At 47.0% G+C, this 71,082-nt stretch overlaps 3 protein-coding genes across 7 annotated transcripts in view; 2 read left to right on the forward strand and 1 right to left on the reverse strand.

Moving 5' to 3' along the window:
• The window catches only part of Stat92e (Signal transducer and transcription activator Stat92E), a 158,529-nt gene extending 147,793 nt beyond the window's left edge, over positions 1-10,736 (forward strand). For all 5 annotated transcript variants that reach the window (XM_077707421.1, XM_077707416.1, XM_077707419.1 and 2 more), the window contains one exon: positions 2,026-10,736. Coding sequence is in view for 1 of the 5 variants with exons in the window: in XM_077707419.1 (XP_077563545.1) it covers positions 2,026-2,089 (64 nt within the window). In the remaining 4 variants the exon portion in view is untranslated. The remainder of the gene's footprint in view (positions 1-2,025) is intronic.
• Positions 10,737-14,607: 3,871 nt separating this feature from the next.
• Positions 14,608-29,394, reverse strand: Mrpl45 (mitochondrial ribosomal protein L45). The gene is made up of 6 exons (XM_077707423.1): positions 29,250-29,394; positions 28,151-28,391; positions 25,563-25,779; positions 21,035-21,083; positions 18,429-18,578; positions 14,608-15,006 (listed from the first exon to the last, which is right to left on the reverse strand). The coding sequence occupies exons 1-6, from the start codon at positions 29,307-29,309 to the stop codon at positions 14,704-14,706; spliced, it is 1,020 nt and encodes a 339-aa protein (XP_077563549.1). The 5' UTR covers positions 29,310-29,394; the 3' UTR covers positions 14,608-14,703.
• A 60-nt stretch (positions 29,395-29,454) lies between these two features.
• Kra (basic leucine zipper and W2 domain-containing protein kra) lies at positions 29,455-52,755 on the forward strand. The gene is made up of 8 exons (XM_077707422.1): positions 29,455-29,578; positions 34,434-34,504; positions 35,547-35,723; positions 39,955-40,376; positions 41,211-41,297; positions 49,671-49,820; positions 50,483-50,825; positions 51,977-52,755. The coding sequence occupies exons 2-8, from the start codon at positions 34,444-34,446 to the stop codon at positions 51,994-51,996; spliced, it is 1,260 nt and encodes a 419-aa protein (XP_077563548.1). The 5' UTR covers positions 29,455-29,578; positions 34,434-34,443; the 3' UTR covers positions 51,997-52,755.
• The last annotated feature ends 18,327 nt before the right edge of the window (positions 52,756-71,082 follow it).

Below are 71,082 nucleotides of genomic sequence, written 5' to 3' on the forward strand. Positions count from 1 at the left end.
GGAGCTTCTGCTCTCGAGAACGAACGACCCGATCGTTGGCGGCGGAGGCGCCGTGATTTCGTCAGCTAATCGGGCAGCTGGCCGCGACCAAAGTTCTACAGCGATTCCAGGCACTCTGTTTCTATTACTGTTTATTACCATTGGATGCGAAAACGCGCCGGAGGCACGAAAAGCCCACTGAGCTAGCCGCACGGTCGCTGTGCAGGCGGCGGCCACGGCCGCGAAGTGGCCCAGGCCGGCGCAGGTAGCTCGAGTGATAGCTTGTTACCGCTGCACGAAATTGTCCCCAAGTCACGATAGTGGCTTAAATGAGAAAGGAGTTAATGATGCGATGGCGGGTTGCATTAAAAATTGTCATCTGCACCGCTTACGAGAGCGGCACTCGAATATCCGCCGCAGTGCTTAGCCGAACACATCTGTAGGCGGACCTGTAGGCAGACCGGCCGGCTGCTCCCAGCGCGCGTCTTGCCACCCACCGCCTCGAGCGTCGCGCGTCGTTCTTTAGCCGCGGTAGCATTTGCACTCGCAGCGCCTGCGCCACATCCACGGTCGCTTTTTAATCAAGCGCCTCACGAGATCAGTACGTGGGGGCATTCGCAGAAACTGCCGTCGATGCGGATTCGACAGTGCTACGGCGGCTCTGCTCTGTGATATCCCTCCGACGATCACGTGGTCAGCTTTGTTCACACAAAATCCACAAAATCCATCGTTTCGCGGCACTCGCTGAAACCGAAACTGCGTCTGGCCGCATTTAAAATCCCTCTAATTTAACAACCGTCGCACGCTGAAGCAAATGAGGTTTCTACAGGTTATAAGTAGGTCACTAGCTACTTATCGCAACGAAAAAAACAAGATGCTAAATTTTTGTGTCAGTGCCCCTTTAAGGGTAACAGAGTGGATCCCTAGAGAAGGCAAGCGTTGCAGGGGGCGGCAGAAAGTTAGATGGGCAGATGAGATCAAGAAGTTTGCGGGGATAAATTGGTCACAGTTGGCACAGGACCGAGGTAATTGGAGAATAATGGGAGAGGCCTTTGCCCTGCAGTGGGCGTAGATAGGCTGGTGATGATGGTGATGATGATGGTGATGATGATGATGCAGAGCTCGACAAAATTCAAGATGGCATGGCTTTTGTAAAGCTCCCTCAGTATTACTGTGGGTGGGGGTAAAATTGTCCACTTCCAAGGGGCAGAGATGTTCCAAAGATTTTTCTTTGGGTCCTTTTTTTTTTTGTAAAGAAGCGTGTGAGAACTAGTGTTCAGCGTGTGAAAACTAGTGAAACGTTAGTACTCGTGCTCCTCTGCGCCCTTGAAAATGCCTTCGGAGGGCCTTGAAAGTCCTTGAATATCCTTGAATTCTTGTCCATGAATCCTGTACGAACCCGTCCTATGTGCACCTTTGCTGCTCTAATTCATCACTGTTTACTCTTGTGAGATCCCAGGACTGTCATGTGCAAGGGATCTGTTGTACTATGCAGGAAAGTGAGAGTTTCATGGCAGTGTCGCACCAAAATACACTAGCCTCGTACGGTCTGATTTCACAATATAGCCAGCATTATTGGGTGTGGCTTAGAGTGCTCCGATTTTGGCAGCCTTCATCTGACCGAAAAGCAGGCAATGACAGCCATTGATGCTGTGCGGGAATCATATTAAGACTTTCTATAAGGCTGTTAAGCGCGTTCATCAAAGGTTTTTCAGTTAACGTAAGCAAAACCAGCACTGCTGTTGTTTGCAGGGGCGATTTCTCTCTCTCTCTCTCTCTCTCTCTCTCTCTCTCTCTCTCTCTCTCTCTCTCTCTCTCTCTCTCTCTCTCTCTCTCTCTCTCTCTCTCTCTCTCTCTCTCAGCTGATTTTGCACCGGATGTAACTGCGTTTAATTTTTTTTTTTTTTTGTGTAGGAGCACCTCATTGTACTTTAGGGTTTGCAGCAGTGATTCTGTAGCATTGTAGCAGTGTTGTTGTGAGCATTACCTCTCCAAGTGCACGTAATAGAGCTAATGGATTTTTTTTTATTTTTCTTCGTCTTACAGAGGGGACCTTGGTACTAACCAAACGTTGTTGGCTTGGGACGCCACGTATTTGGGAGCCTCATAGGCGAGGCGTTGGATCTTTGTGTTTTTATCCCTCAAGCATGTGTGTAGTTCACATTCCGCCTCCATTGCAATGCGTCCTCCTGGCTATATGCTGTGCACCCACCACTCTACAGTTCACAGCTGGAACTGCACTGGAACAGTAGTCCCATCGAAACTGCCAGCTTGTCAACCATCCTCAAGTCTTCAAAGAAGTGTGTTCCCGCTGCCCATGCCGTTTGATGATCGGAGCCGCTGGCACTAGAATTGTTTCTTCCGAATCATGAGCATTGTTTTGGTTTCATCGTTATTTGTGATCTCTGCTTCGCTCGACGTTTTTTTGAAACTGCGAGCTGGCCTCAGGTTCAGGGCATTGTGAAGTTGTGTTGCTGGCACTTTTGCACTTTAGCCCTGTCTCTCTAGCTTTCCAGCCGAACTGTACTAAGTGATGGAAGCTGTGTGTCAACCACGGCGAAGTTTTGATTGGTTGACAGCGTGTATCAGCGTATTATTTGTGGCAGGCAATGTGCAGGCTAAATAGCGGGTGATAGCAGAAGGCATGTTTAGATCTGTGAAACTAATGTTAACACACACGCACTCGCGTGCCTGCAATAGCAGAGGCTTGCATAAAAACTACAATTTCTCTGGACTAATGCGAGGCTATTTTTTTTATTATTTGCTGTTGCACTCGTCACAGCTGAGTCGTCATTCTGTTTACTCAGCCGTACAGCACCGGAAGTTGGCCGATCATGTCTGCTAGGCTGATGTTTGATCTGACCAGTTCCCTATTTTAGCGTTATTCATTTTCGTTGAACGAAAAACCCTTTGGACAAGATATACATTAATGAGAAGACAAGATTGTACTACTATCTAATAGCAATAGCATTAAGTTAGCACCTAACCAGAAGGGCTGTTGAAATTAGAAGTTTTTAAAGGCCATGAAGGTGTAGATACGCTTATTCCATCAATTCGTCTTGAGTGAAATGTGTGTATTAATATATGGTCAGCGGCATCATTGGTTTATTAACCATGACCACATCAGCTAGTATTTTCTGAAATGGCTTTCTGGCACTTGCTTTAACAGTCAGCGGTGACTTGTAGCGGTGTTGTAGACTGAGGAACAGCATTTTTCTCTCTGTTGTACCACCAACTGTCCGTACGGCAGGCATCATCATTGTTGGAGGGTATAATGTGTCAGCCTGACACTAGCCTGGAAGGTTTGTGCAGAGCGCATAGAGGGGTGAGCTGTGGTTGGGACTTCGTTCCGTTCTGTTAAGGTTTGGTGCGGTGCAGAAAAATGGGATGTGTGATGAAGTGTGCAATACATCATCAAACTGAGACTGCACCCAGCTCAACCCTCTCTGTGTGTAATATGAGGTCGTGTGGAACACAAGTCGGGTGGTACATACGTAGGCGTGACGTCTTGAACTTTCTAAGTTATTTGTCTCATGCGAGGGTACTGTGAACGTGTTGGAAGGGCCATGTTTCGCTGGCATCCTTAGGTGTGTCATGAGCCGTGAATCTGATAGAACACGTGTTGCACTTCAGTCGTGAGGCAATGTTGCTTTGCTAAAATACTTGAGCAAGAATGCCTGACTGCGCTCAAGGCATCTTCCTATACTGTTGCTCTGACTCGCTGTGACGACAGTCGAGGAACTTGAGAACTCATGCTTTGAACTCATGCTATTGTGAAAAGTTTGAAATGCTTGACGAAGCCAAAGAAAAGGCTTGCTTTCTTAAAAGCTAAACTGCTGAAAGCTTGACTGAGCAGTTTTGCATAATGTGAATGGCTTGGAAAAAATTTTGTGAACATTATACGTGTTCCTTTTCTTCCTTTCTGTGGTTCATTTCATACTTGCAACATTTTTGAGTTGCACATCAAAGTTTTTCCTCGTCATCCTCCTACCCACCTGTTTATGCCATGCTTTGGAAGGATGTCCTGACAGGATGTCTCTTAACACTGCACAGGCCCACTACCCCACCCCCCTGTTTGAAGTGCAGAGCACCTTAGGGGCTTGCTTGCTGGACCCAAGTAGAGCCACATGACGTTCCGTCGTCGCGGCGTAACCCAGAGGCTTCGCAAGCCAAGCGGTTTGTATAGTCATAAGCGTTCGAAACTCTCAAACCGCTGGCGCTTGTCGTACATCTCCCCGTTGTTTAGCGCAAAGAAAACTGCAGGTACATTTGAGGCAAAATCTGCGTATATAACCGGCAGCCCCCACGTTCACTTAGTTAGGAACGCTTGTTGGTTTGGTTTTTGCAATAGTAAGCGAAAAAAGTGGCAGTGCAACGTCTGCACATGAGACGAAAATCAAGCACGAAAAGAACACAACTCCCGCTGGCGCAGTTTCAGGCAGGGGGCGGGCGAGCACTGCAAAGGCGGGAATTTTGAATTGCATTGGGTGGTAGCAGTGAGCGGATAACGGCGCTACAGCCCATTATGGCGAATCACTGATCTGCACTTCCGACAGATTTCACATTGAGTGGAACGGCTTTAATATTTTTGGACATGTGTGCTCTTAAACTTCATTCATTACATCTTTTTTCACATTGTTTTACGCCTTTTCTCCGGCAAGTTTGTTGTGGTGTGCCTTGTTTGTTGGTTGTCCTGTAGATAGGAGAGTTAGTGTTTTGGTTGGTGTGTTTTTTTGTGTGCGGGCGCGTGGTATGTGTTCAAAGGTTTTGCTGCAGGGCCTGCAGACAGAATTTATGGTGCAGACTTCTTTGTGTTCCTTCTTTCTCTTGCTTGTATTTCGGACATTTGTCACCTTGTGTTCATCTATGATTTGGTGGGAGAGAAACTCTTGGTTTATGATTTAATGTGGAAGGCCTTCTTGTTATGTTTTGCGCTTCTGGAAAGTGTTCATCCTGGACTAGGGACACCAGACGCCCATCTTGGCAAACGAACTGTGTGCTCTCTACAATAAAGTTCATTACTACTACTACCAAAGCCTTCAAAAACCTCAGTTTCACTGAGCGTGGTGGCACTTTATTGAGTGCAGTTTATGAGACCGCTAGCAGCTGGCACCCAACTTCATATAATTTTTTATTTTCCTGGTAAAAGCAATCATCTTGGAAATGTCTGTTGAGCTTATTTCAGCCATGTGGAAAAGAAACGGTCGGGCTGTATTTATCACGTTCAATGCTTTGCTTGTTTCGTACAAACCAAAATGACCAGTCTATTTGCAAACCGATAGGAGCAACAGCTAACACAGTTAAAGAAATGCTGAAATGAGATGCTGACATTGTCAAATTAGTACCTTACTAGTTTAAAGCTACTGCTTACACACGAACTAAGGCTCTTGACTTCTGCTAAACAGGCGTGTTATGAACTGCATGGGTTAATTCTATGAACTCACTTCAGTGACCTTTTGAAAGAGATGCGTACTACAGAGTTGTAAGCAGTTATTGTTGGATAGGCGTGCCTAGGGAGCAACATGCCACCACAGGCTCAGTGCATGGCTTGCTTTACCAATCAAAGATGTAATGCACACAACAACGGAGAACATGTTTCGCTACTTCAACTCGTCTGGAATGGTCGGGAGTAAAAATGCCTCCCTTTGCTCCATCAATCGATACACCGCATTCATTGTCTGCTCATCCTTGTCATTACTCTCATCTATAATCAACAAACTGCGTATGTATTTAGATTTTTGTACAAGTAAACAGGTAACTGCCCTTGGGCACTGAACTCTCTCATCGCACTCCAGCACTACAGACCTTGGATTAGTGAGCACGTCGACCACTTGTTGATAACAGTAGGCCTTACGAAGCAAAGATCACCAGGTGTTTGTCAATTTTTCCCGTGCTGCCACCGTGTTTGAAGCACGGGTTTTTTTGATGTGATGAAATGAGGAACAAACCTCCTAATCTTGCACACTGTGTGTAGATTATTTCCTTCTTTTGCACTTCTATAACATTGCCACGGTAGCCGTTGCAAGTTGTGTGTAAGAAAGATTTTTTAAAAAGTTATTAGGTCCTCCTGCATCCTTTGTAAACGGGGTGTGTTGGAACACTGTGGTCATCCTTGGCATCGATGCTGTTCTTGCACTTTTCTTAGATAACTTTCATTTGCACATGTAGTGTTGCCTGTTTAATGACTCGAGCCAGGGCTCTGGCTTTGGAGGTTGGACTCCGGTGCAGGTTTTTGGACTCCGGACTCCGGTGCGTGTTTTAGACTCCGGACTCCGGTCCGGTTGGACTCCGGTGCGTGTCTTTGTGGAATGAAGGCTGGTGATTCATCAGACTACTTTGCAGTAGTGTAGGCTTGATTCCGGGGTGCAGATTTATTTCGGGAACAGTGCAGGTTAGTTTTTCCCCATTGCCTGTTCATTCTCAAAACAAAAATGCCTGTGTATGAAGTATCTCTCTGGGCGTTAACAGAATCCAGGGTAGTTTAATGCTTTGCTTTGCATGGTTTACAGTGTCAACGCTTCAAACTCTAAAAAGTTTTATTTAAATGTGTATTGAATATCATTAAATGTAATGCTATCAGCTAAATTTTTTGACTATCCCTTGCGATCACTTGCTGAACTGGACTGCATTAGTTAGCCACAGCTCACTTGCCTCAACAGTTAGTGTAGTGCCTCACTATGTCCGAAATTTCTGTAAACAAGCCTGACATCGATTAATTGGAATCTACAGCAATTTAGGTGTCGCAGTTTTTGTTTGCGAGGGCATTCAGTATATAACGCTGCCACAGACATGTAATGTTGCTTTAATCGTTTTGAAAAACGAAAATTGTTTGTCAGGGTTCAGGAGACAACTGATGAGGCACAACTTGGTGTTAAATGTGCAAGGACAATGCAAAGCACGCCACGTTGAAGTAAAAGAATGGGCACGTTTGATTTAGCGAGGTTGTCCTTTTAATCATCTCTATTCAGATGGAAAAACACTGTGCTCTGTTTAGAATAGATTGCTCGTAGCGTGTAAAACCGACTTGTTTTCAGTGCGGTTTTCGCAGTTCGACGGGTAGGGCCCCATGAAGAACTTCAGTGGGGCGAAGCGTATAATTTTCCAAAGACCTTTTCTTATAAAAGGCACCTTAAGTGGGACTGTCATCGGCAACTCTTGTCAATTTGATTGGAATGCTACGATAGTGTCTTGGCCATTTTATTCAGTTAATGTTTTCTAGTTCAAAGGAAACAAGACGTTTCACATGTATTTACCCCCTCATAAAATACTGACCATGTAGCAGCGTCTCAACTTTACATTGGTAGTGCTGAAACAGTTGAAGTAAAAATGAAAATAAAACCTAAATCTGTGTCCCTCTGTTTAGAGTAATATGAAATGGGGTCTACTTTTACGCCTTAATAAGGAGCTTGTTTTTTTTTTCTTTTTTTCTCGTGCATTTGACTAGGTACGGGCACATAGAGAAAACTGCTCACTTTCAAAGTAATTCAACATGCGTGACCTTAAATGTTTGTGTTTGTGGTGGCTACAAATAAGGGCAGTGGTGATGGCTGAAGCAGCAAGGGTGGACATAAATTAGAGAACATATCTGTTTTCCAGGACTGCGGACTGGGATGTAGAAAACTGTTTAGGTGACGGCAGTATTTGTGGTCAGGTGGTGCGCACTAAGTTAGTTGCTTAATTTTGCTGCGTGTTAACTCTTTGTGCAAGCAAATGAGTAACCAAACCAAAGTGCTGTTGTCGTAAAAATAACTGACAGCAATCTTCTTTATAATAATTAGCTGTTTTCTTAGACCTTTTGCAGTAGTATTGAGGCTACTCATTCAGTGTGCAGGACAACTTAAAAAAAAATTTTGAAGATCAAATATAGGATTTGTAAGGCTCTTAACCTACATTTCAGCTGTATGGAGTCTGCCATGGTAAAGAGAGTTGGATTAGTTTAGCTCACCTGGGTATCTGTGAATATTGCACTGAAGTCTTGTACGTGTAGGTACTTTGTTCTTCCACCCGTAAAAAATAAGCCAAACTCGCATGACAGCGAGATAGTGCACTTTACTGAGTCCACCAAAGGGTTTGCGTGTAACTCTATGGTACACATTTTCTGCCTGTGCGTCTAATTATGCTCTTACTAATACCGGTGACCGTTTGTCTATTTGCCATAGCCTCAGGCTGTAGAGTTTAATGCTTACCCATTACTTTACAGCATGCTTCTGCCTAGGACTCTACAATTTTAAAATTCCTTGTGTGTGATTGTAAATAAGGGTTAAAAACAGCAGTAACCGAAGGAGGCACTATAACAGCACACATGCTTAAAACAGATATGTGTCTCGTACGTATGTCCTACAAGTGTGAGGTGTCTGCAGTGTATTTTTGTCGTAAGATCCTTCGAAAACTGCGAAATGATGCTTTCTCCGAATTGCGGGGCTGACGTTGTCTCACCACTACCACCAAACACAACTGCGCTACTGAGAAGTGGTCTGGTTTCGTTTGGCAAACGCTGCAAGTGGTCGTCAATAAAGAAAAGCCCCCATTTGACGGGTCGAGTTTACTGTACAGTGCACAAATAAATTAACGTGAGAAGCAGACACAAGCCGTGTTAATTCTGAATACTACATGTGGTTCAGCAGCTTATTGCATATCGGCAGTAACTGGAAGCGATGAGATATCACTTCATTTTGGTAGTAATAATTTTGCTTTGAACGTAAGGATAGGGCCACTGTTGTTTCTATACTGGCATCTTTTAAGAGCTTGACGGTGGAATTTCGGTGTTCTAGAAACTGCACAAGTGTGCTTTGATTCTAGTGGCTTTGTGAATTTTCCCCAGGATGTTATGCGATTTCACACTTCTCATGCAACAATTCTACGCGAGCGACTTTTTTTCTATTATTGCTATTTGTAAAGGGGCCAGAGGTCCGCGTGAAAGTGCTCAAGCAAAATAAGGGACTGGTAACTATCACTCTCAAGTAGCACCGTTTGCTACAGATCAGTGAGAAGGAGGCTTAATTAACTAGAGTAGCATTCACTTAGTGTGTAAAAGCTGCAGCGTGTGGAATGCAGGGAAGTTTGGAAAAAGTGCACACACTGAACGCGCAACAATTCGACGTCCAGACATTGGTGTTCAAGGGGATTCGTGGAAGGAGGCCTCTTTTATGGACTTCAGTGGAAGCAAACTTTCGTCACGACTACTAGCGCGTTGTCACATTAATAAAAATTTAGTATGCCCCCGTATTTGTTTCGATATGGAACGATCGTATTTCTACGAAAGAGAAAAGCTTGCAAGAGGGTTGAAGTGGTTGGTGGACATAGCTCAGCACGGCAGTGAGTGAGAGGATCAATAATCACTGCGCCTTTCTTTTCAGCAGGCAAGGTGGTGCTAGCGCAGTGTTAGGTATTTCTGATGGGAGCCGGGTGTGTTGTAGGGTTGTGGGGAGCTAATTTTGTGGCTCGCATTTGGGCAGCATGAACGAAAGGAAAACAATCAGGAACACATGGTAGCACTGTTTGTGTAGAGGAAATAGGTGTGCACACCTCTGGTCCATTCTTAGTAAGCGTGCAGTGGCCGTTTTCGCGTTGGCAGAAGTGGTTGTATTTGCTACAGCACATTTTGAAGAATGTGCGCCAGTAGTTCTTTGTTGTTCTTTTTTTGCACAAGGAAGAAAAACTTTTTCTCCTCACTCAGCGGTCTAAGTCATAGTAGTGTGGATTGCAACATTTGTATTTGTTTTTGCTGGTTATGTTGAGAGTGTGAATGTGGAAGGATTGTGCATTTGGAAAAACTTTATCTGTGTGGTATCTGCTGCTATATTTTTGCTGGACGTGCAACACTCCACAAATCTGGAACACTAAAAAATATTAAAAAAAAAACGGATGCTGTTTGCGTGGTCACACATTTCTCTGAAGATTTATCAGTTGCTGTTAGCACATTGCTCCTCTGCTATGCTAAGCTGCATGCGTTTAACGCCTAAGTGCGCTCGAAATGCCTTGCCCGTATGCAACCACGGCATCATGAAGGTTATACTTAAAGCTGCCAATCAATGTCTTGTAGACTTTTTTTTTTGTTCGACAGCGCAGGCTAGAGTCTATTTCAAATCGCTTCTAGATCAGTTTCTGAGTGCATCCATTGAGGAGCTGCTTGTGCCAAGGCAGAAAGGAGTACCCAAATAAGGAAGCAAGGGAGCATCCATATTAACATTGGCTTCTCGCAATTGAGTAGTGCACGTTTGCAACAGATAAACCTTGAAGTATGTGTGCTCGCAACCCTGGCCTATATAAAAAAACACATGCAGCTTGCACAAATGCAACTGTCCGCAGAATCCAGCAGAGGGTGCTAATTGAATGAAAAGCAAGTTAAAACGAAAGTAACGGAAATCTATTGTGGGCGAGCTCACAGCTGGTGGCGCCACCTTTGCGTCTTGTCCTGTTCCCCCGTATCTGTTTCCCATTGTCTGTTGTCGTCTGGCTTGCATTGCAGACGTCTCGCACAAGCGTGTGATAGACAAGGGGCGATGGAAGCTTCTGCGTTGACATTCACGCCAGTCTCAGACACCTCATGCTTACGTTTTGCGAAAAACGAAGGGCTCATTTTGATTGAAGTACAAAGCAGATTGTTTTTTTTTTCTTTCTCTTGTGTGTGTCTAATATTTTGTTTCGATGTAACGGTCCTTCTTTCTCACACTTCCGTTTCTTCGGTCACGTGTGTGTGCCTCATTTTTGCGTCAAATTGTCCTTTTTTCCTGCAGATTAAAAGTTGGTTGATTGAACTGCTCCCGTGTGGTGACCTCGAATTCCTGTTGTTGAAAGCATGGTGAAAGCTTCTTTCTCTTTAATTTGTGTGGTACCTTCGAGTGGGGCACCCCAGTGGAGTTCCTGCTGCACTTTTGACACCACAGTGCGTTTTGGTGGCTATCAACGAACAAAGAAAAGGGGTTGGCACACCCAAGTGTGCACTGTGGGATTGGGCAGCTTTACTGGTGTGTTTTGGTAATAAGCATTCCACCAAGTTCACGACTCTCGTGCACAAGTTGTGCAACTTCACCATGTGGTTCTAGTGTTGTCATGGTGCGTTACTTGTATTTTTCTTTTAGCGGGTTAACACTTGCTGCACTGCAGTTAGACTACAGCTACATTACCTTGTAATATGGCCTTGTTTTTAGTGCAAGGGGACACATTCCCGGTTATTTCGTTTTCAGTACGGTTATCAAAGCTCAGCCTTTCCGTAGGTTTTTCAGCTTGCTATAAGCTTGGATATTATGTTGTTTCGCCCAGGTCGTACCTCCATTTTTTTCAATTCTCTGAAAAACTTGGACAAATTGAGTTCTGTACACATAAAGCCGTCAACAAGAGCCTCGTATTTTTAGTTGACATGCAGCACTTGGGACCAGCATGTCTTAATCATAAGCCATCGAGAGTACAAATTTGCAATGTACAAATTCACAATCCAACTTGCGCAAATACTTGTATAGCGAAAGCAACATCGAAATCATCTGGCCAGGAACAAGCGAGAAAGCAAGGCAAGTAAAGAAGTGCTTCTCCATATCTCGCTTCATTTCATCCTTTTGCAATCCTGACCAATACCTTTAGTGATGATGCTGCTGTGAGGTCAAGTCGAATTTCCAGAAATGGCAGCATTAAAAGCACTCAAATTCCACCTCACCAAATTTATTTTGAACATACAGTGTGTACCACCAAACCAACTTGGGCACTAGTAGTAGCCCTGTGAAATGCTGCCTTGTTAATCGGTGAGAAACATTTAAAATGACACCGTCGCAAATGACTCTGCACCTAATGGTGGATCATGCAAAGAGCCATGAAGTGGAAGTGGCATTGCGGCCGGCCGGGTGCTCGGTCCGCTGGCCAGTCGCGAGAACCAGTCAAGCTCCGCCCGGCACACTAGAGCTGCTGTGCGCACCAAGAAGTTGCGTGCAGTTTTGCTTTGGCCAACTGGCCAAAGCAAAACCTGCCATAGCTTTGCTGGTGCGGGTGTTGTTCCCCACTTTTTTCTTTGTTTTCTTTTGGTTTGAGGGGGGGCGGGAACACAGAAAGGAATTGGAACTGGCCAACTGGCCGTTCGCTTGCCAGCTGCAACGTCACAGGCTTGGCCGGAATGGCCGTGCTCTTCTGGATTTCAATTTAGAAATTGCCGACTTTCGCTGGTCGTTTGCACCGTGCATATGCATATTTCAGCTGTTGTATTTTGAATCTTGCAGTCTTTTTTAGGCAGACTACATGGAAATACAATTTTCAAGAGGCCAAGATTTTCACTAAGTTGGAGGGGTGGTACATGAGAGAGCCTTTCCTTTAGGCCTACACCGTGCACATAGTTCTCGTGTACTGTTGCCATCTTTACCATCTGTAACAGGCTTCGTCACTCTCTCACAAAGAGGTGAAGCCCTACCCCTAATATATTTCCTGGACTGACCCGCTGCGGTGGCTCGGTGGCTAAGGCGTTGCGCTGCTGAGCACGAGGTCGCGGGCTCCATTCCCGGCCGCGGCGGCCGCTTTTCTGATGGAGGCGAAGAGCAAAAACGCCCGTGTGTATGAGATTTCGGCGCACATTAAAGATCCCCAGGCGGTCAAAATTAATCCGGAGCCCTCCACTACAACGCGCCTCATCGCCTGCGTTGTGTTGGCGCACTAAACCCCACAATCAATCAAATCAATCTCCTGGACTGCACAGAATGGTGGAACAGACTTCAATGAAGTTGTGGCTGAAGTGGAACGCAAAACCCACGGTACTATGGAAACTGTATTTCTGTTATGCAGTAAAATTCTGATCACAGAATGTTACACAATGCAAGCATTCACTTGGAGTATTCTGCGCTGCTGAAATCTAGTGATTTGACAGCTTCTTAATACATCTATGGCGCCAAAAAGCTTGCATTAAGGACCCAGATTTCTGTGGTTTTTCAGATTTCGCTTCAAGAAAAAACTAAATAAAATCGAGGACATTATTAACTTCTGTTCACACTCGCTGTTTCTCGTCTTGTGTGTACCAGCTGAAAAAACACGAGAGCTGGCTGTAATAACAGTACCATGGGGAAATTTTCTTGCTTCAAAGGATTACTTGGGCTATGGGAAACAATGTGGTTGGGGACCCTGAAACGACCAGAGGCCGGTTGCTACTTTGAGAAACCTTAAAACACTTGTAGGCAGATATATTCGTGTTCCAGCCTCGGTGAAATACACGAAACACAAGTTGCAATAGTTAGCGTCCAGAATTTACAAAAGTGAGTAGTTGGTTATGCAGTACACCAACATGGTGTGATAACTTTGCCATCTACATCCAAGTTCACTAGCATTGGACAGGTTGCTGCAGAAGGTGCTTAACCTTTTCACTGTCGGGTGTGTCTGGCCATGATGCACCCCCAGTGTCGGCTTGGTTATTAGGGAAGGAACATAGGGATTTATTCGACTATGATAGCGTTTGGAATGTAACGCCTCGAAAGGAAAAAGCGTGGGTGAGAAATCTTCTTTCTTTCAGATATTTTCAGTTTGCCGTGCACGCTTCCGGGATGACGACCGCACCGTTTCAACATCAGAATCTGACGCTGCGGAACTTGCACCCTTCCTCGGATAAGAAACTCCTAGAATGCAAATCTGAGCTTGGCTCATGTTCTGATCGGAATTGAAGAACCATTGCTCCTGTCCGCAGTCGAAGGTCCCACGCAATCAGCCATCCGAAAATGCATGAGCAAGCACACGCAGAAATGAGCAAGCGAAAGCCGTGATTGAGTCACGCTTCAGTCTATTGGAGAGGCAACGGCATGCTGGGCTAACCTGGCGCGCCATAGCAGACGCTGGAACAGAATAAAAAAAACCTAGAAACCCGTTGCAGATGGCGCAACCACCCTTGCACCCGTAATAGCACACGTGAGGCATGATCACTCATCCCGACAGAGTACAGCACGCGGAGCGATCAAGCCCCCCAGCAACAAAAGGTGGGCGCAGTCGCTCCAAACTTTTCAATATACCATTGAGAGAGCTAGCGAGTGAAAGTACGAGCTACTAGAAAGATTCGACAGATGGCGCAAACAGTCCAGGCGTAATCGCACGCGTTCCCCCAAGGTCACTCATCCCAACAGAGTACAGAGCACAGAGCGACCAAGCCTCCAGCAATGAAGGGTGGGTGCGGTCACTTTGTACTCTTCAATATACCGTCGTACAAGTAACAAGTGAAAATACAAGCTACTAGTAAGATTCAACACATGGCGCGAAAAGTCCCGGCACAGCTTTGCGCTAGGCGCAAATTTTTTAACGTACAATGGAGAACGTACCAGTACACCAGTGACACTGCAGAGGGGAAATGCAAAAATGTACCAGTACATCAGTGACAGTGAAAGGGTTAAACAGGCTGTGGTATATCTTGGTTCTTTTACGCTCGGTGCATGACAGCAAAAGATGGCATATGTACCTATTAGTTCATGTACCTATTAGCAGGTAAGTTGACTTCCAGGGTTAAGGAGCAGCAGCATCACTGCTATGGGAAGACTAGTTGTGTTCCAAAGCAGAACTAATTTCACACGTCTTATCGAGGTAAACCCCTTGTACTCTGAAATAAACCGTGTTGGTTTCTCCACTTTCCCTTCCTATTAGACCCGGCTACTTGGTTTTCAGTGCACACAACAAAACAAGTGCGCTTCAAAGCTATTTATTCCAATAACTGCTCGTGGCAGAAACTCTCGCAGAGAGTACGGCAAAACAACAATTTCTTGCTAACAAGTAGAAACTTTACGCTGTTGCAAATGTTTCCCCAGGTGGCGGTGATGGAGGGGGTGGGTGCGTTTCAGTGGTGGTGGTTTTACTGGTGGCAGATGGTTCAGGCTCTGGCTCTGGCTCCGCCTCTGGCTTGACGAACGTCTTCAGCATGGGCTCCTTGACTGGCTGCCACTGTGGGATGATCTTCGAGTGGACCCGCCACACGCCGTACACGTTGGAAATGTGCTTCTCGAAGACCACGTACTCCAGAACATCCTTGATCATCGCCTCGCTGCCGTACATCAGACGGCCAAAGCGATCGTAGACCGCCAACGTCTGTGGGGTGAAAAGTGAAAACAAAAAATCATCATCATCATCAATCTCGCCACGGTTATAGATGCGTGGCCAAACTACGTCAGCAGCCAAACTACTTGCAATTTGCTTTCAAGCAAGCCTGTCAAAACAAAAAGTGCAGCCTTTTCTTATGACCAAGTGTGGTTAAGAACCACAATCGTCAATTTTGTTTTAAATCTGCAATAGTTTGCTTCGGTGGCACTAAATAAAGGCTTATTTAGCGGTTGCAAGTGCACCACAAATCACAATCATGAATTTCATTTTAATACTGCAATAGTTTGCTCTAATGTCCTTAAATGAAGGCTTATTTAGTGGCTCTAATTCACTCTCTACCAAGCTGAACGCAATGCATGGTGCAAGATAGCACATTTCTGATGCTTGTCGTTCAAACTTATTTCTTCAATGTATCTGTGAGAACTACTACTTAGGGTCTCAAAGCTGAAAAGTGCACCGCAATTCTGGCGTAACTTTTCGTTCCAGAAGGTGTTTCTTATCGGAGGTAAAATTGCTTTTGTTGCACCAAGTGATCAGGGGCCATGACGGGCGCTATAGGCCTCCTGCGCTAGAGTTTTGGCGACATGCAGCGCCCCTAGCGGCCGACGCCTCTGGGTAGTACAAAAGCAGACGACCATCGCCGCCTTCCATGTGTTTTCAATTACAAGCCAGAGTGAAAGTTGGTTGTGGCGCTTTGTGGCGTGTTTAAATGACTGCATACTGTATGAAATAGCCCTTAAAGTAGTTGCAGAGGCTAAACAAAATAATATCCGCTAAAAGAAGCCGATTTGTCTGCTTTCTTTTGAGCGAGCTGTCGCGGCGTGGGACAGTATCGCCAGGTCGGGTGGTTTAACTGTTTGACGACAGTTACAGTTTTTTCTTCTTGCGTGCGGTCGACAAAGGAAAGTTCACGAGTAGCATAAACACGGAGCGCTGCTCATCCTATATCCTGAGGTAACTGCAAAATGTTGCTTCAGCGTGAGCATGCAAGCGAACGCAAGAATAGCGCAGCCGACTCACCTGACACTTCTGGCCTGGCACCGCGTTTGAAACGAGTGGAAATTTTGTTTCGTATTTTCGCAAACTAAATGATTCTTGCGTAACGTTTTACGCCGCACGATTTACGAACGGCAGGGTACATGTATACTAGCGAGTAGGGGGGGGGGGGCAATATATAGCGCCAAATAAACAAATTGTGCGCTATTAAAGGACGCAAAACATGCACCAAATCACACGCCCGCTGCCTGCAGAGATGTGTACTTCTATAACATCACATAACACAGCCGCATACACGGCACGGGGCCCCGAATATTTACATACGATCATCACTGACTGTGTTGGTTTTCTAGCGCAGGGCTCGTCGAGTCTGAACACCGACACGCCAGTTTTGACTTCAAATGGAGTTAGACAGCAAGACAAGAACAGAGAATTGGCGTCCTCCAGTTGAACTGCCCCCCCCCCCATCTTCACACTTCGCCAGATTATTGTTAAATATTATTAGAAATTCGCTGAATTTTTTCTTTTGCATTCAAAGCCTCCTCCTCCTCCCACCCGATTTGCCGTCCAGCCCTCCGCCGTGTCGGCTGCATGGAACTCGGCCGTTGCTGATCATTATAGGCTATTAAGTGCGAACTGGGAATGTATGCTGCAAGAGCGTAATTAAGTAAAGTGAGAGCAAACAAGGAAAGCGAGCGGCCTCTTAGTTTGCCCGACCACTTTGTTTTGCGGCCACTAATTTCGGAATCGCAAAACAGATTTCAGTGACGCTTCTGACGGTCGCGGCCTTTTGTCACTGAGACACACAACAAAACGGCAAGCTAAGCTGCACACCATGTATTCGTAACGGCGACGCAAACGAGCACTGTTTAATGAAAGTGCACGCATAGTGTGCAGGTACGCAAAAGAGCGGCGCACGGCAGCAGGCGAGCCTGCGGTCCGCCGGACTCGCTGGCTTTTTAAAGCGCGATCATCGCCGATTGCGTCACTCTTCTTTTTTGATCGGCTGTTTTTGAGAAGTCTTTGTCACCTAGAGTATTAGTTTAAACTAGAAATTTCACTTAAATATTCACTTCGTACGACCATCGATCGGTGAACCTGCGAGTAGCAGACGCCGTCACGGTCCCGGCACTTTCGTCGGCGCTGTAAACGTGTTTAGCGCTGCAAAGCTTTTTCCAGTAATGCCAAGTTGGTCGCTGAAATAGATCGGACGCGTCGAGGATGAGCTGGTGACCACGTCGCAAAATAATCGGGAGCGTCGAGCTCATTTTGCTTCTGTCAACACGGGATCCTATGGGACCCGCGCAGCTTTGTACTACCCGGAAGTACAGCCCGGAAGCCGTTTGCGCAGCGCCCCCTGGGCAGTGCAGGAGGCCTATAAACGGATTCCAAGTGCTATTTAGGAGAATAATTAACTAGAATTTGTTAATTAATCTTTTAATTATTCCAGTTAGGCACTTGGTTGTAATGAGGACATTGTAGAGGATCACGAGTCCGTCCAGTCTCTTATTATACTGTTCTCAAAATTGTCATTGGAACCTTTGCTCTCCAGATGCACAGAACGGGCTCCCTGCAACAGCTGAGTGCCGCAAAGCCACACCCACACGCCCATGTCACTTGGAGCTGTACACGTCACACGCACGTCGCACTTTGTCATCGGCCCGAACAGAAGCAAGCGGCACTTGAATAGGCGAAAGGCGTCCGACAGACGGATTTCTAGATTTCAAAGTTCTCAGTTTGTTTTACTTTTATTTTCTTTTATATTATTTGTTTATGCATTGTCAGTATTGCTTGGAAACGGCGGCGGGTCGCGGCCGCACACATGTTGGCGGGCGAAAAAGTTCTAGCGCATAATGAACACGACGCCGCTTGCCCTGTTCGAGCCCAAGATAAAGCACGTGTGACGTGTACAGTGTGACGTGTACAGTTCCAAGTGACATGAGTGCGCGGGCGTGGCTTTGCGCTCAGATGCCGCACGGAGCCCGTTGCGCGCAATTGGAGAGCTGAGGTTCTGAGCGCTGTAGCTCTGCGTGCAATTACAATTTAGAAAATCTAATAATCGATACTGGATGGACTCGTGATCCTGTACGATTTCCTCGTCATGACCAATTTCACCTAACTAGAATAATTAAAAGGTTCATTAATGAATCCCGGTCAATTATTACCCTAAATAGCACTGGGAACCCGTTATATAGTGCCCGCCACGGCCCCTGATCACTTGGGGCAAGAAAAACAATTTTACCTCCGATAGCCCATTTTTTTTAAATTACTCAAATCTTCTCTGAAACACCCCATATAAATAGGCTTCCCAAAAATTTGCGGGGTTGTACTTCACACACTGCACACTAATGCGGGAACCTGTTCTGCTAACGCTAAGCCAGTTCAGTTGCGTGTTGAGCAGCCCGCTCACTCGCCTGTTGGCTGTGGAACCGCATGGTGATCTGGCCAAAGAGGTTCTCCTTGCTGACCATGTCGGTGCAGCGAATGTGCACCGCGCGGGGGGGCTCCAGGCTGCGCACAAACTGCCACCGCAGGGTCTTGCGCTCAATGTTCTTCATCATGATCTGTGCAAAAGAAAGAACTCCTGATAGGAACGTGGTGCTTCTCGCAAATCATGAAACAAGGTCCACCAGTACATGTCCAGCACCAAAAACAAAACAGAAAATCAATAAGGTGACTGCGGAAATGGGCTTGCTCAAAAGCAGGCATTAGTGGCAAAATATACTGCATTTCCAGCTCTTTACTGACCTTGTTGAAGTCTTTGCGCGTCATTACACGGTTGCATCTCATCAAAAGCAAACAGCAGACGCAAGTTATGGAGGCAAACTCACTGGTGTGTAACTAAATCTGGTTGACGGTCAGTGCTATCACAGAGCAGAGTCCTGTGATGGAAGCAATTACACGCTTGGACGGTTTTGCTTAAATTACCTAATTTCGGTAGGGGTTAAGGGTAATAAATAGGGTGACCACATGTCCAGTTTTGACTGTTACAGTCCTGTTTTTTGAGGCCCTTTTCTGCCGTCCCATCTTTTTGTCCTAAAAAACAATCGTGTCTCGTTTTCGCAGGACTGCACATGTGGATTAAACCAAAAGTGTGCCTAATCGCTACAAGTATATTTTACAAATGTGACCTTAATTAATTACTTTAAGATATTCACCAATACCGTGAAATTTAGATATACAGTATATTCCTACTGAGGAATGCTTTGAAGTTTATTGTTGAAGACAACTTTGAAGCGGCTATTTCTCCGTGGACCTTTGTCAAACAAAGCATTGAAAAGAAACTCGAAGATTGGAACTCTTTGGGTATTTCGGTCTCCGAGAGATGGGTGCAAGTCTTTAAACAGATGACAACAGGGGATGTGCGCAGCCGTGAGATTTCTCGCGTCGCGAAACTGGCTCCGTTGTTTCCTGGAACCATGATCTAGTGGAGCGCTTTTCTTTTTTCTATTATGAAGTTAACATGGACATCAACCTGCTGTTAATATAGCATGAAATGTTACTTCTGCAGCTGAACTTTCCGTACAAGTGCGAAGAATTTTACAATCGATTCTTGTGGGATAAAGACATGCTTAGAAAATTACGTAGTTGGAAAAATACACCTAATGTCAACCTTTTGTCTTTTGTACGCTCCGACCCCCCCTTCCCGGGTGTGTCTCGTTTTCTACTTCCAGAAATATGGTCACACTAGTAACAAACCGAATTCCCATGAGACTAATTAGTTACCGCAAAACGCGACATTTTGTTCCGAGATAGGTACAAGCCCACCACTCACTTTATAGTGCATTTACTGGTTCACTCTCAATACTTGCTATGCTCTTGAGCAACTACCAAAAGAAAACCACTGCTTGTCCTCTGTGGCCCAGAAGTGAAGTCTCTGAAGCTTGCGCCGATGGTCTCGGTTTGAGCCCCAGGAATCCTACGATTGTTTCACCAAGTTCCATGAATTTCTTTTTTTTTTTGTAAAAACGTTTTCTTAGATCAATTCTTAGTGTTTTTTTTTCGTACACAAGGACGGTTTGATATCTTTTAGGTCTGCCTAAGTGTGGGGTCTAATGAATACCGCATTTATTAATGCTCTGCATGGTGCTGGAATTCCTAAGCTTGCACCTACCTCGCAACAAAATGTTCCCACCAAAAGTGCACAAAGTTAAAAAGAAAATGCGCTGCATAAGCGGTTACCATAAAGAATGTTTGGTATTCTGCAAAAATCCACAATACCCCACATGTCTAAATCTGGATACTAGAAAAAATCCCGGGCCACCTCCACTAACGTGCAACCTGGGGAGGGGCAAAGCATGCAGTGTATAAGTGCACTCTTGGCACCTCGGTGTTTTTGCCCACGGAGGTTAAACTGTTCGAGGGTAGAGGTACACAGCCTTGCTGTAAAAGTCTCTTGTCTTTGAAGCACAAAGCTCTCAAGTGCGAGGCGTAAATGAGTGTCGCAGTGTTTTAGTACCATGACTACCTGAGACGACGATTACGACGACAGGAGGCGCCAACAGCCCCAGCCCCTGAGGGGCTTTGCCCTAAAAATTGCACCTCGGCCAATTAGAAAAAAACTTGACTAAAAATTGACAGCCGAAGCTGTACAGGTGCCATCATAAGTAATTGGAACAACCATTTGTGAATTATCACAAAATGTTTGTCTTACTGGCTTTATGGTAGCCATTACCCGTTTATAGGAAGCTTTTTCGATTAGGGAGGACTCCCTTAAACGCACACCAATGCAGCCAGGCAGTTTCCGGAAGAGGAAATTCCTGTACATTTCCGAGACCGCGTTCCAATTACTTTTGACAGCAGCTGTACATGTTTATTCATCATCTTGACACAAAGTGCGCATGATTCAATTCGAAACTGATCTGAAGTGGCCATGTTATACTCCTCCCTCCTGTAGCCCCCAAATCACAAAACTTGGAAACTGCCTCGCTCCATCCCCCAGCCCCATTGCAGTGGGTGGGTAAAGCAATTCAAAGGGAAAAAAGGGAAAAGCCGGCACTGAGAGTGCACAGAAACTCACCGGATAACAGTGTTCTGTCACTAGTTCATGGAGCCTGTCTTCGTCTCGACTGCAAAGGCAACAGTGCGAGGCAAAAAGAAATAAGTACGCAAAACCGCCACAGGGAAACCACTCGTGGCAGCACCTATGGCTCGTTAATGCAGCAGATGACAAAATCACAAACACGGGTATCACCACACCATGCACTTTTCCCCGCACTACGACATTACAAATCATGAATGTGAAACGGGACTGGTGGAGCTCATATAAGTATTATGAAACAAAGGGTAAGGCAGGTACGGTCGCACTCAACATGACCTACAACCCTCTTTAGTATCCGTAGTGCTACACAACCTTCATTTTGTACCTGACGTCAAAATCGAGAGCGTGTTAGGAGCAGAACTTCTCAATGCATTACTTACCCTAAACATTATCCTAACTTTAACGCCAAGAGTCACTGTTTTGACGATATTATAAACAGGATATTGATGACTGTTCTCGGGTACACTCAGTACGCCTGTATGTGCAATTATAAAATAAATGTACGCAAAAACTTCTGCTGAAAGTAAGAAATTCAGCCCGTAAAGGCCAACTGCACTCAAATTTTTCTTTGCCCAAATATGATCCGAACAAGTTGTTTGTATTGTAAGAATCACCATGGCCAAGTTGTAAGCCATTGATACCCGCTTAGCACAATAGCTGCAAGAGTTCAAAGCAGCTCCGAGCAGACTACGTTTGCACCTGGCGGAGAGTCGCTGAAGCAAGTTCTGAATGGCCTGTGACGGAGCAGGGGAACCTGTTCCGTGGAGCTCGCTCTTCTCCGGTGACTGGCACGGTGGGTTGCCGTGTGCAGGTATACGTTCGCTGGGGATTTCTTTGCTACACCGCCGCGCTGTCCCGCCGCCAGAATCGCATGTTTTAAAACCAATCGCATCGGCAGCAATACCCGCAATTTTTGATAAGTGGCATTCATTAAACCTGTCAATTTCTTCGCTTGGCAACACTGGAAACAGCCACAAACATGGCCGATGCGCCATGGATGTGGCGCGGCTTGTGCCACTGCACCCGCACGCCGAAGAAGCAATAACACCGGCACGCGTCGTCTGCTCTATTTCAACCTGATTGTCAACGGTGGTGTCAACAGAGATGTTATTAATCGCACTCACATTGGAGTCGAGGCATTACTTTGCGTTCGGTGAGGTAGAGTTTGGAACATCCAACACAAATCATGTGCTTAGCATGGACAAGTACGAGCATCCTGCGGAGCCCGACGTAACCAGTAACAGCGCACTCACATGGCTGCGTGCATGCGTGCCTCGCCAGTGAATACAAGCTATAGGAGCCAACAAAATATGCGCTTGCTCACAATAGTTCCGGTGTTAGCAAAACTTTTTTTACTTGGGAATAATATTCTTGGTCATAAAAATAATGTGAAAGCCATGCTTTCCGTTTATCATTCCTATTGCATCTGCCACAAATTGATTTTTTATAAATTGTTGACCACTTGCACTCCGGCGGGGAATATTTGCTGTCACCCCCAAAAGTTGGACGACCTAACGCCCCATACCTCACACGCCTTACGGACCTTACCTTACCTTACCTTACGGACGACCTTACACGCCGGTAAAACATTTGGTGCTACTTTTTCCACCCTCGCTAAGTGAACTAAAACCTGCTTTGCTCATGTTAACAAATATATCTGCACAAAGATACGCCATCGTCTTCGCAAAATGTGAAAGGTAAGGAAACTGCTACTCTGCTAAATGATAAATTACATTATTGTTTTATTCCAGAAATAAAGTACTTACTTTTCTAGAGTGCTAAATCTAGTTTACCTGAAATTAAAATGTTGTCAACTGCACATTTTCCTGGTGAAAGTAGAAAATTGCAGTAGATTTCGTGTTTCATTGCCTCTTGTAGCTATTGAAGCTACCATACTGTTGCAAACTGATTTTACAATTCAGTCATCGATGTGCAGTGAGGTGAAAGTTACTGAACAAATATTCACACAGCTGTCTGCCCGCAAATGAACAGCAAAACCAGTTTATCATTGGTCGCCGCCCATGTGCGATTCATTCCCGTTAAAAAAAAGCTGATAGCCGAGGCGCCGGCTAGCCAAAGCTGATTTTCGATATCATACAAGGAAACAACCCGCTTTCTTACTCGCAATGCCAAGGATTTCTACCCGGCAAGTGTTCTAAGGCAAAAAATAACTGCCGACGGTCTACTTCATCCTGGAAAATAACTGCTGACGGTCTACTTCATCCTGGTTGATAGCACCGCGAAGTCAAAATTGCACTTACTTCATTAGCCTCAGCAAAATGTTAGTCAAAGTTTCTGTTCCATAACCTACGTCACGTCCGGCCTCCCGTAATGGCCACCTTTTCTTCCAGTTTCGCTTCTGAAAACGCCAGTCTTCACGGAAAAATAAAAGGAATATGAGAGAGAAGCACTAGCTTTAAACATTTATTCCTAAACAAACAATTTTTTTGTTGAACAAAAGCTGAAAGAGCTTTGAAAAAAAAAAAATCCCGGGCCATTGAAACCTGGTGAGGGGCGAAGCATGCAGTGTACAAGTGTGTTCTTGGCACCTTGGCGTTTTTGCTAACGGAGGTGAAACCATTCGGGGGTACCTACGTATACAGCTTTACTGTACAATTCTCTTGTCTTTGAAGCTTGAAGCTGTCCCCTCTCCTAACCTATCAAGAAATTACCAGGTATTACAGGACTACAAGGCAAACACGCCCAAGCCCACACACATCACTTAGCAAAAGTGAAGAAATTACGCTGAGACAAATTTAAACAGGCACTTTCGTACACCCCATAAGAATGAATTCATTGTTCCCGACACAGTACGCAGCCGAATGCAAATTCTGCAATCAATTGGGTGCGCTCCGTCGTATCATTGTGGACTGAAAAAAAAACCCCGACCTACTTCCCCTTCCAAATGCCTTTTCCCCTTAGCAGTGGGAGATACTGTTGACGAGTGGTCTTCTGGTGGACCAAGAACTCCTTGTAACCAGGGCTACAATGGCGTCGTCAACACATGCCTTCCTGAACTGAGGATCCCCTCCTGCCTTTACAGCTCAATAAATGTTTCATCTCTCTCTCTCTCTCTATAGCGCAAAGCGTAAACGAGTGTCCCGGTGCTTTTTTAGTACGCGCTATGTTCTAGCGCGAGGTGTAAATGAGTTTCCCGGTGTTTTAGTACTGGGACTCGAAGAGACAACGATCACGACGACGACGACGACGACAGGAGACGCCAACAGCCCTAGCCCCTAAGGGGCTTCGCCCCTAAAAAAAAAGTCACTAAACATTGAGTCTCTCTGAAGGTCATTTTTTTTGCGCCTCTTTCAGCTTTTCTTTTTTATGGTGACCAATGCTTTATTGAGGAATAAATAAAGCAGGCATTCTTTGCCTCTTCCATTTCCTTGCCATGGAATTTTGCAAGCTGCGCACAGATATTGACACAAAGGACTCTCGGGAAGGTGGCATCACCATCATCACTCTACACGAGCATGGAATGGTGAAGTGTTGGTGGGCAGCACTACTCCCTGCATTCCCGTGGTTTCTCTGTTCTGAAGAGCGCGCAGTACATAGGCAGAGCTTTCACAGCGTGGGTAAGACGAGGAGAGGGAGAAAGGTGCGGAGGCAGTTTTTGATGGTTCTGAATGCCTCTGACAAATCTTGCGGAGTTGGTCTTGGGCACTACTATTCCCTTTCATATACAAAGCATGTTAAAGCCTGGTAGGTACCTGTATCAGGGCTCCTTTAGAGTGGAACCAAACTATTATACGTGCCGCATATTAATGCCTGGTTCCAGTCTGTTCCACTCTGTAGCACTGCATAGAACCATGCAAGCAACTTCACCATACTCTCGACTTCACAAAACATAGAAAGTACATAAATAATTGCACAATAACGCCAAGCGCTCTTACTTTCATAAGTCAATGCTTATTATATCTATGTTTACATCATTTCGTGCCTATCCTAAAAAGTAAGGCGCTCTTTTTTTTCCTTTCCGATACATTTGCAACAACAAGAATCCATTACGTTGTCACATGCATTGCAGTGAATGTTCATTACAATTAGGACTACTTAAGTTTCGTTGCTTTTTTTCAGCTCCTGTAGGTGAAGCATCATTGGTATAACTCTTTCTCACACCCCAATTAAACCGTTGCGTAACCTAACAGTGTCTCAAACTACAGCTGCATCAACAATAAGGCCACTTGCAAAGTTGCTCAGGTTGATTCCCTCTACAAATGCTATCAGCAGTAAAAGCAAGGAGGATTAATGTTTAACCACCTTTTTGATGCAGCTGGCGAGAACACAGAATTTGACGACAGACAGGTTACGGGTGCCACCACACACGCTCACCACTTGTGTAGCCAGTAGAAGCAAAAAAAAAATAGCCCTACTATTTTGGGCGAGATGACAAGCCGGGCTTGCATCATACTCTAGGATAAAAAAAGACTGCTCGATCCATTCACAGCCGGAGCCAAAGTCAAGCCAATGTAACAGAAGAAGCATTGCGGGAATCGAGGTGCACCTGGCCAGTGCCTTGTGGGCTTCCACGTAGATCTCCTGGGCGGTGTCGGCAAACTCGACCAGGTCAAAGCCGTCCTCGTACGAGCGGATCTTGCGCAGGTTCATGTACGACTTTCCGCGCATCTCCAGTCTCCGCATGCGCTGCACGGCCCCGGCCTTTGTCAGCACGCTCACCTTGCCGTCACCCTCGGGGGGAACATAGGGCTCAAAGACGCCGCCTGCACCAAAGGAGGAGAGAGAAAAGGAATTTACGCTGCAGCCAAGACACTACGTGCACATAGTGGAAAAAACTGCTAGTATTGCAGAAGATATAAGTGGGCTGTTGAGTGAAAAAGCCGGCGATCAGCATCCACAACGGCAACATGGTTAAGTTGGGAACCGTTTCGTAACACGAGGCATTCCACACCGCGAGCTTAAACTCAGCAGTGGTGCGAGGTGGCTGTCTACGCCAGTACAGAGCGAAAGAACGCTGCCAACTGAGTGAACAAAAAAGCAGTGATATTCACTATCGTTGTCATCTGTCCCATCACATAGTGGCAGGAACAAACAGCAGTGCAACGCATAAGAGACAGATCAAAACTATTCGAATGGATTAAGGTGGATTGCAAGCCAAAATGTCTCAAGTGGCAAGATTACTAGGCCTTTTAACAATGTGGAGCATCTCAGGCGTTCATCTAGACATTCATGCTTCCACATTCACAACCCATAAGTAGTGCTTACGTGTCCTCGAACTTTTTTGAGCTATTGCATTTGCAGTTAGCAGCAACATGTTGCAGTATATTGACCGACCTCAAACATAAAGCCAGTTTTCAGACGAAAAGATTGGCATTAGTTACATGCAAACTTTCTTTTTAGAAAGTTGCCGATTGATCTTTAGGAAAAACTCCTCAATTGGTGCTACAAAATTTTACGCAGTGTTACTCCTTTGAAGAGTTGCTGCAGTCGTATTACCACACCAGCTACGTGTATGCCATTTCCTACTGTTGTTGCACCGCATATTCCTTTAGAGGTACTGCCATCCCCTTTTAATGTACGCCTACACTTCCAGGGCTCGCAGGGATTGATTTTGCAGTTGCTAAGTGCTCCACGCAACTTGCCTACCTCCGAATGCCACAAGGCCTTCCACTTCAAGGCCTTTCCGAATGCCACTGTCTTTGGTGGCAATTTTATCTCGTTAGTGCAGTTTACTGCCACTACCAAAGTACTTCTTGTAGTTTAGATACGGGCCTGAGTTGGGAAAGTTTGGCGACATAACCTTGCTTCTATTTGGCCTCCATATGTTTAGTGCTGGGCATTCTCATGTGCCCATTTCGGTGTGGCCGTGAATGGCGTTTCCTCTAACGAGGTCGGCCCAAGGTATGATTCTCCCTACAAGACCTCGGTGCAGAGCTCTGCTTCAAGCGATATCTTGCCTCGGACAAGTACTGGATACCATTCTTTGTGGTTCTACGATTGCGTTTCTGTGCCCACATACAAAGTGCATGTGGGATCTGTCATCAAAAAAAAAAAAAAAGAAAAAACAAGAAAAAAAAAAGCCCGCTGCCAGTCCACCCAGAGAAAGTGGTTGGAACGCGAATCTGTAAACGACACCCACAACAATTACCTGTGTGATGTCACTTGAACTCACACATGTGGCTCTACAAAGCGTGAAACCAGAGAGAAGCGAAATGCACTTAACTACACCCTTTATTACTTCAAAGAGATATTCTCTGGTAAGGTTAAATCAATGCATGATTCATGAATGGTGGTTGGTTGAGTTGTATTGGTGAAGCACATGAGTGGAAACTCCTTTTTTTATAAAATTAAAGGAGGAGAAAAGGAAGGAGAAATGAGATTCCATGTGTTGGTGTGAGCTTCCTTTAATTTTTATAACTCCTAGCGCATGCGCAAGGTGCACACACAGCCGCTACACGTGCTGTGAGTGGAGCACACAGCGGCGCGAGAGGTCATGTGACGCTATCACGTGGCATTCAGCAATAACGCAGGGGGTAACCCCGCAGATGTGCTCAGTGAGTGCACTGTCTGTCTCCCCCATTTCCGCATGGGCTCGTAGCTCAATCGGTAAGACAATGGGCTCTCGCTCCGTTTCTCTATTGGTTCCAGGTTCGATTCCTGGTGGTGCCAGCAACTTCTTTTATTTGTTCGCGGGAGTTTTCTGTTGACACCAACAGTCTCGCAAATCCCATAGAGGTAAAACGCTTCGCTTTAAAACTTCGCTTTAAAAGGTTCTCAAACAGGTCATAGAAAGATCAGAGAGCGCAAAAGAAAAAAAAAAGGTTGTAGCTCACCTGGCCACTAAGTTAAGAATGTTCGAGGTTCGCAGTTCACAAATAAAAAAGTAAAAGCAAAAAATGAACAAGTAGAGCCCAGCCACCAGTAGGGGCCTAGCCAGGAGGCGGCAACCATCAGCAGTGTTAAGCTCGTGTGAAGTGCGTGATAGTCAGCCGGCCGATGCACTGATCTCCTCGCCCAACCATTTCTCGGCACTCTCCTGCTGTATCTCGGGGATTCTCGGCAACGAACTCGTGTTGCGATTATTCACAGCACGGCACTTTCACATATGCGGCGTGACACAGCTCGCTGTCTCACCGGAGCAGCTGATGACCATGGGCCGTTCGTTCCAGGGCCTGTCCGGGGCGATTCCCTGTTCCTTCAGTTTAGTGCGCATCTCCTCGGGCGTTAGCCGGTCCTTCCTGCGCATCCCTTCGAAATCGGGCAGCTCGATCTTGATCACCTTGCGCCGCCGCTCCGCTTTCCACTTCGGGTTCCAGTGCTTGTTGCTGAGCATCCATCGCACCTGTTGCACCGACGGCGTTGGCAGGCGTAGTCCCTGGAACAAGAACACCAAAAATGAGCACGGTCGACAAACATTAGCCAATTAAAAGAGGAGCACGCCGAAATGGGGTAGAGAAATTTGCTTGTCGCCGGAATGGGGTAGCAAAATTTCATTGATCTATGCTTGGAGCACTAATAAACTTGCGTAACATTACATGAGTTGTCTTAATTAGCTATCGCAGCTATGTTCAGCGTGGCTATGAGAGAGAGAGAGAGAGAGAGAGAGAGAGAGAGAGAGAGAGAGAGAGAGGGAGAGAGAGAGAGAGAACAACTGAACAACTTTATTTTGTTCCCGGTGGGAAAAGGAAGAGGTTGGAGATCCTCCCCGGTCCTCTCCCCCCTTTTAGGCGGCAGCCAGGAGTATTATTGGACCTCGGCGGCGTCTTCAGCCATCCGGACGAGTTCGACTTGCACTTCGGTATCGGAGCTGAGCAGCGCGGTCTTCCACAGCTCCACGTTTCTAAGAAAGGGCATCCTTTCTGCTGTACCTGTTTAATGAAATTTGGTATCGCGGAGCGCTGTGCAAGAGGTTTCACTTCGGGTTGCTCTATGAATGAGACGAAAACCAGTGGAAACGGCAGATCGATGTAAATAGTGAGGTAACAAAGGCTACGAACGCATAGAAGCTTATTGGTTAGTAATAGTTAACACAGTCTACTGCAATGCGAAACAAAATCACCCGCTGTCCGAGCTGCGATTTAGAAATATCGGTTTCACGCGGTGAGGTGAAACCGAGATTTCATTTACGCCAGCTACCCGATCCAAAAACGTAACCCCGCCGACCGTGAGGGAAAAGATTAGGCGACCATTACCTCGGCACGATTTTTAAACATAAGAATATCCGAAAACTTACCAATGTCCTCGCATTGCTCAGTGAGAGCCGCAGCATGAGGTGGCTGCAGTGCGCGGCCATTTTGAATCTACAGGCCCGCCATTTAAACTTTAAAGACCGAGAAAAACAGATTCGTAGCAAAAGTCAAATAAAAGTTTTAAGCATTTAGACGTGCATTTATCTCATACTGCAATTCCTAATAGAAAATTTAAAATTGTGTATAAATAAATTTTACTTTGCTGAGAACAATTTTTTCCGGTTCGGTTTGCTATTCTAGCGACTCAGGTGTGCAGCAGCGCTTGACCACACGTCGTATTGGGGTTAGGGCTGCTGAAGTTGAGAAGCTTTCAGTAAGTATTTTCGCCTCTTCCTCCTGTATATTACGGCTCTTATTGTCGCTTGGCGTCCAGCTGTTACGCCCGCACGTTGTTTTAGCGGATGAGAAACGTTTATCGGGAGCTAAGTTGCGCGGATCGCGGTGTGCTCCCTAAACGTGCCTAAGCCTCGTCACTGCGCCGTTGTCAGGCCGAATTCCATGCCCCCGGTTCAAATAGTACGCCCGGCATGCCGGCGTTTCCACTGATTATGTGTGCTGCCTTAGCAGCGTGTAAATGTGAAGGAAACGTTCAGCTTTCGAGATTCCCGTGCTCTCGTTGTAGACTAGCTTCGTGAACTTTTTACTGCGCAGCGCGGTAGGCCTTGTGACAACGACGTGCGTGCGTGATTTGACGAGGGGACGAGTTCTAGATTCGGCCTGAAATCTTCTCAGAGGTTCAGGCGGTGGCTTTTTGCTGGATGTATGGGCTTTCGATTCACGCCCGTGACCTCCTTATAAGCAAATCGCCAGTGTTCGGAACGAGCGTAGGTTTGTACGGCTGGGTGCCGGCTTGGTCGCCGGTAGCTGTCTGAAACGCCGGCTGACATCTCCGCGTTTCCATTGAGGCCGTGCTTCGCGTCACTGTGGCTGGACCCGTTCGCAGTAGCATGACTCACGCCGCTCAACTGAGGCATGTTCAGCACCTGAGAGTGAAGCGCGTGTCTTTGTCTTACGGGAAAAGCGTACGGGTGGGCAACAAAAAAACGCAGCACGCGGAAATGACGAACACGGGGTGGTTAACTTCAAGAGCCTTGCCCCGGTAATATTTTTATCTTAGCGTAGGCGCGTTGCGGTTTCACCGTGGCTTGTAACAAATTGAAGCGGACAATTCGTGCCGGTCACATCTGCATTAACACCCACAACACGACGCGGATACGCGCGTTCGTTTCAGGCACTCCGCAAGCGTGGTCCCGTAGCGGGAAGGGTGCGTGGTTTTTCTTTCGAACAAAAGCGGAAGTCCGGCCCTGTCCGTTGGGAAGGTTGCTCGAAACGGGAGGGGGACTGGTTTACAGTGTCCGTCTGTCCGAGCGGCGACCCCTGACAACCAGTCGCCAACTGGTCGGCGCACCTTCATTACGCCGTCCTCCTCCTCCTCCTCCAATCTACCGTTCACGCTCGTCTTTTTTTCTTTCTCCAGTCGTCGTCGGACGACCTTGGTCGATGACGCCGATTCACGTCCAAGGCATCTCCGCCATTGCTTTCCTCTTTTTTTTTTTCCACCGGTTCCTCTCGCCCTCCGCTCTGGCCTTGCAGTAACGAGGGGCAGGATCGTCTGCGCGTAAAGCGGGACTTCCCAACAAGGACAACGTTTGGGGGGAGAAGTTTGTTGTGGTGTAGTTAACGACCCAGTGTAAAACTTGTTGGGCCAATTGCTCCGGTTCTGTGGTGTGAATGTCAAAAATTTGGATGCTGATCAGTGAAGAGGAGCATGTAGGATGTGCACATTTGTTGTAATGTGTTCTTTGTCCACCTGGCTCACTTGTCTGTGCTTTACTTCGCACCATCCGATGATTTCTAACCACTTCAAGAAAAATGTTATTCAGTGACATTTTCGAATTGCGTATGCCCCTCTGCTGCTGAGCAAGGATAAATTTAGTGGCAGAATGCGGTAACACTGAAGCAGTGGGTTGCGAATTGGGCTGGCTGATAAACTGTCATGGTTGGTTAAAAACAGTGTACAGGAAGAGTGGTATGCAGGAATGTTCTGGAGTGCTGCTGAGCACGAGGACGCGGGTTCGATTCCTGGCCGCGGTGGCTGCTTTTCTGATGGAGGCGAAAAACAAAAATGCCTGTGTGTACGAGATTTCGGCGCATGTTAAAGATCCCCAGGCGCACAAAAATAATCGGGAGCCCTTTACTACGGCGCGCCTCATCGCCTGTGGTGCGTCAGCGCGTTAAACCCTACAATCAGTAAATCAAGAATGTTCCCGATTGTATTACAAAAACTCTGTAGTATGCTTGGGTTTTGCATTTCTGTAGTGAGTGTGCACATACTAGATTTCTTTTACTCACAAAAACAGAACATGGCCCCTTATTTGGGCCGAGATGGGGTGGCTGGAATAGACCTGTTGAAAGGGGGTGTCTGGTGGCCCATTATGTTCTGAACAACGTGACTTGTCTGTTGCCTTGCGGACTCTGAGAAACGTGTGGCTCCAGTTCTTTCATAAACCTGTTGCATCACTCTTGCGCCCTTATACAAGGATGTATGCCATATTTACAGTGAGCCGAAGCCCTCCGTTTGTTTTGCAACGATCGGAGGAGACCCGTGGCTTTGTCTTCAGTCGCGCGTGGGCAATTTGTTTGGAACAGTTAGGTGTTAAGAATTTCCAAGTCGCAGTAAACATTAAACAGGATTGCCCTTGTGGTGAGCTCCTTTGCAAACTTTTGGTGGCTTGCAAAGTGTTTTGTGGCATGTACGGTTGCCTTTGCATCAGTTCGTAGCACTGCAATTTGATTGATTGTAGGGTTTAACGCGCCGACACAACGCAGGCGATGAGGCGCGCCGTAGTGGAGGGCTCCGAATTAATTTTGATCACCTGGGGATCTTTAACGTGCGCCGAAATCTTGTACACACGGGCGTTTTTGCTTTTCGCTTCCATCAGAAAAGCGGCTGCCGTGGCCGGGAATCGAACCCGCGACCTCGTGCTCAGCAGCGCAACACCTTAGCCGCTGAGCCACCGCGGCAGGTACCACTGCAATTTGACAGAAAAGCGAGGTAATGAGGTTGGCCCGAACCCACCGGCGTGCATGGTATTATGATGGACGACACTTCTGGCAGCACATCGCAGCTTTGGGCAATTAGTGCTGTGCCTACCTTTTTGCCAGGTATTGGAAGCACAAGCTGGGAGCTTATTAAAATGTTGCCCATTGCTTTTTTTTTTTTTTTTTTTTTTTTGATGGGGCACAGATTGGTTACAAAAACAGCCGCAGTGCCTCGGTTACATTAGTTAGGGAACACCAAGACGGAATTGATCAAATTTGGTACATGGTTTTACATGGTATTGAATATTAGGGTAATGTTGAGACGTTGAAAGGACACTTTGTACTATTTTTGTGAGGTCGACTCTTGTTGTTTCCCTAGAGGTCCTATTTATCTCTCGCAGACTTCTAAGGAGCGGTTATCAACATTTGTGCAAGTGTATTGTATCCGAGTTTTTGCAGGTTTGTGCATAAAAGGTAGGTACAGCGAGTGTGTCACTTGCCGTGAGCGGAGCGGGGGCTCCAATCGTTTATATCTTTAAGCTGTCGTAAAAGTTGATGCCAGTCCTTCCCCAATGTGGCCTTCCCAGCTGTTTCCATCCGCACAGTGAGGTATACGCTTCAGAAGTGTAATGGGGGCCAGCGGAGCTCTATAATAGCCTGCTCAGTGATAACCTTGCCAGCTACAAACTTCTTCTATCTGGGCACTTGCATGAATAACGAAACAGCAGCTTGCTTTTGCGAGGCACGCTTTGTGGCATTGGCTTTTCAGCTCTGCTGTGTGTCGTTCTGCTGAGCAGAAGGCCACGAGTTTGATACTTGGCCAGGGGGGCTGTTCGTTCGATTGAGACAGGATAAAATGGCCATATGTTTGTAAGGTTTAGGTCAGTGAATCCATTTTCAGCCCTTTATATAAACATTGGTTTGAGCTTCTCTTGAATCCCTCAATCAGTCATTTCTTGCACCAAGTTGCACCTTCTCTCCAAACAGCATCTGAAATTAGTTAGGCCTGGCTAACTGCAAGGTAAAATCTTTGTATGTTTTCAGTGAAATGAAATGGATTTGGGAAAGCCCATCCCAACTGCTTTTAAAAGGCAACAGCCGGAACTGTAGCATAGGACTCTGCTCACATTATTATTTTTCCTTCTGTCCCTCTGTTCCCTAGGGCTTTTTTGGGCAAAAACGTACTTTATCTGCCCCTCGTGAAATTCAATTATAAATGCCAGCTGCAAAAGCAGCAGTGCACAAACCAATCTGGCTCTAGCTTTTTTATAGTTATCAAAGCTGCACTTCTGAGGGACTTATTTACAAGGCTGATTCTGATGCGAGAGGGAATTGCCAGAAAGAAAAAGTCCGTGCATTTTAGGGCTCACCAGTTGAAACCCAGGAAAAAACTAAAGTAACCTTCTCAATTGAAGTTTCTTAGCACTTAATAAAATACAAATATATTTTGACCTGGGGAAACAAACCTAGCTTTTTGCCGAGGCGAGATGAAATGAAGCGACATGGCTAAAAGTAGTCGCGATGAAATGAGAACTCTGCTGATAAACAGTAAACATGGTTCAGAATTTTCTGTGGTGAAGTGAGAACCTTTTAGGGGAGTAGCAAAATAGTGAGCAGCACCGAATGTTGTACAGCTGGTGTGCATCAAAGTCTGCCTGTTGCAACTGCTGGGAATTATTTTGCAGTCTGCTTGTAGGTTTATAGTGTGTGTTAGCCTCTAGAGTTTGTAAAATTGTAAAAGCATTAGTTCACAAATTATGGTAATTTTATCAGGCATTGTAGTTTCAAAGTTAAACCGGTGCGCCTAGCGTCTTGTCTTACTGACAATCATGTCGGTGTCAGCTATAAAGTTGACGAAATATCTCTGTGTGTGCGCAACACAAATTGTCACGTAGCGCCCGTTCTATTGCAGGCACGCTTGAATAGGTGCAGCCTTATGTTGCTGTTTGTGGCGCAGTTGGGATCGGTGGTAATCGGCAAGTGTTCATTTTCTTTTGCACTGTCAGTGAGCTTAAAAAATGGAAGTGCTGACGGCCAACTGCACTGCGCACATTTGGTGAAGTGTACTTCCTTGTGCGGTTCGTACTTACACCGTGTTCCTCCGTTCCTCTCTGTCCCTGTTGCAGCTGCTTTTGTATGAGTCAGAAACCCGAAAAGCCGACACTATCAGGTCAACGTATCAAGACCAGGAAAAGAGGTGCGTGTCTCGCTTTATGATGCATTGGAGGAAGTCATGTGCGTGCCAGTCTTGGAATGTGTTCGGTACTCGCTTGCTTTGTGAGGCCCCTCGTCATTGGGGGCCGAAGCCAGCATTTGCTTGCCACACCAGATAGTGTGTCTTGTGTGCGATGATCATTGGCTGAGGTGGCCAATGATGGGGTTGATGTGGAATCAATACCTGGATGGCTGCAGGACACATGGTTCTTTCAATGCTGTGGGTACTGCTGCGCCCACCCTGCTTGATAAGAATGATTGTGAATCTGCACCTTGTGCAACCAGAAACGTGTAATACGTCCAGCATTCCAAGCCTTGTTTGCCATAAAACTGTAAATGCCTGCCTTTACTGGTAATTTTGGCTAGGGTGTGTGCATGTGTGTGTGACAGCAGTCGGCGCATGTAGATCAGTGGCCTTTTGGAGCAACATCGTAATTGTTTGAGGCTGAATTCTCTTGGTGCATGAGTTGGTTTGACGCTCATGGTGGCTGGAACAGGATTAGCTTGTGCTTTACGATGGAGCATCTGATTTGTTGAGTATCACTCCATATTGTTGGAGTGATACTCCAAAGCAACGAATGGCTTTTTTTGTTCAGTGGCTACCGTTCGTTGAAACTGGCCCGCCAATTTTGCTTGTGTTCTTATCTTTGCCTGTAGCTGCAATGCTGAGACGACATCGAAGATTTATTTGTGCAGTGTGTGTTTGAGAGGGGCAAGGATGCTTTATTGACAAAAGAAGGCATACAAATAAATGTGTGCAAATGTTATGTTAATCTGCATTTTTAATGTCGAACGGAAGCATCCCATGATTGACAAGTTGCTTGAAATGTGCATCATTCTTTGTGGGCACCTATTATAGCGGCTGTATCTTTGCCCAGTTCTGCTACACCGGTAGATACTGTTGAGTTGGGAGTGTAGAGCATCTTGCTCTTGCTGCAGCCCGTTGCACGAGTGCATAGAGGCCGCCGGTTGCGTTTGTGTTGGAGCTGCTCGAGCGCACCTTCCCCTCCCCTTTCCCCTTGCAGATGAGAAGGAGAAGTATGACCCCTCGGGGTTCCGCGACGCCATCCTTCAGGGCTTTGCGGAGGCCGGGTCTGACCTAGATGCAGTGCACAAGTTTCTAGATTCAGCTGGCTCAAAGCTCGACTACCGCCGCTATGGGGAGGTCATCTTTGACATCCTCCTGGCGGGGGGCATCCTGGGTGAGTTCTCTCTCCTCCTCCTCCCTCCTCCTTTTTTGGGGATGGGGTCGGGGGCACAGTTGCTCTGAATTGACCCACGAACCACAGGTGAGGGTTAAGGGAATCTCAACCGTACTTCAGCTCAGAGAATCTCTATCTTTATAGGAGGACTGTTGCTAAATTTCAAAGCTGAGATAACTATGTAAATATCTTTCTTGTGTATGGAGATACTTCCCAGCAAGTTTCAACAGTAACCGTTTGGTATAGCATATTTTCAAATATTTTCAACCCATTTTAATGGAGATACCTCCCAGCAAGTTTCAACAGTAACCGTTTGGTATAGCATCTTTTCAAATATTTTCAACCCATTTTAATCTGTGTGCATTTAAAAAGCTCAGAATGGAGACCTTCGCAATCTGCATCAGCGTGATACCATCTGCTCCTCCTGGCCCCAAACAGGCCAACGTGCTGATTGTGGTTGGCATGCGCTGCTCCGTTGTGTGTACCCTGTCACAGGTTTTGCGACTGACATCATGCTGCATGCGCGCGTGGAGATGAAGACCATGGCCGGTCTGGGTGCACGCACGAGCGCATCCAGACCGGCCAGGGTGGGGCAAAGAATGGTGATGTCACGGGTGCCATCACGGTGGCATGGTGGCCTTGTGTTAGTTTTGTTGAAACTGAAACTAACACGAATAAACGAGGCAGCAAATAATCTTTTAAGCTGTGAACGACCGTCTAATGTGCCATTCTATGATTAGTGGGCTGGTAGACACTCAAAGCAACAAAAAAAAACGTAACAAAAATTTTGTGTCAGTACTCCTTTAAAGGAGCCATGAAGAGAAAACACAAGTTTGGTTCATTCGAAAGATTGCCTCGTTAGAACCATAACGACACCACTTATAACGCAAACTTCGCTCAAATAAGCTACATAATTAGGAAAAACGGGAATGGTCATGCGACCCACCAGCTCATTTCCCGCAACAGAACCTATGCCGTCACATGGGCTAAGCTCTGCGATTGGCGGAGGCCGGCAAAAGCAAACGCATGTTAGGCAGGGCTTACAGTTTGCATAGCGAGCTAAATGCCCGTGAAACATACTGCACATTCTTTTTATGACAAAGAACGGTGGAGTAAACGGTTGAAGTTCCGAACGAACACGCAAGCGTGTGCGCCAATGCGTACGAAACAACCGCCTGGCCGAGCTCGACATCTCGCCGTCGCGAGGCGCTCTGACCTTGGAGGAAAAATGCCGTAAACACCGCGCATTGACGCTCGTATCTTTCTGGTCGAAGCAGAGAGCTCGCGCGAACGGCTTTCCATACACGACACCGGCCAACTGGCATAAGCGATACTGCTACTGAAGTTGAACTATTATTAACCGTAATAAAAATACGGCACATACGTACCAGTCTGTATTCGTCCGTGGCGACGGCGCTGACGAGGCAGCGGTGCCGATGGCAGGGCGTTCGTCTGTTGTGGCTATCGCGGAATGGTCGCTTTTCCGTCCACCGCGTATCCCACAACTCTTGCCGCTCGTGCACTTAGAAGCGTTGAGCGTTCAAGTGGTGTGAGGTTGTTAAATGCAAGCCCGAGCTCCTCGGCGAGAGTTTTGTTCTCCGGATCAGGCGATTCCATGACTAGGGCTGCGGGTGCACTAGGTTTTACTAGCATTTTTAAAATGGCCGCCGTCTCGGTCGACTCCCGCGTGTGGGTGCTATATGGAGTCGACATACTAAGTATCTGTTTCATGGACCGGCCCGTGTGACACCATTGCTCACGTCACCAAATGTGCAATTTTAGCGGGAGATTTAAAATTTTGGCTTAAATTGTCTTATTTCTCAGTGAATAAAGCATCATTTGCTTCCGGGAAAGCGCTTGGGGTACTATGAAACACCTAATCTTTCGAATAAAACAAACTTTTGTTTTCTCTTCATGGCTCCTTTAAAGGGGTCACGAAGAGAAAATTAATTTGCCTTTTCTTAGTTTTACCCACCGTGCTCAGTGAGTAAGGTGTTGTGCTGCTGAGCACGACGTCACGGGTTCGATTCTCGGTCGCGGCGGCCCCTTTTCTGATGGAGGCGAAAAGCAACAACGCCTGTGTGTGCGAGATTTCGGCACACGTTAAAGATCCCGGGTGGTCAAAATAATCGAGAGCCCTCCACTGTGGTGCGCCTCATCACCTGCGTTGCGTCGGCGTGTTAAACCCTACACTCAATCAATTCTTCTCTTAGTTTTATCTGATTGAAAAACTTTTAAAGAACAGAAGTCCAGAATAGTTTCACAATTCATTGCTTCTGGAATTTAGGAGACAGACTCCTTTGAAATGTCGTTTTGAGTCGCATCGCATGCGACCTCATCGGTCGGCAGCTTAACTAGCGGTGACGTCATTTTAGGAGCATTTGGTAGTTTAAAACTCTCTTGTTGTATACCGAATATTTTAAAGGTAATGCATCCCTTATTGGTTGCCTTTTTTTTTTTTTTTTCTATCCATGTTACCGGCGACGTCGTGACTGCTTCAGTTGTCTGGTAACCGTAGTTGCAGAACTCGGACGTACTGGCTGTTTGTACTCAGTTTCTTTGCTGAAGTTAGCATTGTTTTGCTGAATTCTCTTCGCAATCTTACCTTTGTTCAGCGTCAAATGGCACAAAGCCACTCAAGCAAAAAAAAAAAGAAATTTCCTGCATGATTCGAAGTCGCGGCCACTGGGCCGACCTGCACTGAAGTCGGACACTTTTAATCTGCTTGGCCAAAGGCGTAAAAAGCATGCGTGAGTGAGAGCTCGATATGAAAGCCGGTCCACATATGTAGCCCAGCACTCGGGATTGTTTATTGTAAATTCTACTCCACACAGACCTTTAACCGCCAACTTACTGTTGAGTGCTTCTACAGTAAGCCAGAGGGGAGCAGATCCAATTGGGGAAACAATGCTGACAGCATTGTTTATTGCAGGGACGCAGTCAAACTGTGGTGGCTGGACTCCGTGACAGGCTGTATCGCTGATTCTCACTTGTGTTTTGCTTGAAGAGTAAAAAACGCGGTGGTTTTATTTTCCAACTACTTGAAGTTCCTTCGATAAACTTTCACTCATTTATCTCTGTTGGCAGGTCGCAAAGTTCATGTTCGCTGCATAACTTGTTAGAAGCTACGTCAGACAGACATTGGCAAGCTTGAGGAGTACTGGCTGGCAGAAAGTCTGTTTAGACTAGTGTGAAACAGGGAAAACAGGTTACAAATACCCAGCTTACTTTAAACATGGTTACTCGTGCCTGCGCAACTCCCGTGGGTTGTGTACTGGCAGTTCAGCCATGCTGATCAGCCGTGTCAAAGATCAGCCATGCTGCGGGTGAGTTTCATCATGATGCTGATGTTGTAGGTGTATCTGACCCTGTGCCGACGTGTTGTGCCCAGAAGGGTGGCCTTTGAATGGCTTCTTAACATGACGTCGGTTCACGACTTGAGGAGGAAAGCTTCGGTGAAACCGTAACTGCATTTCTTTATCTGCTTGTCGATAACGGGAAGCGACACGGCTATGCGTAGTGTGCTTGTTAAGGTTCCACTGTTCTAAATACCCGCACGACACTAAGCAGCAGATTCATGCTTGTGTAATGGTGCGGTGCACTGAATTGAGTTTGAAACTGAGTGGGGAAGGAGGTTCACACACGTATTTGCCGTTCGCAAAGGTGCCTGAGCTGTTGGCAATCCTGAGGGGAGAGTGCCTCTCGTCTACATTAGTGTCACTGGATAAACTTTTGGAGTATCAGAACTCTTTTTTCCTATTGTTCCAGGCTGCCGCCATGATCATTGGTCAGTTCGCATCACGGGACATTTGTTAACACTGCACTCGTTCATGGACACTGCACTGGTTTGGTTGTTAATGCATTTTCGTCTGTCAACTCTGGTACACTTGGCTACATCCCTGCCCTGCAGGTGTGCGCGACTGGTGTTGTTCTGAATGCAACGTTTCAGCAGCACAAGTGTGTCCAAAGAAGATGCCGTTTTACTGCGTCTTCGGCAGTGTTGCTTACAAATGACCTAGTGAGGCTAGAGGCTACAGAAGTGGCAATGTGGCAACACTGACGAACGCCAAAATGGCCGCCGTTGCTCACTTGCATGCCTCAGTCTCTTGTCTAGTGGCACTAGCCTACACCACTCCACGTTTCTGTCAAATACAGCCAGTGGACTTTGCTGCCGTAGAGAGAAATGCACCCTCAGGCTCTGCATGTCCTTCCTCTTGTGGTGTCGCTGCAGCCCCCGGGGGCACCCTGATTGTGGAGCCGGATGCGGCCAAGCCGTCGCAGACGGACACGTGCGTGTTTTCGGCGGAGAACAACATGGAGGTGCTGCGCAGCTACGCGCAGCTGATCACCAAGCTGATCCGTCGGTACAAGTACCTGGAGAAGACGCTCGAGGAGGAGTTCAAGAAGGTGCTGATGTTCCTCAAGGGCTTCAGCCCCGAGAACCGCCAGAAGCTGGCCCGGGTGCTGGCCGTGCTCATCGCGGGGGGCCAGGTGTCGGCCGCGGTGCTGCAGAGCGCCCTGCAGGACCACCTGGTCAAGGACGGCCTGGCCCTGCAGTGCCTGCTCGACGTGCTGCAGACCTGGCTGGACGAGCGCGACCCCACCACCCTGTGGGGCGTGCTGCGCAAGGCCGGCCTCGACTCGCGGCTCATGGTGAGCTGGCCGAGTCTCTCCGTTACTTGTCCTGCCCGTAAATTAGGCTCAACGTCGGGTAACCTTAAGATGAAGCCTGATGATGTGCCAAGAAACATGGAATTTGTGCGTCAAGCTGCGCGTGCTGGCTGGTGATGTTAGGCCTAACGTAGGACTGATGCATACCTGCATTTGCAGCGACGCATTGCAGCCAGTGGGGGCTTTAGGCTGGCACATACTCGTATTGTGGCCACACGATGTGTCACAGAAAAAGAGGGTTTTAGGCCCGAGCACCAATAGGGAGAGCAAGCGTCCGCATATTCATGTTAGCATCCACGCTACGCATCATAGCCAGTAGGGAAGGGGGGGATGTTAAACCAGCACTCCGTGCTTGCAACCAGTGGGGTCATCAAGCCGACACTTACCCATTTTCAGCCGCACGACGCATCGCAGCCAGGCTGGCACATGTCTGCATTCACATCCACTTGGAATTGTTACGACCAGTTTGAGGCTTTACTCATCGCGCCAACTGAGCCAAGTAGTGCTTACACATTCAGAGAAAACTCCCCCTTGCACTCAAAATTTCAGAGGACGTCTGGAAAAAGCCCCCGGTGGTCTCAACTAGCCTTAGATGTTAGCACCCCGCATCGTCGCCTGTCTCTAGCTTTGTTGTGTGTAAACCCTGTTCCAGCCTAGCTTTTTGCAACTGTACTGGATGTTTCAAGCTCATGCTGTGGAAACTTTCGGGCGCACGTGCGTTTGGCACTTGTGCACCTCAAATTCTCTTTCCCAGGTTCAGGTTGTCATTGAGTGCCTCTCAACACCGGTTGTGACGCGTGCCGTGGCTGCTTGCAGGAGTTCTTTCCGGTGAGCAAGAGGAGCCCGGAGAACTTCACGGCCACCTTCAAGGCGCACGACATCTCGCAGCTGCTGGACTACCAGGTACTGCTGGTGCGGTGGCACACGTGCCTCGTCTGGCGTTTACAAGAGCTGTTCACAAGGGCTCGCCCTTGTGTAACGTGTCGGGGCTGAAGCGATGCACCAGCGAAACAGCTGCACTAAACCCCCGTTATTACACAGTACTGTGGGTGGGAAAAACTGACTCCATTATAAGCAGTACTTCATGAAAAGCGGGAATAGCCGGTCCCTCTGCACTGTAGTTGGCACCATGAAAAGGCTCAAATAAAGCGAGTATTCGAGTAAAAGGATTTCATTAGGAGGAGGATTTATTGTATTTTCAGTGTTCAGCGATAGGCTCCAGCCATGTTCATATAAAAATGGTCCAATGAAGCATGATCTTGGTTTACAGCATTTTGATTTTAACAAAAGGCTGACCTAAAGGATTGAAGGCTTTGAAGAAGCTTGGGGAAAGGCGCTCGGGGAAAGGCGCTGACACCTTGAAGGGGCCATGCAGACACAATACAAGTTTATTTGAAAGATTTTGTGTTTTATGGCACCCCCAGTGCTTGTACGGAAGCAAACGATGCTTCATTCACTGAGAAATTAATCAATTTACGTTAAAATTTTGATTGGAAATACAAGTTTATTTGAAAGATTTTGTTTTATGGTGCCCCCAGTGCTTGTACGGAAGCAAACGATGCTTCATTCACTGAGAAATGAATCAATTTATGTTAAAATTTAGATTGTTCCCATAAATCGTCCGTTTCGTGGCTTCTGCTATGACGTAAGCAGGACAGGTCTTCAAGCGAACGTTTGTGCGCTGATTAGTCTGCAGGGTCTGCGATAACGTCACTCCTTCTAGATGGTGCCACCATACTGCGCAGAACCGCTGTCTGCCTTTGCTTTGCGTGTGACCATATTTGCACCTGGCTTGTTTTTGTTACAGTAGGTAGTAATCGTTTCCAGGAAACATGCGGGTATGTTCGACAAACAGGGTCGCGTAAGACAACGTCGCCTACGCCGATCGGCTAGTGTCGTCTGAGACAACCCCAAAGCGCCACACTGCTGTGCAGCTATAACAAGCATAGTGCGCGCAGTACTAACAGCAGTACACATCAGTACTTCTGCGTGTAATTTGGTAACATTCATTGTTTACTCCACAATGCTATAAAAAGAATGGGCCCTAAATTTAAACGCAAATAGCTCGCTCGGCGAGTTTATAAGACCTGCTGAACTTGAGTTTGCTTTTGCCGGCCTCAGCCAATCGCAGAGCTCGCACATATGACTTCACAGGTTCTGTTGAGGGAAATGAGGTAGTGAGTCGCATGGCCATTCCCTTTTTTCCTAAGTATGTAGCTTATTCGAGTGAAGTTTACGTTAAAAGTGGTGTCAGTATGATTCTAACGAGGCAATCTTTCGAACGAACCGAACTTGTGTTTTGTCTGCATGGCTTGTTCAAGTGAATACACCTAATCCCACTTATAACGAACATGAGCATCGGGCTGAATTTGTCCGTTATGCCTGCAGTTTGTCGCAGGTAATACGCGTTTCCTGCACTTGGAAATGCAGTGCGCACACGGTGCAGCCATGCTCGGCCGGTGGTGAAGTGGCACTAGCTGCAGCCGTTGGGCAACACGGGTAGCTTTAGCTATGCTCTGCTGCCACACACGACATTGCAACTCCTGCCATGTGGTTATACGCCTCGAGATTCGCGATCGCTGCGCCGCCTGCCGCCGCTTCTCCGCGGCGTTTGCGGGATTAGCGCTGCGTGGCTGATAGGTGGTCATGCAGTGTTCTGGTTCTCTTTCGCTTCTCTTTGCCTTTCCGCGCTCTAAACAACTTGTTATGGTGACGTCTGTAAGCTAACTGCACGTTTAGGGCACCTAAAAAAAAACAGCTGCGTCTTGGTAGAGCGCTCTAACGCCAACAAGAGCTACCCGGGGAGGCGGTTCTGCGCGCTTCTTGGCCGCTCTTGCGGGCGTCGGCGATGGCAGCAGCATATCACCGCTGTCACCTTCGAACACGTCAGCACAAGTGAATTCTATTTATTGTCGCCTCGCTTAGACCTGATATTGGCGCTGTAAGTGGTTGGTTCGTTTTGCAGCGCAGACAACAAATGCGGCTTTGCTTCGAATATGTACGTCGTAGAAAAATATGTTTCGGGGATGTGATAACCCAATAGCTGACAAAAACTTGTGCCTTTTATGGGAATATAAGCCACGCGAAAATGTTAAGTAGACTCAAAGGCTGTGCATTGTCAGATATGTGCCCACTCATGCCTTATAGTAAGAACCAAGGTATATGTTAATGAAACCACGGGAAAATGAATGGTCTGCAAGTAAGGAATAAATAGAATAGTCGTACGGGAATGAAAAAAAAAAAAAAAGCTTCTGAAATGCTAAAGACGTTTGTTCGATCAAGGTAGTATTCACCAGACCAACTAGATGCGAAATGCACTGATATTTCGCTAGACATGGGGGGGGGGGGTGAGGAGGAGGACGCTTAACTATCGTTGTTTACAAATGCGGAGCGGAATCAACGAATGAACGTTTTAGTAATCGCACACACAAGATGCGTGTTCACTTTTCGTTTGTTTTTAGCCTTGAAAAACGGCTGGTCACTCGGCGGACTCATTTTTTGAAGAATACAGGATAGGCAGTTCACAAGCGATACGAGGTGTCGTTGGAAGAGTTGATTGATTGATTGCAGGGTTTAACGCGCCGACGCAACGGAGACGATGAGGCACGCCGTAGTGGAGGGCTCCGGATTAATTTTGACCACCTGGAGAGCCTTAACGTGCGCCAAAATCTCGTATACACGGGCTCGTTGGAAGAGTGTCGTATCTGATAAGGGCCTCTGATTTCGGTTTATGCTAGATTCTGCAGTCTCCCTGTGTCATGACTCTTACGACAATGTTTCGAATAAGAGTTTGGTCACGGACGCGGATTACTCTATAAGCCCATCTTCGCGCTTCTCGTGGAGGATAAATGTAACAGATGAATCTTTGGGAGCGCTCACCTCGGGACAAGACGACCCAGCATTAAATTTGTCGTCGTGTGCTGACTCCGGAGTGTAATTTTGCATTATCCGTCGTACTTCTTTGGTACAATGTTTGTGAAATTTATGCCGCATTGGCTTGTTCATGGTACTGATCAATATCTGATATGTGATATTGGCAGGCGTAACTTGCGTGCTGTCCGGTATGAGTGCTCCGCTAGATTTTGTAAGTGCACAAAGTCGATTTACATCATAGTGTGTATGGCCGCAACATGACCATCGGAGGAAACACTGCTTACGGAGACACTGTCACTAAATTTCAGGGCAGCGGAATTGCAATCAGCTGCATGCAAATGCTGGCTTCGGGACGCCGGACTGTGACACACGCCCGGCGCTCATATAGATCTCACTAAGATCGCGTCATGAACGTTTATACTCTCGTGAACATGCCACGCTTGCAAACAGAGTGCCTGCCCCACGTTATTCGGTATTTCGAACGTGGACAAACGATAAATCGCTGTCTTGAACGAGCCCCAAAAGCAACGGCGACAGGGGGGAGCGGGCCGGGGACTCCCGTGCCTGCTTTCGAAACGGGCCGCTAGGGGGATTTCAGTGGCGCCCCTACAGGCTGCGCTCGAGGCGTATACGTGCGGTAGAATGGCTGATAATGTAGGCGAAAAATGTACGACGCATCCTCATCTGCACTGCTAGTGAACGTGGCCTTCAAATACCGGCTGCGGTGGTAATCCGAAACCTCTCTAGGTAGGAATGCTTGGCTTCTCCGGATGCGTTGAAACGCCCGCCACTGGCGTGTTCATTTGGATTGGCAGGAGTAGCAAGGCCGACGCCTGTGTGACATATCTGGATTAGTGGGCTACTCCCAGTGCTGTCGCATTTCTACTCGTTCAGTGCTTTGTTTCGGCAGTAAGTGCAATGGGACTCGCTTCACATGAAAACCTGAAAAAAATTCCCTCGCACTTCCCCGAGGGGGAGAGTGTGTAAGTGCGAATGCACGGTTGTTGATTGCGCGATTACGGTGGATATCGTGATCTTGGAGTGGAGAGGAGGCGCCCAACACTCGCAGTCACTGAGCGGAGAGAGGAGGAGGAGAGTAGCGCCCGCCGTTACGGCGAGGGCTACACGAGCGCCCTCACGCGTCGGAATGCGGAGCGCCCGCTACGCGAGCGAGAGCTCTCCCGCCCAAAGTGGAGAGGAGGCGCCCAACACCCGCAGTCACTGAGCGGAGAGAGGAGGAGGAGAGTAGCGCGCGCCCATCTCCCCCCGTTGCTAGGGAAGACGAGGAGGAAGACGAGGAGCGCGCGCACCCGCAGCTGTTGCTATGCGGACGGCGGCGGCGGACGATTCAGGCTCGCTTAAGAAGTGCATTCGCACTTAAAATTTAGCAGTGATGTCCGAAAAGCCTTGTGTTAGCTGAGCCACCGCAGACTCTTACGCACCTCCCCATCATGCACGTTCCCTGCTTCTGTCACTCGATCCCTCCTCCGAGGGGCAAGCTGAAACCCGCGGCAACGTCCCTTCTTGTTCACGCCTTTTTCTTGTTGTAGACTGCAATTGGAAAGCCGTTTGATGTGCAGTCAAATAATACCGTATTTACTCGCGAAATGAACCCACTCGTGTAATGAACCCTCCCCCCACTTTTCTTGTTGAGAATTTACTTTTTGTCACTTTGAATAAAAATGCAGCGGAATTTTGTTTTTATTTCAGCATGGATGCTGATGCTATAGGCGATCGCAGTAACTTGATATCGCACTACAGTATGTGCAGAAATGCTAAAAATGCATTCCAAAAAAAAAAAAAAGAAATCTCAAGTGTTGCCGGAGACATGAGTGCGAATGCCGTGGCTTAATTTAAAAATTGCGCGCTTGCGGTGCGCCACCTGTTGAACGGAAAACAAACCTTCTTGCACCATAAAAACGTTGCGGTGTGCGAACAAAGCACAAAACATACTCCGCTCTCCTTCCCTGCTCTTTGCTGTTTGGCCTGGTTCCGCCGGCGTGCAAACAAAGCACTAAACGTACTCCACACTCCTCTGTTCTTGCTGTTACGCGACTCACCATATTGCGGCGTGGTTTTGTTGTTCAGCTGTGTTCCAACCTTTTTTTTGTGCTCCTGGTGCACGGCGTTTTAAACTATCGTGGTGGAGCATGCGTTGCACGTGGAAATACCGCAACTGTGTGGCGCTTCAGTGTTGACCGAGTGCGTGTAGGCTACGGGCGAAAACGAGTGGTTTTCGGGCGGTGAACAGGGGTCGCCGTGTGATTCGTGGGCCCAAAGAAGGGAAGTTTGCCGGTGTCGGAAAAGAAATTTTGCAGTGCCTTGACGGCACGGAAGACGGTGCCGACAACAAAAAGTGCATCCGCAAGCGACTTCAGTGAGGAGGGAAGCTCCATGGCGAAGGGTGACGATGGCGAGTTGCGAATAAAATATAAATTTCATTACATAATTACCAACGTGTTTTTATGGAAATGATAAGGCTCTGACAGCGCTTCTCTTGGCAACTTTATTGTATGAAATTTCAACTTATAAAAATCTGTTGCAATTTTTTTCCCGCATAATGAATCCTCCCCCCAAATTAATGCCGAATTTTCTGGAAAAAAAGTGGGTTCATTACGCGAGTAAATACGGCACTCGCTTTAACCAGGCTGCACTCTTGCGCATGTTTGCTCAACAGAAGCGTGATGCTGGGAGGGTCATGCCGCGCTTGTTTGTCAAAACTGACTGTTCTTTGTAACTATGGCCATTGTAAGTGGGCTCAACTGTAGTAGACCCAGGCTTTATATGATAAGGGGAGACGCTGGTCTTGAAATAACCTCTTTTAATTTTCAAGTTAACTCTGTGAAACTTGTCAATCTTTATGCTTTCCCCCACTTATTTCGAATGTGCCATTATTTTTTCAGCAGGTCAATTAGTTCCCAAGATAATTAAAGGTAATTCGCCATTTTTTGGTCAAGCAATAGACAAAACAGTGTTGGTTATAAACAGGGTTCGCACAGGTCCTTGAAAACCTTGAAAACCCTTGAATTTAGAAGTGTCACTTTCAAGGCCTTGAATGTCCTGGAATTTTTTTAATCGTCCTTGAAAACCCTTGATTTTTCTGGACAGAATCAATGGCCCTGTCTTTTCACAAGAATTTAAAGTCTTTGGCATGAATTTTAGGTCTTAACAAATGTAAGGAAACATTGTAACAATCAAGTTTCAGTGTATTGCGTAAAATTACAAGTTTGGTAGATTTTCATCATTGCGAGACAACATTGGGAGCAGGCACTTCCAACGTTTCTAGATCCTTTCATACGTTGGGCACTTCTCAATCCAATTTATGCCGCGATACAAACCATTGAAAGCTGGCTTCTGTTCGCTATCTTGCATCTTCCATATAGTCTATGGACGCTCGCTCATTGCATGTTTGCTATGCCTCATACGCTCCTACTGCGTTTGCTTTTACGTGCAAATGGTGGACGTGTACATAGTTCGTCCTGCCTTGCATCCTGCCTTGCAGCAACACTTGCTGATGTAATTTTAGGTGATACTGTTGCTGACAATGCAGGCAACATTAACTAAGTTATGAAATCAAACAGCCTGAGCAAAACACCAAGAAAAAAATAAAAACCTGTAAATACCAACCATGAAATAAAAGATAAAGCTGGGGGAGTATTCACGAACCCGTTGGCGCCTATCTACCTAAATGTGCACTATATGTGCTTAGGTATTGTGCAATAAAAAAACTTTTCCATTGTGTTGAAAAAGTTATAATTCCAGATAAAACGTTAGATGGGGACCTTGAAAATGTGTTTTCGGGTCCTTGAAAACCCTTGAATTTTTGCTTCTGAAGCCTGTATGAACCCTGGTTATAAAACTGTAATCTTTATATTTACAAATATTATGAACCCTGGTGAATACAACAAGAGAATCTGCGCATGGAACTAATTTTACACCTCATTAACTCTTTCGGGACCGCTCCATAGGCGATCGATCACATATGATCGATGGTTTCGCGAGCCTGCATATGGCAAATTTTCGCTCGATAGAGCACCTAGCGACATCTAGGAGATAGTTTGAAAACTGGAGTTTTCTCTTTTGTGAAGTTTTTTTTATCGCCAGGCGGCAACGCGTCAGATATTTTATTCTGACGGGCAGTGGTTTCGAATGTAAACAAACATGGCGTCATACTCGTGCGAGCGCGATAAGAAATCCGCCTCGTCTCGGCTCGCATATCTTCGCCTTCTACTGTGGATTTTAACGATGGGAGTGGCAGTGAAGAGTGGAAATGCGGCTTTAGAGATCGGATTTCAGCTGGAGTGAGGATTCGGGTGTCGATCAACCTAGAACATCACATCGCGCTCAAAGGTGGGTGTTGGTTTCGGTTTCAATTGGCTCTGGAGTAGGTATGTGCGCTCGAACTATGTTCTGGCTGGTTTATATTTATTCGCTAGGGTGTTAACTACCTATGGTGGTGATCTCCTGCCACCAGCGCAGAAACGGATCAAGTTTTCGCCGAGACAAGAGCCCGGCGTGTACCTGGGCGACGACGTAGTCATGGCCCTAGTGCCAAAGAGATCACACACAAAACAAAAAACCAGTTGCACCTAGCCGCATCAAACTTTTTCAATGAAGAAACAAAGCATTGTGTTAGATTTTGTATATCCTGAAATAATTTCATTCTTTTTTAATATTTGTATATTTACGCTTTTTTCTATATTTTTCTGTAGTTTTCTTACGAAGTTCTTAGTTTCAGATTTTTTCATGGTTCTATCGTCAGTTTTGAAGTAAAACTTGGTATTGTATGTAAAAAAACATATAATTAGCTGCATTTTGGTATATGCTAAGGCAGGATGGTGCCTTTGCTTTATGTAAAAAAAATTTGTACCGAGACCTCCCTTCATCACTTTTTCCGGCGGTCTCAAAAGAGTTAAACTCTCGTGGCATGAGTGGCAAGGAACCATTTTGAGTGGCCATTTCAAACACTGAAGTTCAATGAGTTGTAAAATAGTTCGTGGTGTATAAAAAAAAACCGATTCTCTTGTTCCATTCACCAGGGTTTATATAGTATTGGAAAATATAAAGATTGCAGTTTGTTTTGTCTATTGTTTGACCAAAAATGGCAAATTACCTCTAATTATCTTGGATACTGATTGACCAGTTGAAAAACTGAAAAAATAATGGCGTATCTCAAATCAGTGGGGGAAAAGCAGCAAGACTGTTTCCAAGTCTCGTAAAGTTTACTTGAAAATAAAAAGTTGTTTCAAGACCAGTGTCGTCCCCCCTTAACCGGGTACACGTGCCCATTACGTAGTTACTAAGTCCTGGCTTGGGGCTTTTGTGCCTGTCGCTTGTGCTGAAGTCTAGCTTGGCAGCCTGTGTGTTGCCGAGGCGACACTCACCCCCCCCTTCCCTTCCCAGAAAGCTCAGGAGGCGTCGAGCGTGAAGAAGGACCTCCAGCAGCAGGTCAGCAACCAGCTGAAGAACGAGGTGCCTGTCAAGGAGATAATCCAGAGCGTCAAGGAGTACATGACCAAGTACTCGCTGCCGGAACACGACGTGGCCGTGCTGGTGAGGTTCCTGGTTTTGTTCCCGCGTGGTAGGTGCGAGCGTGATAGAACAAAGTTAAAGTGGAACCGACTTAGTAGTGGATCGGCACCTCCCATGAACCAGCTGCCAAGGATCAAATACCCAAGTTCTACTCGTATGCATACTTGAAAACCAGGTGTGAACTTAGACAAAAGAGAATAACTCCAGTGCTAAGATGTGTGGAGGTTAGTTCTCGGAGGTACCAGCGAATAGCGGAATGGTTTTTGTTACGTTGTGAACTTCCAAATGCACCCTCGTCGCTGCACATGTTGGCAGTGGATGTGAAGGGCCAAAAACGCCACGTTCTGGTAAAATCGGGCACTGTAAGTGGGATGTATCTGAAAAATAGTATAAATGGTCATTGCATCCCCTTGGCGTGCCTTTGTGGTGCGTGCAACTTTACAACAACAAGACGCTCACTTTTATGGCAGATTGTATTGGACGGTTTAAAGCCTTTTCCAGTGTGCAATGTGCCCACACTATGCTACAAGCATTGCCCTAGGTTGTGAGAAATGACACCCTACTGGTCAGTGTGCTGGGTGATGAGCAGCCGAGTTACGACCCTTTGTAGGACGGACGCAAGCAGAGACGGTGGACGCGTTATCGTAAACGAGTGTGCCCTTGCTCCTTCTCCTCCTCCCCAGCTGTGGATGACCCAGATGTCGGGCATGGACTGGAACAAGAAGGAGGAGCTGGTGGCCGACCAGGCCCTGAAGCACCTGAAGCAGTACACGCCCCTGCTGGAGGCCTTCACCACCACGCCGCGCGCCGAGGTGGCCCTGCTGGTCAAGGTGCAGGAGTTCTGCTACGACAACATGAACTTCATGAAGGTCTTCCAGAAGATCGTCATCCTCTTCTACAAGACGGACGTGCTCAGCGAGGACTCGATCCTCAAGTGGTACAAGGGCGCCCACTCGCACAAGGGCAAGTCCATCTTCCTCGACCAGATGAAGCGCTTCGTCGAGTGGCTCCAGAACGCCGAGGAGGGTGAGTAGTGCGACGGATCTTCTTTGTCGGCACGGTGGTGTGGCCATCTCGAGGACAGCGTATAGCAGTGTTCCACAGTACAGGAAAAATAACAAGTCGCAAAGAAATATGGCATCCCTTGCACCATTTGAAGAATGTAACAGATAAATCACTTACCACAGGACCCAGAGGAAAATGTGAGCCCACTATAAATAGTCGTGCCTTGCGTACAAACTATATACAATATAAAATGTACACTGACGGATGTGCAAAGTCGCTCAATGCATATAGATTACCCTCGTAATACATGCATACAGATTTACATTGCTCTATTACATACAGATTACACAATACGTACAGAATTATACAAATAGGTAATTCAATACACGACCGAAAGAAATTACGAGCTGGTTATAAATCGCCGTGCCTTGCGTACAATATAAAGGTATAGGTGCTATTCGTTGCAAAGTTTAGCGGTCAATTTCTTCGCCTGGCAACACTGGAAACGGCCACAGACATGGCCGATGCGCCAAGGACACGGCGCGGCCACTGCGCCCGCACGCCGAAGAAAAAAAACAAACACCGGCGTGCGTCATCTGCTCCATTCCAATCAGATTCTAAAGAGTGGCGTCAACAGAGGTGTTATTAATCGCACTCACATTGAACTCGAGGGAATACTGTGCATTCGGTGAGGTAGTTTGTAACATGAAACAGTCATGTGTTCCACAGTCGTGCTTAGCATGGACAAGTACCGCCATCCCGCGGAGCCCGACGTAACGAGTGACGGCGCACCACGGCCGGGCTAGAGCGGCGGCGCGCGCTGTGTTAATACGGCCTTCGCAGCGGCGGCGAGAACAATGCAGCCCCGTCTCGATGTAAAGTTCCGCCACCAACGCACGCAAGCTGCTCTAGCCCGGCTGTGGGCGCACTCTCACGGTTGCATGGAGGAGAAGAGGGGTGCCTGATCTGCAGGCCGTGCGCACAACATCGCCTAGCAACAGACGCGTGGCCACAGATATGGCGGCGCACACTTTTGCGGTTGCCTGCTGCATTCCGCGCCATTGAATACTAGCTATTGCGGTCACTCATTGACTGCTCTTTCTTCCTCTGCTGTGTGGATTCTCATCAGCGTCTCTCGTCTTTTTTTCTTTCCTATCCTGTCTCGTGCGCAGAATCGGAGGGTGAAGACTGAATGGGGGGCGGCGGTGCTCCCGAGTGCACCGGGGCGAACCCCTCGGTCGACGGAGGATTCACCGGCCAGCGCACCACCCCTCTCTCGCTTCTTCCCCTCCTTTACCGACCACTAAATCCTTATCCGGACTGTGTGGGGACGACCACCATCACCAACAGCAACACTACGCTGCCGAAGCTGCTGCCACCTCATTTGAAGACAAGCCTGGGAAGCTCGAGGGTGCGGGGAGAGGAGAGGGAGGAGAAAAAAACAAAATGAAATGCCACTGAAAGAAGTTTGACTGTCTCTCTCTCTCTCTTTCTCGCTGGCATCGACGTAATTGGAGGAAGCGGGCGAGTGTGTATCGCGACGACTCACAGATTATTTTTGTAATGAGGCTTTGTCTTCAGTTTTCTCTTCCTCACTGTCGTCCTTTTCCTGTGCCCCTGTCTAGTTCGCTCCTCTCTCTCTCTGTGTCCTTGCACGTTATACCGGTTTCGGCGATCCTTTGTGGAAGATATGAAGTACGGCTGGTGGTTTTCGAAGAGAAGAAAAAAAAAGTAGCTAATGTAAGGAGTGTTGGGATTTGAAGAGTGTAATAACTGTTTCTTCTCCTTCACCCTGCCCTCTGCTGTCATCTTTGTGCCCTTTGTCTTTTATACATAATTTCCTGTCTTCTGCCCCCTTCCCTCTCTTGTGTACTTTCTTGTTTTGCTCGTAAAACTTTTCGTTTCTAACAAGTGTTTCAAGACAAAATAAATCTTGTTAACTTTTCAAAAAGCTGGGCTTGATGCAGTGAGTTAGTTGTGCATGCTTACGGGGATTCCATAGCCACCGACTGAGGTGCGACTTGGGAAATTTATTGGCGGCAGTTGTCTGCAAATAATTTCCTTTTTTTTTTTTTTTTTCCGGAATGGTTGCAAGAGCAACCCTTCATTCAGGCCAGTTAATTTGGTGTAAAAATTGCACAAATTTCTCACAGTGCACTGGTCTTTATGCAATAGCAGCAAAAATGTACAGTTGAACACTTAAAGTAATGCTTTAACGAAATTGCTCTACAACACAGTATTTCAGACATTACGTATTTGGTCTCTTGTAACATTTAAGTTGGTGCAAAAGGGTACTTCTCTGGAACATTCTCTGGATGTTTCTCCTTCAACTACATTTCTTTAGGGTTAATTTACGTCAAACCTAAAGCTCACAGATTAATACAACCCATTCTTTTCACCCCCAAAAAAGCTGATGCCACAGGGTCCATTTGGCACTGCCGCTGCTGTGAAAGCCGCTGTTTTGTGTTGGTGGTGCGGTCAACCTGTGGCGGATCCCACTTGCCGTCAATCCACTACCAAACCGTAGAGAAAATTTCATGTGTCTCTATGCCATTATAGTGATGCGAGTTTGCAGGAGAGTTGTGTGGCTTGTAGGCTCAGTGCTGTCAAGAGCCAGAACTTTCTCCTGAAAGCAATCTTAGCCATTTGACCACATTGACCACGGTACTATGCTCGAAGAACTGGAAAACATTAATTTTGGATGCAGAAGAAACTTCCTACAGGACAGGCAACCCGCCATCGGTGTTGGCGACCATCTCACTGCTCCCTTTTCTCGCCCAGAAAAAGGCATGTACAAAGGGTCTGTACTTTCACCAGCACTATGTAATCGTGCCATGATGAAGGTCCACAGAGAATTGTGCAAGATTATGGACAAAAATTCTTATTACGCAGATATAACACTGGATCAATAAGGGAAGCCCAGGTCATGTCTAAGACACCCTGCAATTGGCCCTGAATGCAGTAGGAAGAGCAGCCCACAAAAGATTACAATGCTCCGCAGAAAAAAACAACTCTCAGTAGTGCACAATCCTCGATGGAAGCCACCCACCATACACCTAAGCCACGAAAACCACGACATATACCCCAAGCCCTCCACATACGAAGTGACGGTGGAGGACACAGCTGTGAGCCAAATCGTACAGCAGTGTGAGCAGACCTTACACATAAGGAAAGTGTCAAACAGAAATAAAGCGCTCACCCGCCGCGGTGGCTCAGTGGCTAAGGCGTTGCGCTGCTGAGCACAAGGTCGCGGGTTCGATACCCGGCCGAGGCGGCCGCTTTTCTGATGGAGGCGAAAAGCAAAAACGCCCATGTGTACGAGATTTCGGCGCACTATAAAGATCCCCAGGTGGTCAAAATTAATCCGGAGTCCTCTACTACGGCACGCCTCATCGCCTGCGTTGCGTCGGTGCGTTAAACCCTACTATCAATCAATCAAATAAAGGGCTCAAGGAAGCAGACTTAATCCGCCTCGGGGACCCCCTCACTACCACCTGCACCAGATATCAAGCCCCTTACATAAATCTCGCCAAAACATCAGAAAATCGGCTGTACACACTAACCGGGAAAGCAACAAAACTTGCCCTAGGAATCCCCTTCAGCGCCAGCACAACGAAGCTTCTCAACACAGGGACTCTCCATACCACTGAAGAAATTATAACCACACCGTCGCAACCAACTAATATGGCTAAACAGCACTCACTCGGGGCGAGCTATACTCTCAGGACTCTAATACCAACCAAGCCCCACCCAGGTCGTTACAACCCCAGGGGTGAGACAGCTGCGCATATTGCGCAGATTTGAAAATTGAAAATTGGTAAAATTGCGCCAAACTGCTCCAAAACAGTCTGAGAGCCAACGATTTTAACGCTCCCGTCAGTTTCAGTGGGGAAAAATGCTTACGGACCACATAATTTTCCATTACCCCCAAGGTGATGCCGTTTGTAAAAATTAATTTACTGATCATTCAATAAAAAACCCACATAAAATGGTCCCCGCAATAGTTATTTCGGAAGTCACAATGTCGGGTGGCACATGTTATATTCTGTATGTTTTTAAAGCTTTCCCATCGAAAATCATTGCAAAGTCCTGTATAAAAATACTAATGCTTACTGAGGCGACATAACTTGTTCAAGTTAATGACAAAACGGCAATTTTCTGAGCGCTGTATCTTCGGAACGACATTACGTACGTATACGGGGCGCCGCCATCTTGGTATGGTGAGGATCGGAAAACATATGGCCAGCGGGCGAAGCAGTTGCTCGTAGTTCAGGCACAGAACAGGGACCGCTCTTCGCAGATTTCTACCGTGCTTTTGGTTATTGGGGTGGCTAGGTTTACATTTAGTTTGATCTGTTACGAGAAGTTGCGCCACTCGAAAAATTGAGTTCATAGAAAACAACGCGGTGCCCGCGAATTCACCGCGTTTCGTGTGAGGTGCGGTTTGCGCTTGAAGTGAAATTTCGGACTCATTGCGTTGTTATAAAACGCGGAGTTATTACTGTCTTTGACAGCAAGCTTGCGAGCGGTGGGAATGGGACGGTCGACACTTCAAAAGGGGCGGCGCAGCTACATCGCCGCAAAATGTTCAAGCAGTGTCCGATAGCGGGACGGGCTATTATTGCACGTTAGTAATAATGGTTCATCAATCTGAAATGAAATTTAATGCCAAAAGGGAGATGGCTAAACATATCAACGTTACTCAAATTACGATCGATCGTAGTGAATGTGCGCCTTAGTGTTTAAAATGGGAAAGCTGGTGGGGTGTGACGACTGTCACCTCGCTTTGCGCAACTTTTGCCGTGGCTCTACACTTGTGCTTAAAGCCGAGTCTGGGATTACAAAAATAATAATTTCGGCATTCCCATGATAATAAAAATGCCTTACGATTGCTTAGTTTTTCAATTTGATATTTTCAACGGAACGCCATGCTATCTATACATAGAGCCTAAGAATTTAAAAATGGTTCGTAAAAAGGTAGTGCATTCGGTACGTCGTGATATTCTGGTAGAAAAACTTTATTAAGACGCTGTTTCAGTGTTATATACATTCAAAACCGATTAAAAAGTGCTCTTTCCCCTCCCGAGTTGCCAAAAATTTGATTTTTTGGGCACCTAAGGTGACATAATAAATGTCGTTAACTGCTCCAAACCAAGGTTCTTCTGCTCCAAAATCGAGATTTTGCTGCTCCAAAAACTGCTCCCAAACTTGATTCAGCTGTCTCACCCCTGCAACCCCCATCAAGCAAGACATCCGCAAGCACATACAGGTGGCACGCATCCCACGGCACATGGACAAAGAAAGGAATCATCCAAATTAGAGCGGCATTTTATGCAATCCCCACCAAAAACACATTCACGGGTGCAGCCAAGAAGGGACCTATGTGTGCAGTAGCGTAAACCAAGAGGACGAATGCTGAATACCCACGAGCTGTACCATTCTGGAAGAAGCTGAAATGTTAGCCATAGTACTTGCAAAATAGTGATGGAGTTTGGGTACGTTTTGTTTTGCAGTTGCCCTTTCTACAAACGGCGACTGTTATACCTGTCGGAGAGGCGCATTCTTCGATTTTCCCTTGGCCTCCCCCGGTTCGTCTTGAACCTAGTTCTGTACTTAGCGGCACGCGTTCCTGAACTCAGCGACTGATTTCTCTTGCTGACGGTTCAAACTTACCTCCGCATGTACGAAGCCCCCTCTGGAGCTGCCAAGCCTGTATTTATTTGTGATCCGAGTTTATTTTTTACATCTCGTGGCCTAAACGTATTTCCCCCCAAGTGCTATTCGTTCAATCATGCCTGGATTGTATTTCTGTTAAGCTATATGAAGTTATTCCGGTATCCACAATTGAGCGAGAAACAGTTTTTCTTTCGAAACCCCTTCCCTTCCGCTGCAAAACTTCTCCCACGCTCGCTATTAGCCGTTATTTTAAATGTATATTTATCCAAGTATGCTGCTTGTGTGATTTATACTGATGCATCTCAAAATGGCGAGAAAGCTGGAACTGGTATTTTTTCACAATGTCAAAATTGGAGTTATTCCGGATTACTCACCCATTTTTATGGCCGAATTTTTAGCAATTGCTCTCGCTCTATGCAAAGTACCGAAGCTTGTATAAAAAACCATCGTATTATCCGATTCGATGGCAGTTATATCGGCATTAACTTCCTCTTCCGACTCTCCATTGCACCGCACACTATTAATTTTTGCTCCTAGGCACGTGAAGGAGGTACGCTTGTCTTGGGTCCCCGGCCATACGAACATCAGGGCAAAAACGCCCGTGTGTACGAGATTCGGGCGCACATTCAAGATCCCCAGGTGATCAAAATTAATCCGATCCCTCCACTACGGCGCGCCTCATTGCCTGCGTTGCATCGGCGCGTTAAACCCTACAATCAATCAATCGACCATCACGACAGGATGGAGTATCAAGCCCCCCATCCCTTGTTGGACAGAGAAGAACAAACACTACCGAGACAAGCACAAACACCGGCATGGTTACACCGCCTACGACATGGGACCACGAGCCCACCCCCCAGTCCCCAGTGCAGCAACTGCAACGGCATACTTAACCTAGCACACATTCTGTGGGAGTGCAGTCCATGCCGCTGCTAGAGCGAGCAAACCCAATAACTGAGCGGGTAGGAAGTAAAGCATGGTTCATGCGGCGTGCAGGGGGTGTGGGAAACGCCGCGTTTTGGGCTTCTGAAGCCAGAGCAAAGCGTGTGTATCGGGCTGAGCCTGCATGTTCATGAGGGAGAGAAAGTAGATACTTATGCATTCTTAAAGATCCACCAATTATTCTTAGTTTTGTTCTTTAACCCCTGAGCCGTGATTGCACCCATATGCGCACGAATTTAACAGGTTCCTTTAAAGGCGTTTCATGCCGAAATCTTCAAAATGTTGCAAAAGAATGGCCACTGTAAATGGTTATTTCGTTTAGCGTGTTGATTGCGAAATTCGCGAGAGAAGAGGCAGGTGACTGCGCCGAAGCTGTTACTTCAGAGGCACTTGTCAGATGCACACGCATCCCAAGATATGTCTGTTTCTCGCACACGTGGGCCCGAACTTCCTAGTGGACCAGACATTTATATACCAATGCAAGCGTATCTCGCACATGGAACTGGCTTTGCGATGTTCAGATTTACTGAGCTCGGACGGCGCTTGCACTCGAGGATCATCCACTGCTTTTAGTATGGGCGCTCAGCTGTATGCTATACTCGCAGTTCTCAACCGCAAAACATGTGCCCCATTACCAGCGCACATTCGGTTCCCAAGTCCCAGATGGCGCTAAGTGAGCTCTGGAGACTTCTCGGACTTCTCTGGTCCGTCGGAATCAACGTATGAATAGTCTGCTTGCTCGGCTCGACAGGGTACCTCTGTGCGGGTTTCATGGGTACCGGGACACGTGGTTCACGGTTCCAGCAATCCGACTGCCCATGAGGCAGCGCAGATTAGCCTCCTACTGATAACTTCTACTGGTTGACTGCCTCTCTCCCCCACCCTCCCTCAGGCAACGGTTGGATCACGCTCGCCAGGATTGGCACGACCGCCTTGCTGCCGCCACTCCTTTAGGTTTCCTACATAGTGCCCTCTTACTAACTCGTCCTGATGAAATTATTATTTAAACTAAGTTAGCGCCAACACTAAGTTTGGCCTCGGGCCCCCCACATCCCACGAAATTGGCGCCGGCCGACTGGTGATCCTCCACTCTAAAGAGCACTACATTCGCAAAGCTGACGCACCTCATTTAACACTAATCGAAGAACCCTTCCTCCACATTCTGCTGAAGGCCCTACACAATCTGACCGAGATTCGCTCCACAACACACGACGACCCCGATTTCCTCGCTGCCCTTGGGCGCTTTGCTCTTGAGAGTAGCCTCGAAACTGCTGTCTAGCCGGGGTCTATACCACCACTGCCTGTGCATTCACGAACTGTTGTTGTTGTTGTTGTTGTTCCTTCGTTTGTGGCGCATACCCACTTGGGGGATTGGCAGGATCGGGGCCTTTATTGGGTCTAAGTGCCCGATTTAGGAAACTAAGATATATAGAGAAAAAAATTTGTTTAGAATAATCGCACAACAAATATAGAAATTTGTAGAAGAAAAGTGCGCACTATGCGAGAATCTGCAAGAAAAGGCTAAGCGGGAATTTGGAAGAAAAGGCTCTTCTTTTGTCGGTGTAGAGCTCAACTAAGCTCACTAACACGGTAGGCGCCTTGTGCTTCCTCACGGGATCTCACATACGCACGTGGGGGATTGGCCAAGAAACAGGGTTGCTTTTTGGGGCCAACACGCACACCACATAGCATTATATAAAGCCGGCCTGTATAGAATTGAATTGTGGAAATGGCTGCAGAATTATATAATAGAATTGAAGAATTTTAGATTGATGTCATTTTTAGGAGAATAGGCGAAAAACCAATTTTTGAATGGGTTAACAGGACAGGCGTCTTGTCTTTGAAATATACGCGTGAATGGCCGTAATCACCCCTCTGTGACAAAACTCCAGCGGTATGACCTAGAACGAAAGGAGGACATGCATTGACAGAGTGAACATTGTTGCCTGACCACCTCTCCCTCTTTTTTCCCCATCTCAAGTCCAGTTCATAGGCTACGGGCGTCCGAAAAATAGTTATTGAGAATGAAATATTAACATTTATTTTAGGGTTTTAACTGGCACAACAAGAAGCAGGAAGCATTCGTGGATATGTCTACGAAAACCAAGTGAGTAAGCTTCTGTCACTCAAGCTGGGAAAAGCCGGACAAGAACTGTGTAAGGTATGCATCAAAAGTTGATCACGCTCGCACATCATCATCATCATCAGCTTTCTCAGGTCCACGGCAGGACGAAGGCCTCTCCCACTGACCTCCAACTACTCCTGTCCTGCGCTACTCCAGTCCACAGTTAACCCCCGAAGTTCCCTATTAAGTGCAATGCACTTCTTAAGCGACCCTGAACCTGCGTCCACCGGCGATGTCCGCGCACGTGGAGATGGGCGCGCGCAGCCTGGCCGCTGACATGGCACATACCCACGTGGGGGATTGGCCAGGAATCTCCTCGTCTTCCTTGGCAACGGGGGGAGATGGGCGCGCGCTGCCTGGCCGCTGACATGGCACATACCCACGTGGGGGATTGGCCAAGAATCGGGCGTGAGAAGGGCTAATGCACCTGCTTAAAGGAGTACTGACACGAGATTTCAAAGCTGAGATCCGCTCTAGCAATCAAGTACAACGACAACACAAACAGGTGTCTGTGAATAAATGCATCTTTCTTTCTTTGTAGTTGTGTGTGTGTGTGTGATCTCTCTTTCGCGAACATTACCGAACCGCGCAAATTCAACTCGTGCATTCGCACTTTCACATTCTTCCCCTCGGGGAAATGCGGGGAATTTTTTCATGCCCCCATCGTGTTATTGGTCTTCCCCTTCTAGACCCACCTCCTGGCATCCACTCCGTTACCCTAATTGTCCACCATTTCTCGGTTGGTCTCACTACATGGCCAGCCCAAGTCTATTCCTGTTTCTTTATTTGAACTATGGTATCATCAACTCTAGTTTGTCCTCTGATCCAGGTAGTTCGTTTCTTGTCCCTGAGTGTTATTCCTAACATTATTTGTTCCATGGCCCGCTAAGACGACCTATGTTTGCTTTCTAGTTGTTTAGCAGGGCGCCAAGATTCAGCTCCGTATGTCATCGCCGGCAGTGTGCACTGGTTGTAGATTTTTCCCTTGACTGACAGAAGTAGCTTACTTTTCATCATTCGGGAGTGCTTGCGGAATGCTGTCCAGCCCGTGCCTATTCTGCGCTGGATTTCAATCTCGTGGTTGGGGTCAGCGCTAACCATCTGTCTGAGGTAGTTATATTGTATTACTTCCTCTAGCGTTTTGGCAATGTCCTCGACGCAGAGTTCACCAAAGAAGAGGACTGGGAGGAAGCCATTAAGAGCGGCGACCTTTCGGTTCAGCTTCGGGCTGTCCAGAGGGCCTGCGAGAGGGCGGAGGGCCACGGCCTTCCGGTCCCTGCGTGGGAGCGGCCCGCGACTGCCACGGACTCCCCCTGAAAGGGGCGGTCCAACGCAGTTCCTCGGGACCCGAATAAAGTTATTTGTCTGTCTGTCGTTTCCTAAGCTGAAGAATACGTTCTTGGCATGCTTATTCTTCATTACTTTAGACTTATTCATATTTATTTTTAACCCCACGACCGTGCTTTCTCATTGTAGTTCCTCAAGCATTGTTTGCATGTGTTCTGCAGTCTCACTCGGCTATAACATGTCCTTCGATACAGGTTAAAGATAGTGAAGGCCTATGCGCCAACAACCATCTATGACGATGAAGCCGCAGATAACTTCTACGAGGACGTCGAATAAGCAATGAAGAAGTCAACAAAGCAGTTCCCGATTGTGATGGGAGGCTTTAACTCAAAGGTCGCTAAGAAGCCAACGGGATGAAAGTCAGTGCATGGGAAACTTCGGAATAGAGTATCGCAACAGTCGAGGAGCTAGATATACTGGTGGAATATGCAGAGAGAAATAACCTGAGGTTGACGAACACATTCTTTTACAAAGGAAAGAATAGGACATGGGCATGTAAAAGACCAGATGGTACAACAACAAAACGAAATTGACTTCATTTTAAGTGACAACCCAGGCATTGTGCCAGACGTAGATGTGCTAAGTAAGATTAGGAGCAGCGATCATAGGATGATTAGTTACAAGCTAAGGCTGAATCCTAAAAGTGAAAGGAGGAATCACTTGAAAACTAAGAAACCCCGTATGGACCAGATCGCAAGAGCTTAAAATAACATCTTCAAAACAAATTCGCACTTCTAGACGAACACAACGAGGTCAGTGTGGGCAGGCTAAATGAGAACCTAACATAGGCAATCATTGAATCAGCAGCAGCTGTGGGCGAGGCAACATGTAGGGAACAAACTGGTAAACTAACTAAAAAAATGGCAGCATCTCCACTCCGTGGATGATGGCGAGGGTGCGGAGTACGGGGACTCGAAATGACATCCAAGTTGCGCCTCGAGTGACATCCAATTTGCACCCCGACCGTCATTCGATTTTAGCCGTGAGTTGCACCATGATTATTCCCTAAATGAAACTGCAATTCACGGCTCAAATCGAATTTCGCTTGATTTTCGCTTGGTGGTGTACGCACGGATGGACGCGGACGGACATTGGGAGGTCCTAAGGTACTCCCCACCGTTACAGGCGAGGGAGTAAGACGTTTGACTCTCGGGTACTAACTCACAGTCGTAGCCCAATGGGTAAGACGACTGACACTAACTCTGTCTGGCCTACCAGACACAGGCTGGAATCCTGCCGGTGGCTGTGTGATTTTTTGCGATTGTAAATGCTATGCGCACGGACGCGGACGGACATTGTGCGGTCCTGAGGTGCTCCGTACCTTAAAAAACGAAGGAACTAATTGCCAAACGTAAAAACCTGGAAGTGTCAAGTACGGCACATCAGATTGAACTCGCCAAGGAGTTGAAACCTATTCAGATGTAAAACAAACGACATTTGCGCATATAACATGGCAGACATCGAGGAAACGCTGAAAATAGGGGGAAGCTTGAAAGCAACTAAGAGAAAGCAAGCCATCGGCAAAGACAGGATGTACGCACTCAGAGACATTACGAACAACATGGACGAGATAATAAAGGTAGCAGAACGATTCTACACCAGGCTGTATGCCCGTGACGTTAGACCAGGGGATAATGCTGAGAGTACAAGCTTAACTTGTGAGTAACTAACAAGGAGGTAAGAAAGGCTCTCAAGGTTATGAAAAAAGGAAAAGCTGCAGGTGAAGACGGCATAACCGCAGATCTTTTGAAGGAGGGAGGAGATATTGCCCTGGAAAAACTCGCTGTACTATTTTCGGAATGCTTGAAGGCGCAAGAAGTGCCCATAGCCTGGAAAAACGCCAGCATTATTCTCATTCACAAGAAGGGAAATCCCAAGGACCTCAAGAATTACAGACCCATCAGCCTAGTCTCAGCTGTTTACAAGCTGCAGCCGCATAGGTACAGCCTAGATTCACATAAACCCAGAGAGCAGTCTTGGTTTAGGAAAGGGTACTCAGTCATGAATCACAGCCATGTCGTCAACAAAGTGTAAGAAAGAAAAGCAGAGTACACTAAACCACTTTACATGGCATTCATAGAATACGAGAAAACGTTTGATTCTGTAGTCACCGCAGCCGTTTCAGAAGTACTAAAAGGCAAGGGAATAGAGAAAACCCGCATAAGACTTTTAGAAGACATATAAGAAGTGCACGGGCAGGATAATCTTCCACAAGCAACGCGATAAATTTCCGATCCGAGAGGGAGAAAGACAGGGAGATACCAACTCTCTTAAACTATTCACACAGTGTCTGGAGGGGGTATTTAGAAAGCGTGACTGGGAAAACATAGGATTAAGAATAAACGGGGAATACTTGAGCCGTTTGCGGACGACACGCTTGCACACATGGAAACAAATCAGGCAGAAGAATAATCAAACGGCTCACATGCAAAACTCGTACAGTTTGATACTTGTCTTGTCGAATGTAACTGTAGTATATATGTTGCTTCTAATTGTTGGACCTGAATTGGTGTTTAGAATTAACACACTTGGCGGAGCTGTTAGTTCATTTATTGGTTAAAAGAACGTGAAATACCAGTGTCACAGCCGTAATTGACTGTAATATAAGTATGTATACGTGTTTGCTGGTTTATATATGCGGGATTACCATATCCTAAGGTGGTAACCGGCACTGCGAAAGGGGAGTGACCCGCATACAGCACATACTGCGGGATATTTTTTGATAGATCCAAGGCAGGTAAAATGCTTGGCACTCTTTGATTTCACAGATCCGACAGTTTAAAATACAAGGCATTGCTCGACTCCCCTATATTGTATCCCCTCCCATATCAAAATCTCACGAAGACGGAACTCGAATGCATAAATGTAGTTCAAAGGAATGCCTTTAAGCAAGCCCTGGGAGTGCCGCAATATACATCGACACGCTCGCCCCAGCAACTATTTACCGGGAACCTGACCAGCTTTCGTCAAACTTGAGCAATGCACAGCCGTCTTTTAGCCCACGCGAATACCTGGAGTCTTTTCGCGCGCAGCGCAAGGTACATCCCTTTACACATCGTACACTCACAACGCGGCAGTCCGTCCTCCTCCGACAGATACAGACTAACACATTACCCACTGTACATCTCACACATCGCTTTCGAAATTTACCCGGCACCCCTACTTGCTCGTTCTGCGGAGGTTACCCAAACATATTCCACACAATATGGGCCTGTGATCGACATCCAAAGTTGACCCGCATCCCGAATCCAACTCTGGCATCCTGGGAGGCAAGCCTGGCTGACCCCAGCGCTGCGACACAGCTCCTGCTGACGTCCAGAGCGGAGGAAGCCATGGCCACAGCTTCGCAAGACGGACTAGGGGTACTTAGGAAAATAAAGTTTGCTTCCTTCCTTCTTGCACGGTACGTAAGCTCATTCATTGGTCTTTAGTGAAGAGCGGCTGCATATTCGCGCTCACTCACACACAGCCATTTCCAAACCTAATGTCCCTGGTCATTAATACCACCTCATAGTGAATTTTTGGGCAGCTTAGGGTACTGCGAGGCCATAGGGATCAGGGAACCCGTAACCTACGCATTCCTAAACTTTTTCACAGTGCGAAATAGCACAAGCGTGAATTTGCGCGACGTGTCGATCATGTTCGAGAACGCCCACGAAACACAAAAAGCAGACGCAGAAAGCTCTTGCCGCTGAAAAGACGAGACAATACTAGCGTAAAGGACAAGATGCCATTGGCCTGTATGAAATCTTATCTGTATGGTATGGGCCTGTATGGCAACAGATTAAACCGCTGTTTATCGCCTGAGTTGCTTCAAGTCTGCATACAGGTGACGCCAGTGTTGTGAAACATAAATGACGGCGTCCTTTTTCTTTGCATTTAAACAAGTTTGAAACCCAAGTACGTTTGAAGGAAGTGCAAAAATGATTGGACACGTGCGTGTAGTCCACAGCTAGGGAAACTAATGAGTGGGCCCATTTTGTCAGATTGTAATATATGCAGGGGGTTGGCTGAATGCGTACTGTCAGCATCGCCGCCGCCATCTTCGTGCTTGGCGTTCAGCGCGAGGTTGCAACGCAAAAGGTGCGCTCACCTTCTCAGCGACTCCGGGAAGTCAATTTCACCGTAAATTGAAATCACCCGCAGTTGCGCTGACGTGCAAAACATTCTGATGATGATCGATAATTGACTGTGGCGTTTAACGCGCCGAAGCCACACCCGGGCTATGAGGCGCGCCGCAGTTGGGGGCTCTGGATTAATTTCGACCACATGGGTATTATTAACGTGCACCAAAATCCCAACATACGGGTATTTTTGCTTATCGCTGCCATCAGAAAAGCAGCCACCAAGGACGGGGTTAAACCCGCGACCTTGGGCTCAGCAGCACAACATCCTAGCCACTGAACCACCCGGCTGGTCCGCAACACATTCTGGTCTCACCAGCCAACTTTTTTGCCCGAACCATTGCCAGATTGTACACTTCTGGCTTTCCCCTTTTGGGCTGGACGATCAGCTCTTTTGAGGCAAGACGAACATGCTTTGTAGGCCGATCCTCTGTCGTTGTGCGTGCCGCTTCGTGATGACACACTTGTAGTCCACTACAGTTATGATCATCACCACCTTTTAGGCTTCTAGGTGACCCCACGTGACGCCTGCCATTGTCTCGTCCTGTGCTTTTGTCTTTTAAGTGCGAATGCACTTCTTAAGCGAGCCTGAATCGTCCGCCGCCGTCGTCCGCATAGCAACAGCTGCGGGTGCGCGCGCTCCTCGTCTTCCTCCTCGTCTTCCCTAGCAACGGGGGGAGATGGGCGCGCGCTACTCTCCTCCTCCTCTCTCCGCTCAGTGACTGTGGGTGTTGGGCGCCTCCTCTCCACTTCGGGCGGGAGAGCTCTCGCTCGCGTAGCGGGCGCTCCGCATTCCGACGCGTGAGGGCGCTCGTGTAGCCCTCGCCGTAACGGCGGGCGCTACTCTCCTCCTCCTCTCTCCGCTCAGTGACTGCGGGTGTTGGGCGCCTCCTCTCCACTCCAAGATCACGATATCCACCGTAATCGCGCAATCAACAACCGTGCATTCGCACTTACACACTCTCCCCCTCGGGGAAGTGCGAGGGAATTTTTTTGGGGAACAAAGATGGGCCGCCGCCGTAAGGATCTGTGTCACACCGTCCTCCCATTCATTTCAGAGACCGCTCGTCTACCGTTCTAGAGCTTTCAGAACAGGAAGACCTTTTATTTTTCTTTCCTACTTCTCCCATACCACATACCACCTTGTCTGGCTTGCCCCTACCACCGAAACCCCATCCCTTACCCGTCCTTGGAGTAGTGGGAGTGCGAGCTGACCAGCTGCCTGCTAGAGACGCAGGTTAACCTCGCGTCTCGGGCAAGAGCGGCTGACACGACTCGCGGCTAACCGGACTAGGAAGGCCACCCACCACAGCATTTCCCGCACCAATAAACTTTTCTTTCCTCCTCCTCCTCCTTGTCCTCCTGTTTTTATTTTTTCCATACGGAAAAAATCCTTCCTTGGAAACCCTTAATTTTGCCTTTTCTATTTGGTTTCCAAGACTAAAACAAGTTCTTCTTGACCAATCCCCCTAAATGGGTATGCGTTATTTTCTATGGGCCACCACCGCAAATTCCGTTCCCCTCCTGTGGGATACAAGCCCGCCACTTCCTGTACGTACCCTGCTCCACCTGCTCGTTCACTTCGGACACCCAATTTCTCTGACGATGATACTGATCGTGGAAGGGTTGTTGTTGTTGTTAACTTTTATTAGAAAGGAAGGCCATAGGCCAGGGGGGGGGGGAGAGGAAGGGAATGGGGAGGGAGGAGCATAGTCCTTATGACGTCGTCTTCAAGGGATCTCCCAAGAAAATTAAAAACGTTTCCCGTAGCCAAAATCAAACCTTGGCCCCTCGCGTTATGAAGCCGACGTCTATTCAGAAAATCATGCACTCCTCCGTCTATGGTCGACGACGATGGTTGAAATGAAATGGCGAAGGGTCAACGTCAAAGCCATTGCGATAATAAGTCCAAACTGTGCGCGAGTCAAAGTCATAGGTCAACGGGTCAAAGTCAAAAGTCAGACGATAACCAAAGAATCCGTCACGAGAAAGCTTCGCGTTCTAACATCGTCGTCGTTATAGACGGCGGGGTGCATACCTTTTTGCCAAGAGCCGAGATTTTTTTTTTCTGTAAGATGTTCACCTGGTTTAATTCTACGCATTCTTTTTTGTAATCAAGGGTGGTTCTGTCTTCCAGGCTGGTTTAAGGATTCCGCGCGGCATGCCAACGCGTTTATTTATTGTTCAGCATTGCACCAGAAGTACCTGGAGCATGCTTATCTCGGAACGGAATATCGCGCGCCACCACCACCCGCACACTTGTGGAAAAAGAAGCAAGAGAACCAGAGGCAGCCATGCAGGGCGTCGTCCGCAAGAGTTCATCTCCCAAGTCGCCGCGTCGGTCCCCTCGTTCCCGGAGTCCACGGGCTCCAAGCGTTCTTGCCAACCTCCCTGGGCGCTTACCCAAAGGCAAAATATCACCCACGAGCTACGTTCCGCCGAGACCGCACTTGCCCGATGCGCACTCCGGAAGCGACCAGTCCCCCTCACGCCCCGAGCTTGCCAGGAGCTCCAGGTCTACCAAAGGCCATAAATCTCGCGAGCGCAGCAAACGGCTCAAGGCACAAGGATCTCGTGAATTCCCGATATCACCCAAAGGCCACGAATTGCCCTTCAGCCCCGCATCACCCAAGCCCGAATCTCCCATGTGGTACGAATCATCTGAGGGCCATGCGTTCTTTGACGGGTAAGGATGTGTGCTGCTGTGGTCAGAAACACGCAGTAGCTGAGGCCAAATTTTACTTTGCGCACAATTGTCTGCTTACGTTTTGTTTAAAAATAACAGAACTTGTATGGAAGTGAAACAGGCTCAGCTGCGCAAATTTGGACACTGTTTTAGCGTCTAACTCCCTTTACAGTGTGTTGGAAGGCGGATAACACACGTTACAATGGTGTATGGGGAAAGAACGTTCACATCTTAGAAGATGAAGGGTAACGATCTACGTAACAGCACCCTGGCAACATTTTGTTTTCAGATAGGTACAAGCCCGGTACTTTCTGTGCGCACCCCGCGCCTTCTACTGGTTCGCCGAAAACAGTCTTTCCATTATTTTAAAAAGCTGCTGAAAAAAATTCGCTGTTCGACCTCAGCATCCCCCTCCCCTCGTATTCAAGTTGCAGGTTACAGTGTTTTCTCGCTGTTAAACGACCCTGTAGTGGGTTTGATAAACGCTGCCTTCATTTCCTTCGTGTCCTGAAACACTGTGAACATAGGCGTCGGCAGGACGGGTGCAAAAACGGGTGCAATCGTATATGAAGCTTGCCCTGGTGTGGAAATGCGGTTATTTGCGGACGACTGTGTCCTGTTTTGTAACATCAGCTCTCCAAGTGACCAAGAAAACCTGTCTAAAAGTCTCGGTAGAATTGGTGATTGGTGTTCCCGCTGGGGAATGGTTTTAAACACAGAAAAAAGTGTCATAATGCGCATTACACGCAAGAAAGCGCCTTTAAGCTTTAACTACAAGTTGGGGTCATCGCCACTGAAAGAGGTCACTTCTGTAAAATATTTGGGTTTGACATAAACGAATACTTTATCATGGAACGAGCACATTGACAATGTATGTTCATCTGCGTTTCGTAAGCTGTGTTTTTTAAGACATAAACTTAAAGCCGCACCCTCTAATGTTAAGATGTTGAGTTATTATTCCTTGATTAGACCAAAACTCGAGTACGCGTGTATAATTTGGGACCCGTTCACATCTTCAAACATCAGTAAGTTGGAAAAAAATCCAAAGGAAGGCCACCAGGTTCATATATTCTCAATTTCCTCCTTACGATTCCCCCTGAGATTTACTGCGTGATAATAACATTCCATTACTTCAGGCACGTCGGAAGAAACTCCGTTTAGATTTCCTTTCTCTTGTCGTCAACAGAAAGCTTGGGCTAGACCCCAGTAACTATTTGATTCCTTTGTCAAGAAGGTCTACACGCCACTATCACCCGGGAATGTTTACGCCATATTTCGCTCGCACAGACCTGTTCAAGTTCTCTTTTTTTCCCCAAACGATAAATGATTGGAACGCTGATATTCAATCCCGTTGTGTTAACTCCCTTACTTTATGTTCTCATGTTTATTGTGCATTGTTGTTTATGTTCTTCTTTTTTGCGTCTTGTTGTAAAGCGCCTGTCCTGCTTGGACCTATGAAAGGTGTGCAGTATGTACATAAATAAATAAATAAATAAATAAATAAATAAATAAATAAATAAATAAATAAATAAATAAATAAATAAATAAATAAATAAATAAATAAATAAATAAATAAATAAATAAATAAATAAATAAAATAAAAACGGCAATTGCCCCACACTCCTACCAAGCCACACCAGCACTTGCCCCCTCCATCTGGCCTTCTCCCTCTCTCCCCCGATGTAACGGGTTTGACCCCTAAAGACGAAATCCTGCCGAAGCCCATGACTGTGAAGGTTATAGGTATACCACCAGCACATGATTGTAGTCGTTGATCCGCTCGCCGCAGCAGTAGCCTTATCCTTTTAAGTGCAGAACGCTTTAGGCGCTCGCCTTGTCGTCCTAGCTCGCTCGCTGGAACCAAGCGTATCGCCACCGCGTTACGGCGTAGCCTGTCACAGTCCCTTTGCTGCGGCGTAACCCGGAGGCTTCGAAAGCCAAGCGGTTTATATAGTCATAACATACTCGTGAACCGCTGGCGCTTAGCAGTGGCTTAGCTCGGCTGTGCCAGGGTATACGTAGCGTGAGTTAAGATTCAGCTGGTTATTCTTAGCTTTCGTGGTTGTCTAGGATTAGCTGATTATCATGCTCACTGCTGCCTATCATCCAATCCAAATCCAATCCAATCCAATCCAAATCCAAATCCAATCCAATTCAAATCAATTCAAAACCAATCCAATCCAATCCAATCTAATGCAATCCAATCCAATCCTCGCGCTTGCGTAAAATTATAGTGCCTATGGGGAAGTGCAACGCCGGCACGTGCGTGGAGAAAAAGCACAAAGAGAACAGAACTTTCGCTGGCGCAGTTTTAGGAAGGGGACGTGCGAGCATTGCAAAGGCGGGAAATTTGATTTGCATGGGGTGGTAGCAGTAAGCGGATAACGGCGGTATAGCCCATTATGGCGAATCACTGCCCTGCACTTCCGACAGCTTTCATTGAGTGGAACGGCTTTATTTTTTTTAGTTTCTGCTGTTTTTGTAGAGATTTTTTAAAGCGGCTGTTGAATGCTTTTTGCACATAAACTGAGAAAGAGCCGCTTAATCGCGGGGTATTACTTATGTGATGTGACATGAGCGTACAAAGAATGCCTGACGCTTCGATGACGTAACAAAAAGAACGTATATTAAAAAGGGCCTGAAATTGAATGGCTTTTTGTCCTGAAGGATTACCCAATTGAAAGCTGCTCAGGCTTTTGTTCAACGGCAATTGCTGCTTTGTTTGTTCAGAAATAATTAGAGCTATCTTTATTACTCCTTCTTCCCTTCCATTTTTCCGAGACGAAAACTATTACGTCACACATTGTGAGGGACGGCCTACAAAATTATTCACGGCGTTTTAACCAAAGAGGTGCTGCCGCCTGGAAGAAGCCATAGAAAGTACTTGCTAAACTTCCCGGACAGGGCACCAGCGCTTACCTGGTGTAATTCAAACGCCTGGAAGCGCTGGTTAGCTACGTTCGACAAGCCCTTTATGTGTACAAAAAATGTTGCAATGGGCCTTTACGCCCGAAGCAAGGGGTAAGGAATAGCCTCCAGCTTATATTTTACACAAACGGATCTCAGTTTGTGTTTCTAGCATGAATAAGTTTGTGCACCATAGTGAAGAGATTGGCAACAAGTCCTGAGTCGTTCCAAAGGTGCAACAGTGGTGGCAGTTTCGCATAGGGCGCTGTTGTGTGTAGTTCTTGTACGACTAAATTACTCTTATTAATTATTTATTCTTCCGCAATGCATCCAGTGCAAACGAAGCCCTACGCTCCCCCAGCAGCCCCAGTTCCCCAGCGGGCATCAGCGGGGCGCCGTCTCCGAGCAGAGGGCCGCGGTCTCCAGGCAGCTCCTCCCCGATCGCCACAAGCCGCCACGACGCCCAAGCAG

The sequence above is a fragment of the Haemaphysalis longicornis genome, unplaced genomic scaffold (genome assembly GCF_048455015.1).
Source record: "Haemaphysalis longicornis isolate Haplotype H1 unplaced genomic scaffold, Haemaphysalis longicornis Haplotype H1 scaffold_4, whole genome shotgun sequence".
NCBI lineage: Eukaryota > Metazoa > Arthropoda > Arachnida > Ixodida > Ixodidae > Haemaphysalis > Haemaphysalis longicornis.

Excerpts from the sequence above, each read along its gene's own strand:
- Mrpl45 (XM_077707423.1), bottom strand. The coding sequence starts at position 29,309 with ATGGCCGCGCACTGCAGCCACCTCATGCTGCGGCTCTCACTGAGCAAT. Across the intron at positions 25,780-28,150 it reads CATGGTCATCAGCTGCTCCG|GCGGCGTCTTTGAGCCCTAT; the intron begins GTGAGACAGCGA and ends CCTTTGGTGCAG. Across the intron at positions 18,579-21,034 it reads TGACAGAACACTGTTATCCG|ATCATGATGAAGAACATTGA; the intron begins GTGAGTTTCTGT and ends TCTTTTGCACAG.
- Kra (XM_077707422.1), top strand. The coding sequence starts at position 34,444 with ATGAGTCAGAAACCCGAAAAGCCGACACTATCAGGTCAACGTATCAAG. Across the intron at positions 34,505-35,546 it reads TATCAAGACCAGGAAAAGAG|ATGAGAAGGAGAAGTATGAC; the intron begins GTGCGTGTCTCG and ends TTCCCCTTGCAG. Across the intron at positions 41,298-49,670 it reads CGCAGCTGCTGGACTACCAG|AAAGCTCAGGAGGCGTCGAG; the intron begins GTACTGCTGGTG and ends TTCCCTTCCCAG.